The sequence below is a fragment of the Arachis hypogaea genome, chromosome 13 (genome assembly GCF_003086295.3).
Source record: "Arachis hypogaea cultivar Tifrunner chromosome 13, arahy.Tifrunner.gnm2.J5K5, whole genome shotgun sequence".
NCBI classification, from domain to species: domain Eukaryota; kingdom Viridiplantae; phylum Streptophyta; class Magnoliopsida; order Fabales; family Fabaceae; genus Arachis; species Arachis hypogaea.
In genome coordinates this window covers 93,577,552-93,649,640 of record NC_092048.1, presented here as the reverse complement: position 1 = coordinate 93,649,640, position 72,089 = coordinate 93,577,552, and the positions used below count along the sequence as shown (strand labels likewise).

Below are 72,089 nucleotides of genomic sequence, written 5' to 3'. Positions count from 1 at the left end.
ATAAATTTTCAACAATCTCACACCTGGGTTATACATGTATTCTTTTCTTAAATAATCACATCGTATAAACTTTATGCGTATATCTGGATGCTCTTTCTCTTATTACTTTAACAATCTGGTCTGTCTCAATGTCTCATATATTAGTTGTGGAATTACCACAATTTTTATCACATTAGTGTCGTGACGAAACCACGATGATCACCGTACTAATATACTCAACGACATAGATCAAATTTGGATGAGAAAATTTAGAAATTATATGCAAAAATGATCTCATGAGCATGCCTATTTTCAACTGGTCCAACTTTAATAAACTTTATGAGAACATAAATCAGAGTGAAAACAAAACTAAATACTTTATTTCTGCAGAAATATCTATATTTGTAATTTTGTCTAAACTATATGAGCATCTAAATATACATTTCTATTGAAATAATATATTATAAAATGATATGACATCTATATGAATAGTGTCCAAACGAAAGACTTTGAGTGTTTGTTTTTTATAAATAAAATATGCATGTATTCATAGCGTTTGTGTTAATTTGCTCATTAGACACTTAAACATTTTGAACTCTCTTATTTAATAACAATTTAAAATATTAGACTACTAACACATTATCACAAAATAATTCAAGTGGTCTTTTAAATTTATTTTTCATAATTTGTGAGAAGTATTTGTAGTTACTAAAATGGATGTCTTCAAAAGGTGTTTTATATTTAATTATTTTAGTAGAAAGAGTAATAAATGTCTTCTTAACACTTTTTCAAATAACTCTTTCAATGAACATATGAATATACATATAGTGGATTAAAATTATCTAGGCATTCAACAAAATCAGAATTCGAATACCAAATAATTTCTAAATTTAGTTTATGACTTCATATGTTTAAACATGTAATGTTTTGCTATAACAAAATTTGTTTATCAACTATTTAGTGATCCATTTTTAACTGACTCACATATTTGCCAAAAATACTAATAAAATACACGATAACTGTAAGTGTACAAATTTATTATCCATCTGAATAATAAACCTTATGCACTCTTGACCTTTATAACTTTTTTGAGACACCTAATGAGACTATATCTGTCTCCCTTAAAGTTGAGTAGCTTATTTATAATTTTGCATGCCGCTGACATACAAAAATAATAAAATATATTTACTCCCACTGAATTGATATAAGTCATCAACTACATTTATTTTAAAAGATTATATGAGATAATAATTAATTTGATAAAATATAAGTTACTAATAACAAAAAATTTTTAATTTAAAAAAAATCTATTTACAAATAGATTAACATTGACAAATATAACATTAAAGTAAAATAATATATTCACACAAGTTACATATTATATGGATAAAATTTATATAATGATGGGTCCATCACAAATACCCAGCACATTAATATTTAGTTTTTAGATAGAAATATTAATTTGTAAACGGTATTTTAACACAATAATCAAACATTGATAATAAATCTTGTCACACAATAAATTTATCTTTAGATAATCTTATTGTTCACCTGAAACCAAATAAGTATTACATGTTTATTACCACAAATACATATGTAATTTGGGCAAGTACATAATTTTTTTGGGTCGATCTGTATTCACATAAATTACGCACACATAAATTTATTTAGTGTGATTTACTAAATATTCTCAATAAAATTCTGTCAAATAATAAACCTATCTTTGGATTGATTCATTGTTCACATGAAAAATTGAGAATTATACTTATTTATTACCACATATATTTTCTATCAATCGGGAAAACACCGCCCTTCTTTTGGACCAATTAGTGGTTGCATAATTAAATAGAAAATAAACATAAGATTCAATTTTATTATTTGACCAAATAATAAACTTTCTTTGAGCCGATTGTTCAGATAAATAATAAGTATCAATTTATTCTTAACTAGCTACCCAAATATATAAATTTATTGATATGCATATAGAACTCTGCCAAATATAGATCTTTATTCGCATGAATTACATATTAATATATTCTTAATGTTCCAAAATAAATCAATTTTCACAAAAGAGACTACTTTAATAACATAATATTTAATCAATTTATTTTAAAACTAAACCTTATAAAAATATATTAATATAATATAATTCAAAAATTATTACTAATTTTCTTATGCAACAAATAAAAAATGCTTACATAGCACAAAAAGAATAAAAAAATAAGACACTATATATATAATTTCATAATCTTGCGAATCTTTATTTATAATATTATTAATTTTTTGTTAAACACAAAAATTAAATCCACAACAAAAGAATTCAAATAAGAAAGAAGTCATAACAATTCTCAAAATTTAATTATAAATTAATATTCATGAAAATACATCTATATAAATATTAGAATATGTATATTTTTCATAGTTTTTATTTGGTAAGATAATACACAAATAATTATTTTTTCTATTTTTTTATCTTTACTTTCTATTTCTTTATCTTTACATGAATCGTATATTCGCAATAATAAAAATATAATTTTTTTAATTCTAATAGACTGGGTGTATTGTATCAATATATCATGTATTTTTAACTAGAATAAATATTTATGTCATGGACAATAATATAGACAAAAGAGAGAAATCCTTATCATTAATCACGTACAGTATATACTAAGAGTGATTCGTGTTTATCATGAATTCTAAACTCAAAAAGGGACAAAAACACAACAATAATGTATAATTCAATTTACATAAGTATGTGTTCAATGCAAATATAGTGACATTAAGTTATTCAAACTCATGAAGCCAAACTCATAACTTAAGCTTTTTTTTTCAATTTCATGTATTTGTGTTTTGCCTTAATTATTCGAAAAAAATGAATTCTTTGATAGTAATAAAACAATATTAATACCATCGAAAATATCAGAGTATATTGTTTTGTTAACAAAAAATTACATATATTTTAATTTTTTGTTATTCAAATATTACTAATGTGTGACCAAATATAAATTAATGTGTACATATAATTTGTACATATATTTTAAAGTTTCTAGGAATCTTTGCTTGCATGATGTCTTCGATGAAAGGATCTTTTCTTTCTAGTGGGGTATCTTTCCGAGTCGCACATCGATTTCTATTTTGGAAGTCAGATTCCAGTTTTATGAGCTTTTCTTCCAGCTCTCTTCGTCGCTTTATTTCTCTCTTCAGGTTTTTCTCTGCCTCCCTTTGTCGCTCTATCTCCTATTCGAGTTGTTCAAGTCGACCATGATGTCCGTGTAGTAGTCCCATAATTTCGGTAGAATGGGGTTGATCTTCAACGACTGGATGGTAAATTTCAGAGTTAATTCTTTTATGAGGAGGATTGCCCGAGGTGCTTTTGCTATGTAGTTCTTCTGTCCTCTATGGGGATATCACGAGGGCTTGGTCATCATTGCCTTTGTCTTGGTACTTTCGTTCTGATTCGGACGCTGTACGTCTGTCTTCAAAGTGATCGTTCGTCATGGGGTGTTAACTTCCAGGTCCCCAACAACGGCGCTAATGTTCGAGGGTTACCTAAAATTGGGTCGTATTTGGGCCTAAACGTGAGGTCCAAACTCCTTGTGAGACAGCGTCCGACTTGTCTTGTGTCAGGTGGCCGCCGTCTGAGTTTCTCGTGAGGAGGTGGGGGTGGTACTTGATGAGGAAAAATCGATTTCACACAAACTCACCGGCAAGTGTACCAGGTCGTATCAAGTAGTAAAACTCACAAAAGTGAGGTTGATCCCACATGGATTGATGGATTGAGTAATTTTAGTTGGGTGATGAACTTAGTTAAGCAGACAGTTGATAGTTTGAATGAAATTTGATTAACAGAAAGTAAATTGCAAGAAAGCTAGAAGGCAGAATGTAAATTGATAGAAAGATAAATTGCAGAAAGCTTTAAAGGGCTGAAACTTAAAGCGCAAGAAGGTAAAAGAGCTGAAACTTAAATCGCAAGAAAGGTAAATAGCTGAATCTTAAAGTGCAAGAAATGTAAAGTGTAGAATCTAAATTGCCAGGAAACTAAAATTGTGCGAATAATAAAGGGATTTGGGTGCTGGGAATCAAAACAGAATGCAAACTGCAGTAAATCAGAAATATCTAAGCTGGAAAAATTCAAAGAAAGTGATTCATCAGGGTTTGGAGGTACTGTAATCCTTCCTGAATCAAAATTGGGCTCAACTCCTTTCTCAATCATTTGGTAGATCTATGGTGGATTGGAATTGATTCGATCCCAATTCCTTGGCAATCCAATCTCTCTAATCACAATCAATCGTGCCAATTCCTTGATCTAATTGTCATGAGAAGAGGTTAAGTGCATATCTCTCATCCATAAGCCACACTAACTCTCAACATCTCAATTCCTCCCGAATAGTGTTGATCAAGAGAGTAGTGAAGGATAGAGCTCCAATTCTAATGCAAATGATTCCCCTTCCGAGGCTCACACAAGTATTCAATTGAATTCAACCCCCTTCCGGAGTGAAGAATTCTAAATCAAAACAGAAGATATCCAATAGCTACTAAATTGAATTAAGAAGAAGAAGAATTTCATTGATTCATTGGAATTACAATAGAGCTCCTCCCCCTAATGAAATTGGGGTTTAGTTCATCATTGCTCTAGTAACAAAACAGAAAAGAAAATTGCAGAAGCAGAAGAACAGAAGGAAAACAGAAAGCAAATAAACTCAGATCTCAGAATTCCTAAGAAAACAGAACTAAAAGGAAAAATTCAAAAGAAAGTAAAAGAGAAGTTCAAAAAAAGATCTCTATTGAAATCAATTTTCTTTTCTATTTATACACTTTCTATTTTAGTCATCAGGTACTTGGAGTGGGCTTTTTGGCCTTTGATGAAGTGGATCAGAGATGGATACTTGGTTGTAGCTTCCAGGGGAACGTAGCGTTCTGAAAAAGAGCGCAGCGTTCATTCACTGACGCGTACGCGTCCACTGCGCGTGCGCGTCATTGCTCGCTGAATGCTCATCACGCGTACGCGTCATTTCCATCTTCGGCCTCCATCATGCTTCTGCGCACCATTCACGCGTGCGCGTTATTGATAGCGTTTGTTTAATGAGCGCTACGTTCATGCCATAAACGCTCCCCACGCGTGCGCGTCCTTTGTGCGTGCGTGTGGATGGCAAAATGTTGATTCCAAGCTTCCGCGCCACCTACGCATTTGCGTGCTTCATCCCAGATGCTCCATCGATGCGTGCGCGTCATGTGCGTGTGCGCGTCGGTTGCAAAACTTCAATTCCAAATTTGAATTTGCTCAAAAATGCTCACTCAGATAACGTAGTGCTCTCTTTGCAAATGAGCGCCAATTACATCCACGCGTACGCGTGGGTCTTCAAAATTCGTTGCCCGACGCGTAAGCGTCATGTACGCGTGCGCGTCGATAGAGAGCGTGGCGTTCTCTATTTGAGCGCAGCGTTACTCTGCATTGCCTCTTTTTCTCTTCATTTTAACACCTGAAATCAACCAAACATGCAATCAAAGTCTCACCAAAATCATAAGGTTTTGCATCATACATAATAATCATCTAATTCTTGCATAAATCTCATGATTTTGTATAAAATCAATGATGTTCGATTGAGTCAAGATAAGCATGAAATTCCACTCCAATCACTTACTTATTGTGCAAGAAAGTGCATGAAACCTAATGAAACAAATGAAAATTGCTAGTAAAACTAGCATAAGATGACCTGTCATCACAACACCAAACTTAAATCTTGCTTGTCCCCAAGCAAGCACTAAAGCATGAGAAAAAGGAATGAAGACAGATAAGCAGATGTGTCCTTATCAGCAGGTGATTGAATTTGGTTCATGGGATTTTATGCAGACAGAATGCAGCTCAATTATTATCAACCTCCAAATGTGAAATGTCTCTTTGAGTATTAACTAGAGTTGCTGCTAAAAGACCTTATCCTTTATTGATCCTTGTTAGATTTTTCTTTCTTTCTTTTGCTTCAGAAACTTTTTTCTCAATTGTAGCTCAGTGTCAAGTGTTGCAGCAGCTCTTTGGTTTAATTTTTTATCAACACCTCTTCACTACAGACACTTGGCTCACAATCCTTCTTAAGAACATTGATGCCCAGCTCCTCTTTGGGTTACTAAATGCTTTGTAATTAGGTTGCTCTTGATGGTAGATTTTCGGTTGATAATCCTGGATTGGTTAATCCAAGTTACCAAGTTTTAAAATACTCCTCAGAACCTAATAATCCAAGCAGATCCTAATACAATAGCACCACAGGCATGTGTCTTAAGATATGAGCTATTGGTGTCTAGCTTTATTATTTGTTTCTTTCATTTTTGTTGCCAATTCTTGGCTTTTCTTCTTTTCCTTTTTTGCTCTTTTTGTCTAAGGATATTTATTAATTGAAGGTCCATAGCAGCAACTAAGTCTGTACTTGAAAGAAATATTCTACCTTACAGCTTTTATTATTGAGCTTACTAACAAATCAAGCAATTACCACCACCGACCTTTATTATCATCCCTATCACATTGGACAGTTACTTTCTAGTTCAATCTTTTTCTCTTATTGAATCAAAAGCCAAGGGATCAGACACACATTCAAGTAGATAAAAATGAGATAGACACTTATACTAGAACATTTATTTTGAAAATTAAGAAAACAGAAGACAAAATGCAGGCAAGGGTAAACAAATCAGAGAGGGGTACAACTGAACTTCCAACTAAAGCACTTCAAGGCATAAATAGTTAAGCAGCGATACAACCTTTTAGCATCCTCTTGTTTAATCCTTAATAATCCTCCTTGGATCTTGTGCTTTTCTTGCTGATGATGTGCAATCCTTCCAAAAAGTTGAATGATTTCTGCAATGATGGTGGAAGTTGCTTGTTCCCCAACCACTTGAAAAATGGTTAACATGCATGAATGTGTGTAGGCATTTGAACTCACTTTGGTGTGTGAACACCAAACTTAGTTCCTTGCCAATGTCTCTTATGCAGATTAATCACATACATGAAACCTTGTGCTTTTATTAAAGTAGGCAACTATAAACTAGAAAGCAGACAATGGTTAAGTAGTTTCCCTGATTGTTTGGAGCCAAGGACCATTTATGCAAAGGGTTGAAATGTGTTTTTACTGAACTTTTTGGTGGCACACCAAACTTAGTATCCTACATTTACCCTTAACTTATTTTGATGTGTAACACCAAACTTAGCTCCTTGCAATACAGATAAACCTACTTAACCCTTTTATTGAAATAGCTAGGAAACGAAAACTACCTATGGTTGGGTTGCCTCCCAACAAGCGCTCTTTTATTGTCACTAGCTTGACATCCTCCATTCTTGTTCATCCTAGCTCATGAATGTTCTCTTCTTTGTTCCAAGATCCTCCCAGATAATGCTTAGCTCTGTGACCATTTGCTGTGAATGTGTCCTTTGTAGCTTCATTCAGAAGTTCAATGCTGCCATGTGGGAGTACTTTGGTCACCAGATAAGGACCAGTCCATTTGATCTTGAGTTTGCCCAGAAAAATCTTGAGCCCGGAATTATACAAGTGTACTTACTGTCCTGGTTCAAATTTTTTTTTTGAAATTTTCTTGTCATGCCACCTTTTAGCTCTTTCCTTGTATATCTTAGTATTCTCATAAGCTTCTAATTTGAATTCATCCAGTTCATTGAGTTGCAACAGCCTTTTCTCTCCTACTGCTTGAGAATCAAGATTGAAGAGCTTAGTGGCCCAGAAAGCTTTGTGTTCAAGCTCTATAGGAAGGTGACAAGATTTGTCATAGATTAGCTGAAATGGTGACTTTCCAATTGGATTTTTGAATGTTTTTCTATATGCCCATAGAGCATCATCCAATTTTCTTGCCCAGTCTTTCCTTGTGATCTCCACTGTCTTCTCTAGAATTCTCTTCAGCTCTCTGTTTGCCAATTCAGCCTGGCCATTAATCTGAGGATGGTATGGTGTGGCCACTTTGTGAATTACTCCATATTTGTGGAGTAGCTTTTCCATCTGTCTGTTGCAAAAGTGGCTGCCACCATCACTAATAAGGCCTTTAGGCACCCCATATCTAGTGAAGATGTGTCTCTTAAAAAATTGAAGAACAATTGGTGCATCACAGGTAGTTGTTGTTATGGCCTCTACCCACTTGGAGACATATTTCACTGCTACCAGTATGTATTTGAAAGAGTATGATGGGGGAAACGGCCCCATGAAATCTATGCCCCAAAGATCAAACAACTCCACTTCCAGAATGTAGTTTTGAGGCATTTCATTTCTCCTTGTTAGTCCTCCAGCTCTTTGACATTCATTGCATTGATTCACAAATTCTATGGCATCTTTGAATATGGTTAGCCAATAAAACCCACTTTGAAGCACTTTGGCAGCTGTTCTTTCTGGCCCAAAGTGTCCACCATAAGCTGAACCATGATAGTGCCACAGTATGTCTGTCATCTCAGTTTCAGGGATACACCTTCTAATCATCCCATCTGGGTACCTTTTGAATAAGAAAGGCTCATCCCACAAAAATTTCTTTGCTTCATTAAGCAGCTTCCTCACTTGTTGCTTGGTGAATTCTTGGGGAATTTTTCTTCCCACTTTGTAGTTTGCAATATCAGCAAACCAAGGTGCTTGTTGGATTTGGAGAAGATATTCATCTGGGAACTTTTCATTCACTGGTTGATGTTCATCTTGGTTGGTCTCTTGTGGAAGTCTTGACAGATGGTCTGCAACTTAGTTCTCACTTCCCCTTCTATCTCTCACTTCAATGTCAAATTCTTATAGAAATAGCACCTACCTAATAAGCCTTGGCTTTGAATCCTGTTAAAACATGAGATACGTGAGAGCAGCATGATCAGTGTATACTACAACTTTTGAGCCAATCAAGTATTGTCTAAATTTATCAAATGCATATACAATTGCCAAGAGCTCTTTCTCGGTGGTGGTATAATTTTTCTATGCCTCATTCAACACCTTACTTGCATAGTATATAACATGATGCAGCTTGTCTTTCTTTTGTCCCAATACAACACTAATGGCAAAGTCACTTGCATCACACATAAGTTTAAAAGGCAATTCCCAATCTGGGGATGTGATGATTGGTGCTGTAGTGAGTTTATTCTTTAAAGTTTCAAAGGCATGCTTACAGCTATCATCAAAGACAAAAGGATTGTCAACCACTAACAAGTTGCTTAGTGGTTTAGCTATTTTTGAAAAGTCTTTAATGAATCTTCTGTAAAAACCAGCATGTCCAAGAAAACTTCTTACTGCTTTCACATTAACTGGTATAGGAAGTTTTTCTATGATCTCTATCTTAGCTTTATCAACTTCTATACCTTTGCTTGAAACCTTATGCCCAAGAACTATCCCTTCAGGAACCATGAAATGGCATTTCTCCCAATTCAAAACCAGATTAGTTTCTTGACATCTTTTCAAGACAAGAGTTAAATGATGTAAGCAGGTATCAAATGAATTGCCAAAGACAGAAAAATCATCCATGAAGACTTCTACCATGTCAAAAAATATAGAAAGCATACACCTTTGAAAGGTAGCAGGGGCATTGCATAGCCCAAAAGGCATCCTTCTGTAGGCAAAGACCCCGAATGGACATGTGAAGGAGGTCTTCTCTTGATCCTTTGGATCCACCACTATTTGATTGTACCCAGAGTACCCATCCAAGAAGCAATAATATGCATGGCCAGCCAATCTTTCCAGCATCTGATCAATGAAGGGAAGAGGGAAGTGATCCTTCCTTGTGGCATCATTCAGTCTTATATAGTCGATGCACATTCTTCACCCTGTCACTGTCCTTGTGGGAATGAGTTCATTCTTCTCATTAAAGATGACGGTCATGCCACCTTTCTTTGGCACCACTTGAACTGGGCTTACCCAAGAGCTGTCAGAGACTGGGGTATATGATTCCAGCATTCCACAGCTTCATCACTTCTTTTTGAACCACTTTCTTCATGATTGGGTTAAGCCTTCTTTGGGGCTGTACCACAAGCCTTGAGTCCTCTTCTAGCAAGATTTTGTGCATACAAATTGCAGGGCTTATACCCTTGATGTCATCAATTGTCCATCCTAAGGGTGTCTTATGACTCTTCAACACCTCAATCAGTTTGGCTTCATCTTGTGTGCTCAATGATGAATTGATGATTACTGGAAGACTATCTTCTTCACCAAGATATGCATATTTGAGATGAGGAGGGAGGGGCTTCAACTCTTGCTTTGGCACCTCCTCTTTCTTGCCTTCAAAAGAGATTTCAATCACTTGTTCTTCTGATACATCTTGTTCTACTTCCATTTTCTCTGCTTGTTCCTCTTGGCCATTGGCTTCATGCACCTCTTCCTCCAATTCTTCTATCATTTCTATCCTCATATGTTTTTCCTTCTCAGGGGGATATTGCATGGCCTTAAAGACATTGATGACCATTTGCTCATTATGCACCCTGAGGGTCATCTCCCCTTTTTTCACATCAATGATAGCTCTTGCTGTTGCTAAGAAAGGTCTACCCAAGATAATTGAGTTGTGTCATTCTTCTTCCATGTCCAAAATGACAAAATCGGCAGGGAAGATAAATTCTCCAATCTTCACCAATAAGTTCTCCACAACTCCATTGGGTATTTTGAGTGATCTATCTGCCATTTGAAGTGACATTCTGGTGGGTTTGACTTCTTCTATTACAAGCTTTTTCATTAGAGAGAGAGGCATCAAATTGATGCTGGCACCTAAGTCACAGAGAGCTTTTTCCAAGGTCATATTGCCTATGGTGCATGATATGATGAAACTCCCAGGATCTTTGAGTTTTGGTGGGAGACCTCTTTGAATTAATGCACTGCACTCTTGGGTTAAGATCACTGTCTCCTTCTCATTCCAGCTTCTTTTCTTGTTAATGAGCTCTTTGAGGAATTTAGCATACAAGGGCATTTGCTCTAGAGCTTCAGCAAGAGGAATATTGATTTCCAGCTTCTTAAAAATTTCCAGAAACTTGGAAAATTATTGGCCCTTGAGTTCTCTTTGCAACCTTTGAGGGTATGGCAGAGGAAGAATATAAGGTTTTACTTCATTCTTCTGTTCTTGTGGGGGCTCTGTCATGACTTGCTTTTCCTTCCTTGGAGCGTTGATAAACCCCATTTGTAGGGTTTATCTTGTGTTGAATTTAGAGGATTTTATCATCTTTTCTCACATTTATTCAATGAAATAGTATGGTTTTGTAAATTCTCCTTTAATTTTGCTTAAGAGTGAAAACATGCTTTTTAGGCCCTTAATTGTTTAATCTTAATTCACCTTGATTCCATTAGATTCCTTGATATGTTTGTTAAGTGATTTCAGGTTTAGGAGGTAAAGATTGGATCAAGGGAATGAAGGAAAAGCATGTAAAAGTGGAGAACTCATGAAGAAATGAAGGAATCGCAAAAGCTGTCAAGCCGACCTCTTCGTACTCAATCGACCATAACTTGAGCTACAGAGGTTCAAATGATGCGGTTTCAGTTGCGTTAGAAAGCTAACATCCGGGGCTTTGAAATGATATAAGATTTGCCATAGTTTCATCACGTTTAGGGGGGCACGCATGCGCTGATTTGCACGTGATTTATTAAAAGCGAATTAGTGGCCAGCGAATTCTAAAGCCTTGTGGGCCCAATCCAATTCATTTCTGATGCTATTTAACCCAAGGATTGAAGAGGGATGACACATCTAGTCATTAGTTTAGTTTTATTTTAGTTTTCACATGCTTTTAGCTAGTTTCTAGAGAGAGAAGCTCTCTCTTCTCTCTAGAATTAGGAGTAGGTTAGATCTAGATTAGGAATTCTTAGATCTAGGTTAATTTCATGTTTTGATTTACTTTTCCTTTTGCAATTCTTCTTCTTCTACCTTTTCTCTTTCTAGTTTAGCATTTAATTCATGTAATTCTCTACTTTTATGTTGATGCACTTTTGTTCTTCTATTTCTCTTTCAATGCAATTTATGATTCATGTTCCTTTATTGTTGATTTGATTTGTTGTTGTTTAATTCCTTGCAATTGAGTAGTGTAGATTACTCTTCCCTACGTGTTGCTATCTTTCTGCTATTTCTCTATTCACTATGCTTTCCTTTTATACCTTCTAAGTATTTGATAAAATGCTTGGTTAGATTTTAGAGTAGAATTTTATGCTCTTGGCTTGGGAAGGTAACTTAGGAACTCTTGAGTTGCTAATGTCCAAGTGATTGACGATTGGGAGCCATTAACTCTAGATCTCACTAATTGATTTGGTGTAGAACTAGGACTTATGGACTTGGATTGACATAGCTCACTTGACTTTCCTTTACTATTAGTTAGGGGATGACTTAGTGGGGTTGGTCCTTGCCAATTCTCATGTTGTAGTTAGTGATTAGGATGGAGATCCTTGACCACCAACCTTTGCCAAGACCTCTTTAGTTGTTAGTTTATTTTCATTTCCATTTACTTTTCATGCCTCTTATCAAAAACCCCAAAACATACTCCATAACCAATAATAAGACACTTCATTGTAATTCCTAGGGAGAACGACCCGAGGTTTAATACTTCGGTTTATAATTTTAGGGGTTTGTACTAGTGACAAACAAATTTTTGTATAAAAGGATTATTATTGGTTTAGAAACTATATTGCAATGAGAATTCATTTGTGAAATTCTAAACCACACAAAAGTCCAATCATCAAAATGGCGCCGTTGCCGGGGAATTGCAATGGTGTTATGTTATTAGTTATTGTATATATGTGAATATTGTGTATATGTTTGCCTTTTGCTTCTTTGTTAGTTCTTGCTAGTTTTAGGATTTGGTTTCCTTTGTTTATTATTTGATTTTATTTTCATTTTCTCTTGCTATCATGAATTCTCACTTTGGCTATGAGTTTGGTTCTAACTATGTTGTAGGAAATGAGAGCTTCAATGAGTATGTGTATCAAGGATGGGATAACCAAAGGTGGGAGGAGCCATATGCATATGATCAATCTTCATGGCAACAACCTCCACCGATGCACTATGAAGAAGAGCCATTCTATGATGCATACCAATCCAATGGCTATGGTGAATCTCCTTGTGACTTTCAAGAACCACCACCATATGCCTATGAGTTATATCCTCAACATGAATCTCAACCACACTCACAAGCCTATTTTCACCAAACACCTCCATATAACCTTGATCCATATCCACCATACCAACCACCTTTTGAACTATATGAGCCATACATGGAACCACCATTCCAAGATTACTACTTCCAAGAACCATCTCAATACACACCACCACATCCTTACCAAGACAAATCACCTTCCTATTATGAACTCTTTCTCCAAGACAATGAACCCTCCTATCCACTCCAAGCCTCAATAGATGAAGTCCTTAGCCTTATACTTCAAGGACAAGGAGAAATGCAAAGGGAGACGCTAGAATTTGTGGCTACCTTGACTAAGGTGGTAAGCATTTTAGCCTCCCAATACTTGAGCACTCAAAGCACTCCCATAGTCACATGTGGAGAATCAATTGAAGAGCAAAGCATGAAGAAGAGATTGGAAACTCCGGTGGAGGAGGAATGCCACTTTGTGTTAGAACAATTGGAGGAGCCTATGATCATTGAGGAAGAGGAAGAAGTGGTTGAAGACTTAGGAGATGCGGAACCTCCTTGGGAACCTAGAGTTGAAGAGAACCTCTCCAAGAAGAGTGAATTTGATGTTGAGGAGGAATATGCACAACCTCCAAGGCATATTCCATATGAAGAATTGGAGGCAATGAAGCAAGAATTGAGTTCCCTTGGTGATGAAGACCATGCATCCAACCCTCTTAGTGGTGAATCCTTTGAATTTGAAGAACTTTCTCCCAATGAGATGGAAAGCAATGTGGAGGTAAATTTTTCCCTTCCTCCCATTTATGATTTGAGTAATGGAGAAGAGTTAGATGAAAATGATGAACAAAGAATTAAAAGTGAAGAAGTTTGTGAAGAGGTGACGGTTGACAAGGAAGAACATAAGGGAGTAGAGCTTGCAAGCACATTGGAGATACCTCTCCCCAAGCCACCACCATCCATTCTTTCATTCAAGTGGGTAAATTCCTTATACTCAAGCTTTATTATTCCCCTTGAATATGGTTTGCTTGAGATGGATGGTCAACTTAGACATATTTGTGGCTTTAAGAGCAAAAGGGATATGGTTAGTGGTTGGAAATATCATTCTAAGCTCATGATGGTTGCATGTTCAAAGTTGAATAGTAATGGTTGGTGTAGAACCCATTTGCAAGGGTCTAGGAAGTTGTTTGGAAGATTCTTTGAGAATTCCAAGGCCATGCCACCCGGATGGAATAATGATGACTAACTCAAGGACGGGTGTCAAAACAAAGTGTGGGATCCCGGATCGCACAAGGAAAATCAAATTTGGGAGCTCATGGTTTGTGAAGAACTCCGTCAAAGCTTGAAGATATTAAAATTGAAGAATGGAGCTTATTGGAGACTCAAGCTTTGGTGGATGTTCCAAGATGAATTCAAGCACAAGCCATCTTGATGGAGCTCCCCATAAGTCCAACTTAAGGACAATAAACAAAAGTGCTAGGTGGGAGACACCCCACCATGGTAACTACTTTTCATTTTCTCTTTTTGTACATATTGGTAATTAGTTTAAATTCATGTTTTTGGTTGATTTGTTAAGCATAATTGATAGTTTAGTATGTTAAATAAGGTTTTATGGTGTTTTGGTGGCTGTTTGGAGGTTTGGAATGCTTGGATTGGTGCAAAAACATAGAAAAATTTTGAAAAAAAAAAAAAAACAGAGCACCATCCGCGCGTACGCGCACTGCGCGCGTATGCGTGCATCATGCATTTTCGCCTATCCGTGCGCACGCGCCATGTACGCGTACACGTGAATTGAGAAATTCCACCCCTAAGCCAAAAACCCGAGAGTTGTGCGAACGTTGCGCGCGCATTGTGCCTTTGGCACAAAACAACTCGCGCGAACGCGCACATGACGCGTATGCGTCACTCTCGAAATAAGCCATCCGTGCGCACGCGCCATGTACGCGTACGCGTCACGCCCATTGCACCACTATCCACGCGCGTGCGCCATGCGCGCGTACGCGTGGATGTCCTTCCTTCTACACATTTCTTTCTACACCTTTCTTTTCTTCTCCTTTTTCCATTTCTTTCCTTCTCCTTTCTTTTTTCCCTCTTCTACCCCTCATCCAACACTCCCAAACACCATTGATAACCATTTATTTTAGTTAACTAATTAGTTAGTTGGTTAGTTGATTAGTTAGTTTTAGTTAGTTTTTATTTCATTTTCTCTTTTTCATTGTAAGTGTTGGATTGTTAATCTTGTTTACCATTAATTGTTGCTGAGTACTAAACGGGATGTTATCTCAACATCATTATATCTATAATCTTTGTTGGATTCTATTTTTGAGGTTATATTTTGCTACTTGGTTTTAAGTTTTTCATGCTTATCTCTTGTGAATACCAAGTATATGACATTGCCTTCAAGCTTTTAAATCCTTTTGAATTGCACGATTTGGCCACCATGTGATTTGAACCCTATTCTTTGATTAGGCAAATTCTTGATATTGGATGTTGTGCATTTACTTTAATGCATTGTGTTTCATGATTATATGCATCCATATGCTTTTAGCTTGAATGTTTTCATGCTTCTTTAATGCTTGTTTTACCTTACAAGTTTACTTAAAGCATCTCAAGCATACTAGAATGAGTAAAGTGCATGCTTCTTTTGTGACATCGCTTTTTGTACTAGTGTGCGTTCTAAACCACGCAATTTAGAACTCACACACTTATTTGTCATTAATGTCACACTACTTCACTCACTCAATTCTAGTGATTAGAACCTCATTCCAACAATGTATGCTTCCTTGCTTTTGTATTTTCTCATCTTATGGTGTTATATTTTTGTTTTCTATGAATGATACACCGCAAGCAAAAATGGAAGTGGAAGAAAGAACGCGCAGCAACCGGTTGATCTACCAGCTGAAGGTAGCAATCTGGAGAGTCGCCGACCCCCTTGCTCATCTTTGAGTGCACCGAGGACGGTGCAAACTTTAAGTGTGGGGAGGTCGTCCGACCGGTCGGCAATTTTAGGTGACAAATTTCTAATCTCAACACTTTTGCATTTTATTTTTTAGGTTTTTAGGATATTTGTTGCATTTTCTTAATTTTACATATATATACATAATAAGTTTAGTCAAAATAATGAGGTTCTTCAAGATTTCTATCTATAGGGCACCAATTGATTTGAGTGAAAACTTTTCATAGGACTTACTTGAATTATATATATATATATATATATATATATCGTGAAACATGATTTTTGAGCTAAGATTACAAGCAAGTGAGATTTGATCCTAATGATGTGGTTACATCTTATAACCACTTATTTTTCCTTCTTGTGTGCATTATTCTCTTTCTATGATTGTAATCTTTGATTTGTTTGATTCTTTATGTCCATTATTTTGTGTATTCATGTATTTATATGATTGAGGTCATCACTTCATTTAGCTCACTTACCCAAATAGCCTACCTTTTATCTTCCATTGTTAGCAAATTTGAGCCTACGATTAACCCACTTTTTCTAATTTTAGCACATTACAAGCCTTAAAGCGAAAAACAATAAAAGTCCTTATTTGGATCTTTGATTAGCTTAGGTTAGTGTGTGTGTATCATTCAAGTGTGGGAATACTTGGGACATTGGGTGAATAAAAGGGTAGTTTTATATTTTTGTTGTAAATATTAGGAATTGGGTACATGCTCATATGTTAATTAAAATGTATAGACCTTATGCATTGATGTTCTTGTATATAGTTTGAAAGAAAGAAAAAAATGAGAAAAACAAAAGAAAAAGAAAAAATTGAAAAAGAAAAAAACATAGAAAAAGAAAAAAAAAAGAAGAAAAGAAAGAAATAAAAAGGGGACAAAATGCCCCAAAGCAAAGTAAAGTTCAATAAAGATCAATGCATATGAGTTGTGAAATGAAAAGAAAATGCATGAGTATGTTAAAAAGTGAAAAATGGGTAGTGAGGTTAGTTTTGAATTGTATAGGATGTCATAGGTTAGGTGGGAAGTTTAAGCTTATCAAAGATTCAAATTTTAAGCTCACTTGACCATATATGCATCCTACCTTGACCCTAGCCCCATTACAACCTATGAAAAGACCTCATGATACTTGTATGCATGCATGAAATAAATGTTGATTGTTAGAAGAAAAACAAATCTTGGAAAGCATGATTAGAGAAGAATTGAGTGAATCAACCCTAAACACTTGAGCGAATAGAGTGCGAACACATCCGGTGAGGATTTGATGCTCAATTACATGTTTTCACCTATGATCATCATTCTTCATGCAAGTTTATAAAAATACTTAATAACTCAATTCGATTGTGGTTTGGCACGGTTGTTAATACCTTTGGCCCTTGTGCATATATGTATTCTTGGGAATTGATTTATTTTGACTAAGCAATTGCATTCATGTAGATAGATGCATATATTGTAGGTTGCATTTAGATTAGTTTACATTGAATAAATGTTAACACCCTTTGCTTTCTCTTGGTTTAAGCATGAGGACATGCTTGGTTTAAGTGTGGGGAGGTTGATAAACCCCATTTGTAAGGTTTATCTTGTGTTGAATTTAGAGGGTTTTATCATCTTTTCCCACATTTATTCAATGAAATAGCATGGTTTTGTAAATTCTCCTTTAATTGTGCTTAAGAGTGAAAACATACTTTTTAGGCCCTTAATTGTTTAATCTTAATTCACCTTGATTCCACTAGATACCTTGATATGTTTGTTAAGTTATTTCAGGTTTAGGAGGCAAAGATTGGATCAAGGAAATGAAGGAAAAGCATGTAAAAGTGGAGAACTCATGAAGAAATGAAGGAATCACAAAAGCTGTCAAGCCGACCTCTTCGCACTCAATCGACCATAACTTGAGCTACAGAGGTCCAAATGATGCGGTTTCAGTTGCGTTGGAAAGCTAACATCCGGGGCTTCGAAATGATATAATATTTTCCATAGTTGCATCACGTTTAGGGGGGCGCACACGCGCCGATTTGCACGTGATTTATTAAAAGCAAATTAGTGGCCAGCGAATTCTAAAGCCTTGTGGGCCCAATCTAACTCATTTCTGATGCTATTTAACCCAAGAATTGAAGAGGGATGACACATCTAGTCATTAGTTTAGTTTTATTTTAGTTTTCACATGCTTTTAGCTAGTTTCTAGAGAGAGAAGCTCTCTCTTCTCTCTAAAATTAGGAGTAGGTTAGATCTAGATTAGGAATTCTTAGATCTAGGTTAATTTCATGCTTTGATTTACTTTTTCTTTTGCAATTCTTCTTCTTCTACCTTTCCTCTCTCTAGTTTAGCATTTAATTCATGTAATTTTCTACTTTTATGTTGATGCACTTTTGTTCTTCTATTTCCCTTTCAATGCAATTTATGATTCATGTTCCTTTATTGTTGATTTGATTTGTTGTTGTTTAATTCCTTGCAATTGAGTAGTGTAGATTACTCTTCCCTACGTGTTGCTATCTTTCTGCTATTTCTCTATTCACTGTGCTTTTCTTTTATGCCTTCTAAGTGTTTGATAAAATGCTTGGTTGGATTTTAGAGTAGAATTTTATGCTCTTGGCTTGGGAAGGTAACTTAGGAACTCTTGAGTTGCTAATGTCCAAGTGATTGACGATTGAGAGCCATTAACTCTAGATCTCACTAATTGATTTGGTGTAGAACTAGGACTTATGGACTTGGATTGACATAGCTCACTTAACTTTCCTTTACTATTAGTTAGGAGATGACTTAGTGGGGTTGGTCCTTGCCAATTCTCATGTTGTGGTTTGTGATTAGGATGGAGATCCTTGACCACCAACCTTTGCCAAGACCTCTTTAGTTGTTAGTTTATTTTCATTTCTATTTACTTTTCATGCCTCTTATCAAAAACCCCAAAAACATACTCCATAACCAATAACAAGACACTTCATTGTAATTCCTAGGGAGAACGACCCGAGGTTTAATACTTCGGTTTATAATTTTAGGGGTTTGTACTAGTGACAAACAAATTTTTGTATGAAAGGATTATTGTTGGTTTAGAAACTATATTGCAACGAGAATTCATTTGTGAAATTCATTTGTGGTTCTCCCTCCTTCACTTTGAGCTTATCCTGGTCATGCTTGTCCTCCTCTACTTGCTTCTGGCTAGCATCTTTTTCATTCTCCAAAGTTTTCCCACTCCTTAGTTGGATGGCCTTACATTCTTCTTTTGGATTTGGAATGGTATCATTTGGAAAAACATTGGTTGGTCTTTCAGCTTGTCTGGCCAATTGCCCTACTTGTCTTTCAAGATCCCTCATGGTGGCCTCTTGTCTCTCTTGACCTTTAATTAAACTCTCTTGCCCTTTGGCTAGACTCTGTATGGTTTGAGCAAGTGCTTGTAGTGTTGTTTCAAGGGCTGAGATCCTAGTTTCCTGATGGTCAATGGATGGCATGTTGGAATATGATGGTTGTTGCTGGAAGTTATTTAGGTTGTTGAGGTGGTTGTTCTGGGAATTAAAAGGTGGTGTGGAGAAGTTATTCTGGTGAATCTGTGAGTTGTTGTTGGGTTACTGATATGAGTTTTGTGTTTTTCTATATTGGTTAGTATTATTGGATGAATGAGTTTGGTTGTTTGTGTTGCGGGAGTTGTTGGAATTGTGATTCTTTTGCCATGAATTCTGATTATCACCACACCTCAAGTTAGGATGATTCTTCCATGATGGATTGTATGTATCTCCATGAAATTCATTCTGAGAGGAGCTTGAGGTGTTATGCATATATTGGACTTGTTCTGGTTGCTGATCATAGCTGTATTTCTCAGAAGCTTCTTCACTTTGGCTCCATCCATTTAAGGGTTGGCTTGATCTGCTAACTACAGCCACTTGAAGTCTATCAATTCTCTTTGCCATCATCTCTATTTGTTGTTGAATTTTCTGGTTCATCATTTTGTTCTGTGCCAAGATAGTGTCCACTTCTTCTAGCTCCAACACACCTTTCTTTTGAACTGGTTGGCGTTGCCTCTGATGAGCATAAAAGTATTGGTTGTTGGTCACAGTGTCTATGAGATTCTGGGCTTCTTCAGCTGTCTTCATTAGTTGCAATGAAGCTCCTGCAGAGTAGTCCAAAGATTCTTGAGCTTTTAGAGTCAACCCCTCATAGAAATTCTGAAGTCTGTCCCATTTACTAAACATCTCAGGTGGACATTTTCTAATCAGAGCTTTGTATCTCTCCCATGCCTCATACAGTGATTCTCCATCCATTTGAATGAATGTTTGCACTTCTATTTTCAATCTTATGGTACTCTGAGGTGGGTAGAATTTAAATAGGAATTTGTTCACCAAATCATCCCAAGTGTTGATGCTTTCTTTGGAGAATGTCTCCAGCCATTGAGATGCCTTATCCCTCAAAGAGAATGGAAACAGCAGCAACTTGTAGATATCTGGATGCACACCATTTGTCTTGACAGTTTCACAAATCCTCAAGAAAACAGATAGGTATTGGTTCGAATCTTCAAGGGGGCCTCCTCCATAGGAACAATTATTTTGCACCAAAGTGATAAGTTGAGGTTTCAATTCAAAGTTATTTGCATGAACATTAGGAGCGAGTATACTGCTCCCACAGTTTCTTGGATTGGGGAAGGTATATGATGCTAGAACTCTCCTTTGAGGTTCGCCATTGTTGTTGGCTACCTCTTCTGGTGGATTAGGGAGGTTACCCTCCATTTCTTGGTCTTCCTCTTCTGATTCTTCTTCTCCAATAACTCCCTTCCCTCTTGCTTCTCTTCTCAATCTCAAGAATGTTCTCTTTGGCTCAGAATCAAAAGAGGTGGATGCACCTCTTCTTCCTCCTGGCATACAACACAAACAAACCAAAGGAAAACGAAAACAGGACACTCTATTGCTAGAGTAGAGTTAATGTTAATAGAAACAAAATCACAAACAGTTAATAAACTTAGTAAAAACAAAGAAAAATTACTTAATCTAGATTATCACCTACTTAATCATTTTCAATCTATATCAATCCCCGGCAACGGCGCCAAAAACTTGATGAGGGAAAATCGATTCCACACAAACTCACCGACAAATGTACCGGATCGCATCAAGTAGTAAAACTCACAAAAGTGATGTCGATCTCATAGGGATTGATGGATTGAGCAATTTTAGTTAGGTGATGAACTTAGTTAAGTAGACAATTGATAGTTTGAATGAAATTTGATTAACAGAAAGTAAATTGCAAGAAATCTAGAAGACAGAATGTAAATTGACAGAAAGATAAATTGTAGAAAGCTTTAAAGGGATGAAACTTAAAGCGCAAGAAGGTAAAAGAGCTGAAACTTAAATCGAAAGAAAGGTAAATAGCTGAATCTTAAAGTGAAAGAAATATAAAGTGTAGAATCTAAATTGCCAAGAAACTGAAATTGTGTGAATAATAAAGGGAGTTGGGTGCTGAGAATCAAAACAGAATGCAAACTGCAGTAAATTAGAAAGATCTAAGTTGGAAAAATTCAAAGAAAGTGATTCATCAGGGTTAGGAGGTACTGTAATCCTTCCTGAATCAAAATTGGGCTTAACTCCTTTCTCAATCATTTGGTAGATCTACGACGGATTGGAATTGATTGGATCCCAATTCCTTGACAATCCGATCTCTCTAATCACAATTAATTGTGCTAATTTCTTGATCTAATTCTCATGAGAAGAGGTTAAGTGCATATCTCTCATCCATAAGCCACACTATCTCTCAAGATCTCAATTCCTCCTGAATAGTGTTGATCAAGAGAGTAGTGAAGGATAGAGCTCCAATTCTAATGTAAATGATTCCCCTTCCAAGGCTCACACAAGCATTCAATTGAATTCAACCCCCTTCTGGAGTGAAGAATTCTAAATCAAAACAAAAGATATCCAATAGCTACTAAATTGAATTAAGAAGAAGAAAAATTTCATTGATTCATTGGAATTACAATATAGCTCCTCCCCCTAATGAAATTGGGGTTTAGTTCATCATTGCTCTAGTAACAAAACAGAAAAGAAAATTGCAGAAGCAGAAGAACAGAAGGAAAACAGAAAGTAAATAAACTCAGATCTCAGAATTCCTAAGAAAACAAAACTAAAAGGAAAAATTCAAAAGAAAGTAAAAGAGAAGTTCAAAAAAAGATCTCTATTGAAATCAATTTTTTTCCTATTTATACACTTTCTATTTTAGTCATCAGGTACTTGGAGTGGGCTTTTTGGCCTTTGATGAAGTGGATCAGAGATGGATGCTTGGTTGTAGCTTCCAGGGGAATGTAGCATTCTGAAAGAGAGCGCAGCGTTCATTAACCGACGCGTACGCGTTCGCTGCACGTGCGCGTCATTGCTCGCTGAATGCTCATCACACGTACGCGTGCTTCGCGCCCATGCGTCCCTTCGCATATTTGCACATCGATGCGTACGCGTCACATATGCGTACGCGTCACATACGCGTACGCGTCACATACGCGTACGCGTCACATACGCGTACGCGTCATTGCCATCTTCGGCCTCCATCATGCTTGTGCGCACCATTCACGCGTGCGCGTCATTGATAGCGTTCGTTTAATGAGCGCTACGTTCACGCCATGAACGCTCCCGACGCGTGCGCGTCCTTTGGGCGTGCGCGTGGATGGCAAAATGTTGATTCCAAGCTTCCGTGCCACCCACGCGTTTGCGTGCTTCATCCCAGATGCTCCATCGATGCGTGCGCGTCATGTGCGCGTGCGCGTCGGTTGCAAAACTTCAATTCCAAATTCGAATTTGCTCGAAAATGCTCACTCAGATAACGTAGCGCTCTCTTTGCAAATGAGCGCCAATTACATCCTCGCGTACGCGTCATGCACGCGTACGCGTGGGTCTTCAAAATTCGTTGCCCAACGCGTAAGCATCCTGTACGCGTGCGCGTCGATAGAGAGCATGGCGTTCTCTATTTGAGCGCAGCGTTACTATGCACTGCCTCTTTTTCTCTTCATTTTTCCACCTGAAATCAACCAAACATGCAATCAAAGTCTCACCAAAATCATAAGGTTTTGCATCATACATAATAATAATCTAATTCTTGCATAAATATCATGATTTTGTATAAAATTAATGATGTTCGATTGAGTCAAGATAAGCATGAAATTTCACTCCAATCACTTACTTATTGTGCAAGAAAGTGCATGAAACCTAATGAAACAAATGAAAATTGCTAGTAAAACTAGCATAAGATGACCTGTCATCACAACACCAAACTTAAATCTTGCTTGTCCCAAAGCAAGCACTAAAGCATGAGAAAAAGGAATGAAGACAGATAAGCATATGTGTCCTTATCAGCAGGTGATTGAATTCAGTTCATGGGGTTTTATGTAGACAGAATGCAGCTCAATTATTATCAACCTCCAAATGTGAAATGTCTCTTTGAGTATTAACTAGAGTTGCTGCTAAAAGACCTTATCCTTTATTGATCCTTGTTAGATTTTTCTTTCTTTCTTTTGCTTCAGAAACTTATTTCTCAATTGTAGCTCAGTGTCAAGTGTTGCAGCAGCTCTTTGGCTTAATTTTTTATCAACACCTCTTTGGGTTACTAAATACTTTGTAATTAGGTTGCTCTTGATGGTGGATTTTCGGTTGATAATCTTAGATTGGTTAATCCAAGTTACCAAGTTTTAAAATACTCCTCAGAACCTAATAATCCAAGCAGATCCTAATACAATAGCACCACAGGCATGTGTCTTAAGATCTGAGCTATTGGTGTCTAGGTTTATTATTTATTTCTTTCATTTTTGTTGCCAATTCTTGGCTTTTCTTCTTTTTCTTTTTGTTCTTTTTGTCTAAGGATATTTATTAATTGAAGGTCCATAGCAGCAACTAAGCCTGTACTTGAAAGAAACATTCTACCTTGCAGCTTTTATTATTGAGCTTACTAACAAATCAAGCAATTACCACCACCGACCTTTATTATCATCCCTATCACATTGGACAGTTACTTTCTAGTTCAATCTTTTTCTCTTATTGGATCGAAAGCTAAGGGATCAGACACACATTCAAGTAGATGAAAATGAGACAGACACTTATACTAGAACATTTATTTTAAAAATTAAGAAAACAGAAGACAAAATGCAGGCAAGGGTAAACAAATCAGAGAGGGGGTACAATTGAACTTCCAAATAAAGCACTTTAAGGGATAAACAGTTAAGCAGCGATACAACCTTTTGGCATCCTTTTGTTTAATCCTTAATAATCCTCCTTGGCTGGTGCACAAAATTGTGATCATCAACAATGGCGCCAAAGGACTTGGAGCTCTTAAACGTGAATCACACTTTGTCACAATTCCGCACAACTAACCAGCAAGTGCACTGGGTCGTCCAAGGATGATGGATTCATGCACACACTTCCTAGTCTCTAGGATTATGAAATCAGCAGGGATGTAGTGGTCTTCAACCTTTACTAAGACATCCTCTACAAGTCCATAAGCCTGTTTCTTTGAATTGTCTGCCATCTCCAGTGAGATTCTTGCAGCTTGTACCTCAATGATTCCTAGCTTCTCCATTACAGAGAGAGGCATAAGGTTTATACTTGATCTCAGGTCACACAGAGCCTTCTCAAAGGTCATGGTGCCTATGGTACAAGGTATTGAGAACTTTTCAGGATCTTGTCTCTTTAGAGGTAATTTCTGCCTAGTCAAGTCATCCAGTTCTTTGATGAGCAATGGAGGTTCATCCTCCCAAGTCTCATTACCAAACAACCTGGCATTTAGCTTCATGATTGCTCCAAGGTACTTAGCAACTTGCTCTTCAGTAACATCTTCATCTTCTTCAGAGGAAGAATACTCATCAGAGCCCAAGAATGGCAAAAAGAAATTCAATGGAATCTCTATGGTCTCAGTGTGAGCCTCAGATTCCCATGGTTCCACATTAGGAAACTCCTTGGAGGTCAGTGGACGTCCATTGAGGTCTTCCTCAGTGGAGATTACTGCCTCTTCCTCCTCTCCAGGTTCGGCCATGTGAGACGTGTTTATGGCCTTGCACTCTCTCTTTGGATTCTCTTCTTTATTACTTGGGAGAGTACTAGGAGGGAGTTCAGTAATTTTCTTACTCAACTGACCCACTTGTGCCTCCAAATTTCTAATGGAGGATCTTGTTTCAGTCATGAAACTTTGAGTGGTTTTGATTAGATCAGAGATAATGGTTGCTAAATCAGAGTGGCTCTGCTTAGAATTCTCTATTTGTTGCTGAGAAGATGATGGAAAAGGCTTGCTATTGCTAAACCTGTTTCTTCCACCATTATTGTTGTTGAAACCTTGTTGAGGTCTCTGTTGATCCTTCCATGAGAGATTTGGATGATTTCTCCATGAAGGATTATAGGTGTTTCCATAGGGTTCTCCCATGTAATTCACCTCTTCCATTGCTGGGTTTTCAGGATCATAAGCTTCTTTTTCAGAGGAAGCTTCCTTAGTACTGTCTGTTGCTGCTTGTATTTTAGACAGACTCTGAAAAATCATATTGACTTATTGGGTTAATATTTTATTCTGAGCCAATATGGCATTCAGAGTATCAATCTCAAGAACTCCTTTCTTTTGAGCTATCCCATTATTCACAGGATTCCTTTTAGAAGTGTACATGAATTGGTTATTTGCAACCATTTCAATGATTTCTTGAGCTTCTGCAGGCGTCTTCTTCAGATGAAGAGATCCTCCAGCAGAGCTATCCAATGACATCTTGGATAGTTCAGACAGACCATCATAGAAAATACCTATGATGCTCCATTCTGAAAGCATGTCAGAAGGGCACCTTCTGATCAATTGCTTGTATCTTTCCCAAGCTTCATAGAGGGATTCACCTTCCTTCTGTCTGAAGGTTTGGACTTCCACTCTAAGCTTGCTCAATTTTTGAGGTGGAAAGAACTTTGCCAAGAAGGCATTGACTAGCTTTTCCCAAGAGTTCAGGCTTTCTTTAGGTTGTGAATCCAACCATGTCCTAGCTCTGTCTCTTACAGCAAAAGGAAAAAGCATAAGTCTGTAGACTTCAGGGTCAACCCCATTGGTCTTGACAGTGTCACAGATTTGCAAGAATTCAGCTAAGAACTGATGAGGATCTTCCAATGGAAGTCCATGAAACTTGCAATTCTATTGCATTAGAGAAACTAATTGAGGCTTAAGCTCAAAGTTGTTTGCTCCAATGGCAGGGATTGAGATGCTTCTCCCATAGAAGTCGGGAGAATTTTCAAAAATTAAAGTAAAAGATTTTGAAATAATTAAAAAAAAATTTTGAAAATTTGATTGATGATTTTTGAAAATTAGGATTGGGAAAGAAATTAAGTGATTTTTAAAAAAGATTTTGAAATTAGAAATCAAAAAGATATGATTGAGAGTTAATTTTGAAAAAGATGTGATTGAGAAGATATGATTGAGAAGATATGATTGAAAATCAATTTAGAAAAATAAAGTTTTTAAAATTAAAGTTGATTACTTGACTAACAAGAAATTAGAAGATATGATTCTTAAAATTTAAAATTTGATCCTTTCTTAATAGGTAAGTAACAACTTGAAAATTTTGAAGTAAATCATTAATTTTAGCAAGGATTTTCAAAAATAGTAAAAAAATAAAAAATGGAAAGAAATTGATTTTGAAGAGATATGATTGAAAATATATGATTTGAAAAATATTTGATTTTGAAAAATTATAAAAATTTGAAAAAAATCTAAATTAAAAACAAAATCTTCCCTCTAGTGTCATCGTGGCGTTAAACGCCCAGAATGGCATCCATTCTGGCGTTTAACGCCCAAAATGCTACCTTTTTGGGTGTTAAATGCCCAGCCAGGTACCCTGGCTGGCGTTTAAACACCAGTTTTCCTTCTTCACTGGGCGTTTTGAATGCCCAGCTTTTTCTGTTTGATTCATCTGCTGAATGTTCTGAATCTTCAATTCTCTGTATTATTGACTTGAGAAAAAAAACACAATTTTGAAAATATTTTTGAATTTTTAATGATGAGAAACAATCAAAATACAACTAATCTTAGGAAACTCAAATCAAACAATGCATGCAGGACACCAAACTTAAAAAAAATTTCATATAAGAGACACTAACAAATTGAGAATGTATATGAGAAACAACAAAACACACAAAACAAGAGAATTTAAAGATCAGAGCAATGAAATCATCAAGAACAACTTGAAGATCAATGAAGAACATATTGCATAAATTCGAAAAATGCAAGAAGAAAGTCATGCAATTGACACCAAACTTAAAAATTGATACTAGACTCAAACAAGAAACATAAAATATTTTTGATTTTTATGGTTTTATAAATTTTTTTTTTGTGATTTTCGAAACTTATATGGAAAAGAAAATAAAGAGATTCAAAACTTTTAATGAGAATTCCAGGAATCATGCAATGTTAGTCTAAAGCTTCAGTCTAAAAAGATTAGACATGTTTGGCCAAGCTTCAGCAGGACATTACATTCAGCAGCTAAATTGATGAGAATCAATAAGCTTTTGTGATGCTAAGAACATCACCTTGAAACTCTAGAATTCATTCTTAAAAATTCCGAAAAGTACCCAATCTAAGCAACAAGATGAACCGTCAGTTGTCCAAACTCGAACAATCCCTGACAACGGCGCCAAAAACTTGGTGCACGAAATTGTGATCATCAACAATGGCGCCAAAGGACTTGGAGCTCTTAAACGTGAATCACACTTTGTCACAATTCCCCACAACTAACCAGCAAGTGCACTAGGTCGTCCAAGTAATACCTTACGTGAGTAAGGGTCAATCCCACGGAGATTGTCGGCTTGAAGCAAGCTATGGTCACCTTGTAAATCTCAATCAGGCGGATTCAAATGGTTATGGAGAATTGATAATTAAAAGATAAATAAAGCATAAAATAAAGATAGAGATACTTATGTAATTCTTTGGTTGGAATTTCAGATAAGCGTATGAAGATGCTTTGTTCCTCCTGAACCTCTGCTTTCCTATTGCCTTCTTCCAATCATTCATACTCCTTTCCATGGCAAGCTTTATGTTGGGCATCACCGTTGTCAATGGCTACTTCCCGTCCTCTCAGTGAAAACGTTCCAAATGCGCTGTCATCGCACGGCTAATCATCTGTCGGTTCTCGATCATGTCGGAATAGGATCCATTGATCCTTTTGCGTCTGTCACACGCCCCACAATCACGAGTTTGAAGCTCATCACAGTCATCCCTTCCCAGATCCTACTCGGAATACCACAGACAAGGTTTAGACGTTCCGGATATCAGGAATGGCCGCCAATAATTCTAGCCTATACCACGAAGGTTCCAATCTTAGATTAGAAACCCAAGAGATACGCATTCAAGCCATTGCTAGTAGAACAGAGGTGGTTGTCAGGCACATGTTCATAGGTGAGAATGATGATGAGTGTCACGGATCATCACATTCATCAAGTTGAAGAACGAATGAATATCTTGGAGAAGAAATAGACTTGAGTTGAATAGAAAAACAATAGTACTTTGTATTAATTCATGAAGAACAGCAGAGCTCCACACCTTAATCTATGGTGTGTAGAAACTCCACCGTGGAAAATACAAAAGTTATAATGGTGTAAGCATGGCCGAATGGCTAGCCTCCAAGGTCTAGGGACTAAACGTCTAAAGATGAAAATACAATAGTAAAAGGTCCTATTTATAGAGAACTAGTAGCCTAGGGTTTACAGAAATCAGTAATTAATGCAGAAATCTTCTTCCGGGCCCACTTGGTGTGTGCTTGGGCTGAGCATTGAAGCTTCCATGTGTAGAGACTTTTTTTGGACTTAAACGCCAGCTTTTGTGCCAGTTTGGGCGTTTAACTCCAGCTTTTGTGCCAGTTTTGGAGTTAAACGCCAGAATTCTTGAGCTGGCTTGGAACGCCGATTTGGGCCATCAAATCTCAGAAAAAGTATGAACTATTATATATTTCTGGAAAGCCCAAGATGTCTATTTTTGAACGCAATTGAGAGCGCGCCAATTGGGCTTTTGTAGCTCCAGAAAATCCACTTTGAGTGTAGGGAGGTCAGAATCCAACAGCATCTGCAGTCTTTTTTCAGCCTCTGAATCAGATTTTTGCTCAAGTCACTCAATTTCAGCCAGAAAATACCTGAAATCACAGAAAAACACACAAACTCATAGTAAAGTCCAGAAAAGTAAATTTTATTTAAAAACTAATAAAAACATAATAAAAACTAACTAAAATATATTAAAAACATACTAAAAATAATGCCAAAAAGCGTATAAATTATCCGCTCATCACAACACCAAACTTAAATTGTTGCTTGTCCCCAAGCAACTGAAAATCAAATAGAATAAAAAAAAGAAGAGAATATACAATGAATTCCAAAAACATCTATGAAGATCAGTATTAATTAGATGAGCGGGGCTTTTAGCTTTTTGCTTCTGAACAGTTTTGGCATCTCACTTTATTCCTTGAAGTTCAGAATGATTGGCATCTATAGGAACTCAGAATCCAGATAGTGTTATTGATTCTCCTAGTTAAGTATGTTGATTCTTGAACACAGCTACTTTATGAGTCTTGGCCGTGGCCCTAAGCACTTTGTTTTCCAGTATTACCACCGGATACATAAATGCCACAGACATAAAATTGGGTGAACCTTTTCAGATTGTGACTCAGCTTTGCTAGAGTCCCCAATTAGAGGTGTCCTGGGTTTTTAAGCACACTCTTCTTTTTGCTTTGGACCTCGACTTTAACCGCTCAGTCTCAAGTTTTCACTTGACACCTTCACGCCATAAGCACATGGTTAGGGATAACTTGGTTTAGCCGCTTAGGCCAGGATTTTATTCATGTGGGCCCTCCTATCCACTGATGCTCAAAGCCTTGGATCCTTTTTATCACCCTTGCTTTTTGGTTTAAAGGGGTATTGGCTTTTTCTACTTGCTTTTTTTTTCTGCAAGCTTTTCACTGCTTTTTCTTGCTTTAAGAATCAATTTTATGATTTTTCAGATCATCAGATAACATTTCTCCTTTTCCCATCATTCTTTTAAGAGCCAACAATTTTAACATTCATAAACAATCAAATTCAAAAATATGCACTGTTCAAGCATTCATTTAGAAAAACAATAGTATTGCCACCACATCAAGATAATTAAACTGTTTTAAAATTTGAAATTCATGCACTTCTTTTTCTTTTTCAATTAAAAACATTTTTCATTTAAGAAAGGTGATGGATTCATTTTCATAGCTTTAAGGCATAGACACTTTGACACTAATGATCATGTAATAAAGACACAAACATAAATAACATAAGCATAAAAATTCGAAAAACAGGAAAATAAAGAACAAGAAAATTAAAGAACGGGTCCACCTTAGTGATGGCGGCTTGTTCTTCCTCTTGAAGATCTTATGGAGTGCTTGAGCTCCTCAATATCGCTTCCTTGCTTTTGTTGTTCCTCTCTCATGGTTCTTTAGTCTTCTCTAATTTCATGAAGGAGGATGGAGTGCTCTTGGTGCTCCACCCTTAGTTGTCCCATGTTGGAACTTAATTCTCCTAGGGAGGTGTTGATTTGCTCCGAATAGTTTTGTGGAGGAAAATGCATCTCTTGAGGTATCTCAGGGATTTCATGATGAGGAGTTTCCTCATGCTCTTGGTGAGGTTCTCTCACTTGTTCCATCCTTTTCTTAGTGATGGGCTTGTCCTCATCAATGAGGATGTCTTCCTTTATGTCAATTCCAGCTGAATTGCAGAGGTGACAAATGAGATGAGGGAAGGCTAACCTTGCCATAGTGGAGGACTTGTCCGCCACCTTGTAGAGTTCTTGGGATATAACCTCATGAACTTCTACTTCTTCTCTAATCATGATGCTATGAATCATGATAGCCCGGTCTATAGTAACTTCAGACCGGTTGCTAGTAGGAATGACTGAGCGTTGGATGAACTCCAACCATCCCCTAGCCACGGGATTGAGGTCATGCCTTCTTAGTTGAACCAGCTTTCCTCTTGAATCACTCTTCCATTGAGCGCCGTCTTCACAGATGTCCATGAGGACTTGGTCCAACCTTTGATCAAAGTTGACCCTTCTAGTGTATGGGTGTGCATCTCCTTGCATCATAGGCAAATTGAATGCCAACCTTACATTTTCCGGACTAAAGTATAAGTATTTCCCTCGGACCATTGTAAGCCAATTCTTAGGATCTGGGTTCACACTTTGATCATGGTTATTGGTGATCCATGCACTGGCATAGAACTCTTGAACCATTAAGATTCTGACTTGTTGAATGGGGTTGGTGAGAACTTCCCAACCTCTTCTTCGGATCTTATGTCGGATCTCCAGATATTCGCCCTTTTTGAGCTTAAAAGGGACCTCGGGAATCACCTTCTTCTTGGCCACAACTTCATAGAAGTGGTCTTGATGCACCCTTGAGAGGAATCTCTCCATCTCCCATGACTCGGAGGTGGAAGCTTTTGCCTTCCCTTTCCTCTTTCTAGAGGTTTCTCCGGCCTTTGGTGCCATTAATGGTTATGAAAAAACAAAAAAGCTTTAGCTTTTACCACACCAAACTTATAAGGTTGCTCGTCCTCGAGCAAAAGAAGAAAGAAGAGAGTAGAAGAAGAAGAAATAGAGGAGATGGAGGGGGCTTTGTGTTTCGGCCAAGGGGGAGAAGTGGTGTTTAAGTTGTGTGAAAATGAAGGAGTGAAGATGGGTTTATATAGGAGTGGGGAGGGGGGTATGGTTCGGCCATTATGGGTGGGTTTGGGTGGGAAAGAGGTTTGAATTTGAATGGTGAGGTAGGTGGGGTTTTATGAAGGATGGATGTGAGTGGTGAAGAGAATGGTGGGATTTGATAGGTGAGGGGTTTTTGGGGAAGAGGTATTGAGGTGATTGGTGAATGGGTGAAGAAGAGAGAGAGAGGTGGGGTAGGTGGGGATCCTGTGGGGTCCACAGATCCTGAGGTATCAAGGATTTCTCATCCCTGCACCATGTGGCGTGAAAAACGCCCCTTGTTGCCAATCCTGGCATTAAACGCCAGGCTGCTGCCCATTTCTGACGTTTAACGCCAGCTTCTTGCCCATTCCTGGCGTTAAACGCCAGTCTGGTGCCCATTTCTGGCGTTAAACGCCCAGAATGGTGCTAGACTGGGCGTTTAACGCCCATTCTGCTACCCTTACTGGCGTTTAAACGCCAGTAAGTGTCTCCTCCAGGGTGTTCTATTTTTCATTCTGTTTTTCCTTCTGTTTTTGATTTTTCAATTATTTTTTTGTGACTTCACATGATCATCAACCTATAGAAAACATAAAATAACAAAAGAAAATAGAAATTTAATATAGATAAGTAAAAATTGGGTTGCCTCCCAACAAGCGCTTCTTTAATGTCAATAGCTTGACAGTGTCTCTCATGGAGCTTTACAGATATTCAGAGCAATGTTGGAACCTCCCAACACCAAACTTAGAGTTTGAATGTGGGGGTTCAACACCAAACTTAAAGTTTGGTTGTGGCCTCCCAACACCAAACTTAGAGTTTGACTGTGGGGGCTCTGTTTGACTCTGTATTGAGAGAAGCTCTTCATGCTTCCTCTCCATGGTTACAGAGGGATATCCTTGAGCTTTAAACACAAGGGAGTCTTCATTCACTTGAATGATCAATTCTCCTCTGTCAACATCAATCACAGCTTTTGCTGTGGCTAGGAAGGGTCTGCCAAGGATGATGGATTCATGTACACACTTCCTAGTCTCTAGGATTATGAAATCAGCAGGGATGTAGTGGTCTTCAACCTTTACCAAGACATCCTCTACAAGTTCATAAGCCTGTTTCTTTGAATTGTCTGCCATCTCCAGTGAGATTCTTGCAGCTTGTACCTCAATGATCCCTAGCTTCTCCATTACAGAGAGAGGCATAAGGTTTATACTTGATCCCAGGTCACACAGAGCCTTCTCAAAGGCCATGGTGCCTATGGTACAAGGTATTGAGAACTTTCCAGGATCTTGTCTCTTTAGAGGTAATTTCTGCCTAGTCAAGTCATCCAGTTCTTTGATGAGCAATAGAGGTTCATCTTCCCAAGTCTCATTGCCAAATAACCTGGCATTTAGCTTCATGATTGCTCCAAGGTACTTAGCAACTTGCTCTTCAGTAACATCTTCATCCTCTTCAGAGGAAGAATACTCATCAGAGCCCATGAATGGCAAAAGTAAATTCAATGGAATCTCTATGGTCTCAGTGTGAGCCTCAGATTCCCATGGTTCCTCATTAGGGAACTCCTTGGAGGTCAGTTGACGTCCATTGAGATCTTCCTCAGTGGAGATTACTGCCTCTTCCTCCTCTCCAGGTTCGGCCATGTGAGACATGTTTATGGCCTTGCACTCTCTCTTTGGATTCTCTTCTGTATTGCTTGGGAGAGTACTAGGAGGGAGTTCAGTAATTTTCTTACTCAGCTGACCCACTTGTGCCTCCAAATTTCTAATGGAGGATCTTGTTTCAGTCATGAAACTTTGAGTGGTTTTGATTAGATCAGAGACAATGGTTGCTAAATCAGAGTGGCTCTGCTTAGAATTCTCTATTTGTTGCTGAGAAGATGACGGAAAAGGCTTGCTATTGCTAAACCTGTTTCTTCCACCATTATTGTTGTTGAAACCTTGTTGAGGTCTCTGTTGATCCTTCCATGAGAGATTTGGATGATTTCTCCATGAAGAATTATAGGTGTTTCCATAGGGTTCTCCCATGTAATTCACCTCTTCCATTGCTGGGTTCTCAGGATCATAAGCTTCTTTTTCAGAGGAAGCTTCCTTAGTACTGTCTGTTGCTGCTTGCATTTCAGACAGACTCTGAAAAATCATATTGACTTATTGGATTAATATTTTATTCTGAGCCAATATGGCATTCAGAGTATCAATCTCAAGAACTCCTTTCTTCTGAGCTATTCCATTATTCATAGGATTCCTTTCAGAAGTGTACATGAATTGGTTATTTGCAACCATTTCAATGATTTCTTGAGCTTTTGCAGGCGTCTTCTTCAGATGAAGAGATCCTCCAGCAGAGCTATCCAATGACATCTTGGATAGTTCAGACAGACCATCATAGAAAATACCTATGATGTTCCATTCTGAAAGCATGTCAGAAGGGCACCTTCTGATCAATTGCTTGTATCTTTCCCAAGCTTCATAGAGGGATTCACCTTCCTTCTGTCTAAAGGTTTGGACTTCCACTCTAAGCTTGCTCAATTTTTGAGGTGGAAAGAACTTTGCCAAGAAGGCATTGACTAGCTTTTCCCAAGAGTTCAGACTTTCTTTAGGTTGTGAATCCAACCATGTCCTAGCTCTGTCTCTTATAGCAAAAGGAAAAAGCATAAGTCTGTAGACTTCAGGGTCAACCCCATTGGTCTTGACAGTATCACAGATTTGCAAGAATTCAGCTAAGAACTGATGAGGATCTTCCAATAGAAGTCCATGAAACTTGCAATTCTATTGCATTAGAGAAACTAATTGAGGCTTAAGCTCAAAGTTGTTTGCTCCAATGGCAGGGATTGAGATGCTTCTCCCATAGAAGTCGGGAGTAGGTGCAGTAAAGTCACCAAGCACCTTCCTTGCATTGTTGGCATTGTTGTTTTCGGCTGCCATGGTTTCTTCTTCCTTGAAAAGCTCTGTTAGGCCCTCTAAAGAGAGATGTTCTTTAGCTTCTCTTAGCTTTCTCTTCAAGGTCCTTTCAGGTTCAGGATCAGCTTGAACAAGTATGCCTTTATCTTTGTTCCTGCTCATATGAAAGAGAAGAGAACAAGAAAGTAGGAAATCCTCTATGTCACAGTATAGAGATTCCTTGAGGTGTCAGAGGAAAAGAAGAATAGAAGAAGGAGGTAGATGGAAGAGAATTCAAACATATAAAGAAGGGGGGAGTTTGAATTGTACCTTGAGGAGGAGTGTTAGTCCTTTAAATAGAAGGATGTGAGAAGAGGGGAAGAATTTTCGAAAATTAAAGTAAAAGATTTTGAAATAATTAAAAAGAAATTTTGAAAATTTGATTGATGATTTTTGAAAATTAAGATTGGGAAAGAAATTAAGTGATTTTTGAAAAAGATTTTGAAATTAGAAATCAAAAAGATATGATTGAGAGTTAATTTTGAAAAAGATGTGATTGAGAAGATATGATTGAGAAGATATGATTGAAAATCAATTTAGAAAAATAAAGTTTTTAAAATTAAAGTTGATTACTTGACTAACAAGAAATTAGAAGATATGATTCTTAAAATTTAAAATTTGATCCTTTCTTAATAGGCAAGTAACAACTTGAAAATTTTGAAGTAAATCATTAATTTTAGCAAGGATTTTCAAAAATAGTAAAATAAAAAATGGAAAGAAATTGATTTTGAAGAGATATGATTGAAAATATATGATTTGAAAAAGATTTGATTTTGAAAAATTATGAAAATTTGAAAAAAATCTAAATTAAAAACAAAATCTTCCCTCTAGTGTCATCCTGGCGTTCAACACCCAGAATGGCATCCATTCTGGCGTTTAACGCCCAAAATGCTACCTTTTTGGGCGTTAAACGCCCAGCCAGCCACATTTAAATGCCAGTTTTCCTTCTTCACTGGGCGTTTTAAACGCCCAGCTTTTTCTGTTTGATTCCTCTGCTGAATGTTCTGAATCTTCAATTCTCTGTATTATTGACTTGAGAAAAAAAAACACAATTTTGAAAATATTTTTGAATTTTTAATGATGAGAAATAATCAAAATACAACTAATCTTAGGAAACTCAAATCAAACAATGCATACAGGACACCAAACTTAAATAAAATTTCATATAAGAGACACTAACAAATTGAGAATGCATATGAGAAACAACAAAACACACAAAACAAGAGATTTTAAAGATCAGAGCAATGAAATCATCAAGAACAACTTGAAGATCAATGAAGAACATATTGCATAAATTCGAAAAATGCAAGAAGAAAGTCATGCAATTGACACCAAACTTAAAAATTGATACTAGACTCAAACAAGAAACATAAAATATTTTTGATTTTAATGGTTTTATAAATTTTTTTTTGTGATTTTCGAAACTTATATGGAAAAGAAAATAAAGAGATTCAAAACTTTTAATGAGAATTCCAAGAATCATGCAATGTTAGTCTAAAGCTTCAGTCTAAAAAGATTAGACATGTTTGGCCAAGTTTCAGCAGGACATTACATTCAGCAGCTAAATTGATGAGAATCAATAAGCTTTTGTGATGCTAAGAACATCACCTTGAAACTCTAGAATTCATTCTTAAAAATTCTGAAAAGTACCTAATCTAAGCAACAAGATGAACCGTCAGTTGTCCAAACTCGAACAATCCCTGGCAACGGCACCAAAAACTTGGTGCACGAAATTGTGATCATCAACAATGGCGCCAAAGGACTTGGAGCTCTTAAACGTGAATCACACTTTGTCACAATTCCGCACAACTAACCAGCAAGTGCACTGGGTCGTCCAAGTAATACCTTACGTGAGTAAGGGTCGATCCCACGGAGATTGTCGGCTTGAAGCAAGCTATGGTCATCTTGTAAATCTCAGTCAGGTGGATTCAAATGGTTATGGAGAATTGATAATTAAAAGATAAATAAAACATAAAATAAAGATAGAGATACTTATGTAATTCTTTGGTTGGAATTTCAGATAAGCGTATGAAGATGCTTTGTTCCTCCTGAACCTCTGCTTTCCTATTGCCTTCTTCCAATCATTCATACTCCTTTCCATGGCAAGCTTTATGTTGGGTATCACCGTTGTCAATGGCTACTTCCCGTCCTCTCAGTAAAAATGTTCCAAATGCGCTGTCGCACGCTTCGAAATAGGATCCATTGATCCTTTTGCGTCTGTCACACGCCCCGCAATCACGAGTTTGAAGCTCGTCACAGTCATCCCTTCCCAACTCCTACTCGAAATACCACAGACAAGGTTTAGACGTTCCGGATCTCAGGAATGGCCGCCAATAATTCTAGCCTATACCACGAAGGTTCCAATCTTAGATTAGAAACCCAAGAGATACGCATTCAAGCCATTGCTAGTAGAACAGAGGTGGTTGTCAGGAACATGTTCATAGGTGAGAATGATGATGAGTGTCACGGATCATCACATTCATCAAGTTGAAGAACGAATGAATATCTTGGAGAAGAAATAAACTTGAGTTGAATAGAAAAACAATAGTACTTTGTATTAATTCATGAAGAACAGCAGAGCTCCACACCTTAATCTATGGTGTGTAGAAACTCCACCGTGGAAAATACAAAAGTGATAATGGTTTAAGCATGGCCGAATGGCCAGCCTCCAAGGCCTAGGGACTAAACGTCCAAAGATGAAAATACAATAGTAAAAGGTCCTATTTATAGAGAACTAGTAGCCTAGGGTTTACAGAAATCAGTAATTAATGCAGAAATCTTCTTTCGGGCCCACTTGGTGTGTGCTTGGGCTGAGCATTGAAGCTTCCATGTGTAGAGACTTTTCTTGGAGTTAAACGCCAGCTTTTGTGCCAGTTTGGGCGTTTAACTCCAGCTTTTGTGCCAGTTTTGGAGTTAAACGCCAGAATTCTTGAGCTGACTTGGAACGCCGGTTTGGGCCATCAAATCTCAGGCAAAGTATGAAGTATTATATATTGCTGGAAAGCCCAGGATGTCTACTCTCCAACGCAATTAAGAGCGCGCCAATTGGACTTCTGTAGCTCCAGAAAATCCACTGAGTGCAAGGAGGTCAGAATCCAACAGCATCTGCAGTCCTTTTTCAGCCTCTGAATCAGATTTTTGCTCAGGTCCCTCAATTTCAGCCAGAAAAATACCTGAAATCACAGAAAAACACACAAACTCATAGTAAAGTCCAGAAAAGTGAATTTTATTTAAAAACTAATAAAAACATAATAAAAACTAACTAAAATATATTAAAAACATACTAAAAACAATGCCAAAAAGTGTATAAATTATCCGCTCATCATTGGCTCTTGTGCTTTTCTTGTTGATGATGTGCAAGTGCAATCCTTCCAAAAATTTGAATGATTTCTGCAATGATGGTGGAAGTTACTTGTTCCCCAAGCACTTGAAAAATGGTTAACATGCATGAATGTGTGTAGGCTTTTGAACTCACTTTGGTGTGTGAACACCAAACTTAGTTCCTTGCCAATGTCTCTTATGCAGATTAATCACACACATGAAACCTTGTGCTTATATTAAAGAAGGCAACTATAAACTAGAAAGCAGACAATGGTTAAGTAGTTTCCCTGATTGTTTGGAGCCAGTGACTATTTATGCAGAGGATTGAAATGTGTTTTTACTGAACTTTTTGGTGGCACACCAAACTTAGCATCCTACATTCACCCTTAACTTGTTTTGGTGTGTAACACCAAACTTAGCTCCTTGAAATACAGATAAACCTACTTAACCTTTTTATTGAAATAGCTAGGAAACGAAAACTACCTTTGGTTGGGTTGCCTCTCAACAAGCGCTCTTTTATTGTCACTAGCTTGACATCTCCCATTCTTGTTCATCCTAGCTCATGAATGCTCTCTTCTTTGTTCCAAGATCCTCCCAGATAATACTTAGCTCTGTGACCATTTGTTGTGAATGTGTCCTTTGTAGCTTCGTTCAGAAGTTCAACGCTGCCATATGGAAGTACTTTTGTCACCAGATAAGTACTTGCTGTCCTGGTTCAAACTTTCTTTTTTAAATTTTCTTGTCATGCCACCTTTTAGCTCTTTCCTTGTATATCTTAGCATTCTCATAAGCTTCCAATCTGAATTCATCCAGTTCATTGAGTTGCAATAGCCTTTTCTCTCCTACTGCTTGAGAATCAAGATTGAGGAGCTTAGTGGCCTAGAAAGCTTTGTGTTCAAGCTCTACAGGAAGGTGATAAGATTTGCCATAGATTAGCTGAAATGGTGACTTTCCAATTGGAGTTTTAAATGTTGTTCTATATGCCCATAGAGCATCATCCAATTTTCTTGCCCAGTCTTTCTTTGTGATCCCCACTGTCTTCTCTAGAATTCTCTTCAGCTCTCTGTTTGCCAATTCATCCTGGCCATTAGTCTGAGGATGGTATGGTGTGGCCACTTTGTGAATTACTCCATATTTGTGGAGCAGCTTTTCCATCTGTCTGTTGCAAAAGTGGCTGCCACCATCAATAATAAGGCCTTTAGGCACCGCATATCTAGTGAAGATGTGTCTCTCAAGAAATTGAAGAACAATTTATGCATCACAGGTAGTTGTTGTTATGGCCTCTACCCATTTGGAGACATATTCCATTGCTACCAGTATGTATTTGAAAGAGTATAATGGGGGAAACGGACCCATGAAATCTATGCCCCAAAAATCAAACAACTCTACTTCCAGAATGTAGTTTTGAGGCATTTCATTTCTCCTTGTTTGTCCTCCAGCTCTTTGACGTTCATTGCATTGATTCATAAATTCTCTGGTATTTTTGAATATGGTTGGCCAATAAAACCCACTTTGAAGCACTTTGGCAGCTGTTCTTTCTGGCCCAAAGTGTCCACTATAAGCTGAACCATGACAGTGCCACAGTATGTATGTCATCTCAGTTTCAGGGATACACCTTCTAATCATCCCATTTGGGCACATTTTGAATAAGAAAGGCTCATCCCACAAAAATTTCTTTGCTTCATTAAGCAGCTTCCTCACTTGTTGCCTGGTGAATTCTTGGGAAATTTTTCTTCCCACCTTGTGGTTTACAATATCATCAAACCAAGGTGCTTGTTGGATTTGGAGAAGATATTCATCAGGGAACTTTTCATTCACTGGTTGATGTTCATCTTGGTTGGTCTCTTGTGGAAGTCTTGACAGATGGTCTGTAACTTGGTTCTCACTTCCCCTTCTATCTCTCACTTCAATGTCAAATTTTTGTAGCAATAGCACCCACCTAATAAGCCTTGGGTTTGAATCCTGTTTAGACATGAGATACTTAAGAGCAGCATGATTGGTGTATACTACAACTTTTGAGCCAATCAAGTATTGTCTAAATTTATCAAATACATATACAATTGCCAAGAGCTCTTTCTTGGTGTTGGTATAATTTTTCTGTGCCTCATTCAACACCTTACTTGCATAGTATATAACATGATGTAGCTTGTCTTTCTTGCTCCAATACAGCACCAATGGCAAAGTCACTTGAATCACACATAAGTTCAAAAGGCAATCTTCAGAAAAAGGAGAAGCAATCTACAGCTTCTTGTGCACTGGCCGAGGGTTTGCAGAAGAAAGCTGAAGAAAGTTATACCCGAATTTTTGGAAAAAACTTGGATTTCAAGGAGGAGGTGAAGCGGCTTAAGGACGAATATACCGAGTTGAAAGAGTCGGTTGCTGAGGGTATAGATGAAATGTTTGAAACTTGAAGGCTTGACGTTAGGATTTTTGCTAGTAAAGAATTTATAAAAATAGTCACGTTGTAGATATAGTTTCTAAACCAACAGAAATCCCTTCGTACAAACGTTTTGGTTATCACAAGTAACAAAACTCTAAAAAATTGATAACTGAAGTATTCAAACCTCGGGTCGTCTTCTCAAGGAACTGCAGGAAAGTATGTTCTTATTATTGGTTATGAAGATTGTAAATTGGGGTTTTGAAGATGAGGAACAAGTAATTTAAATTACAATTAAAGTAAGTAAAAGACTGTAATTTAAATAAATAACTGTAAAACACACTTTTGGCAAGGTATGAGGAATTAGAAGTCCTATCCTAGTTATCCTTATCAATGATGATGAAAATTGAATCTTAATTCCACTTAGTTAACCTTTGCCAGAGCAAGGGAAAGTCAAGTGACTAATTAGTTAGATCCTCAAATCCTAGTTCATCCCTAAGGAAAGATTGGGATTATTGAAGTTCAATTCAATTAGCAAAGATAACGATTATCAATCATGTTGAGTTTGATAACTCCTAAGTTACTGATTTCTTAACCAAGACCAAAAGGGGAAAAGTAAATCTACTGGAATAAAAATATCTTCAGATTGGGGATAAAAGTAACATAAATAAAAGAAAGCAATTGTAAACTGAAATACCTCAATTAATTCAAAGAGTAATCTGTAACATGGAAGAATTCATAAATAAAATTGAGAAAATAATAAAAAAGAGTATTGAACCTGGTAAAGAGATAATCCTGAAAGCGAATAAAATCCTAATTCTAAATCCTAATCCTAAAGAGAGAGGAGAGAACCTCTCTCAAAACTAAATCTAAATCATGGAAAACTAACTAATTCGAGACTCTCCTTCTGAATGGATGCATTCTCCCACTTCATAACCTCTGGTCTATGCCTTCTGGACTTGGATTTGGGCCAAAAAGGGCTTCAGAATTCGCTATGAGCGTTTTCTGCAATTTTTGGTGTGTGGCCTCTGTCACGCGTCTGCGTGGGTCACGCGGTCGCGTCATTGGGAGTTTTTCCTTGTCACACGGTCGCGTCAGTCATGCAGCCACGTCGGTCATACGGCCGCGTCAATGTCTCTTCGCGCTGGCATGCGGCCGCGTCGCCCATGCGATCGCATGGCTGCCAGTTTCTTCAAAAACTCTGTTTTATGCTTTCCCTCCAATTTTGTATGTTTTCTTTCCATCCTTTAAGTCATTCCTGCCTTAGAAGATCTGAAACTACTCAACACACGAATCACGGCATCGAATGGAAATAAAGGGTAATCAAAATAATTATTTTTAAGCATAGGAAACATATTTTTCACATACATCACATAATAAGGAAGGGAAAGTAAAATCATGAAATTAATATGAATAAGTGGGTGAAGGATTGAATAAATCACTCAGATTAAGCACAAAATATATCATAAAATATGGGTTTATCAACCTCCCCACACTTAAACAATAGCATGTCCTCATGCTAAGTCCAAGATAAAGAGTAAGTTAAGGTTAAAGTGGTGGAATCTCATGCAATGCAATCTACTCTAAATGCAACTACCTACATGCATCATGCAATTCTTAATTGTTATTCACTTGTATATAAAGCTTACATGTAGTTGAATTAATTCACATTCTCAAGGAATCATATATATAGCCAAGCCTTAGATAGTGATAAAGTGCCTTTACAATTGAGATGGGAGAGAAAAATATTTTATAAACTTGCAAGACAATTTATAATTTAAGCAGAGATATATGTTAATGAGCTATTGAACCCTCACTGGATTTTGTGTTTACTCTCTGATGCACGGAAACTTGTCTCTCAACAAATCTCCCTCGGCAAGTATACCGAATTTTCATCAAGTAAAAACTCACAATAGAGTGAGGTCGAATCCCACAGGGATTGATTGGTCAAGCAACTTTAATTGGAAGAATGTTCTAGTTGAGCTAAGCAGAAATTGGGTTGAGAATTGCAAGAAATTAAATGGCAGGAAAGTAAATTGTAGAAAATAAATGACGGAAGGTAAATTGCAGAATCTTAAATGGGAATGGGGAGTTTAGCATGAAAGTAAATAGCAGAAAGTAAAGAGAATGGATAAGATCAGAAATGGGGAGTTCATTGGGCTTAGGAGATGTTGCATTCTCCGGATCAAGTTCATTTTCATCTCTTCCTCAATCAATGCATTCATTGATCTCCTTGGCAATCTTAAGTGATTGAATTCCAATTCCTTGGTAATTCAATCTCTCAAATCAGATCAATAGCCAATTCCTTGGTCTAATTGCTCATGAGAAGAGATGAAGTGTGGTCACTGATTATACCACATGTATTTCCAAATCAAAGTATTGGGAGAATTATATGTCACCATATCCGCCCAAACCCCAATTTGGTCCAACATGAGAAAGCAATTCTAGCATGATCTCTTCATTCCTCTTCCAAGGTTCAGAAGAGATCCAAGTATGAATAGCTTCTTTTCCAAGATAACTACTCACTTGGATGAAGATTGAAAGCTTTCTAGTAAAATCAAGAGAAAAGAGAGAAGAAGGATAATAAAATCTATTATTGATCCATCAAATTATAACAGAGCTCCCTAACCCAATGAAAGGGGTTTAGTTGTTCATAGCTCTGGGAAATGAAAGCATAGATGGAAAATACATTATGAAAAGTAAAACTAGAAGTGCAGAGAGAGTAAAATATTACAGAGGCTAACTAAAATTCCCAAAACTCTCTTTTCTAATTCAAAACTACCCCTATATATACTACTCTTCTGATCTTCTAGTTGGTTCTTCAAGTCTTGGATATGGGCCTTTGGATCTTGAGTTTGAAGCAGTTATCCTCTTCAGTGGGCTTAGCTTTACTTGCAGAGAGAAACTGTGAAGCAGGCAGGGACTTTAGCTTAGGACGTTAGTGGCGTTAACGTTAAGTGAAAGTATGGGTTCGAGAATGTTAGTGACAATCACCTTTTTCACTAACGTTCCTAACCCAGGGATGATCTACGTTAACTTCAACGTTAGTGGCACCAACGTGACCACTAACGTTGCCTCTTGGTCCTTCGCACACGTTATTGGGACTTACCTTTTCCAACAACGTTGAGAGTCCTCCCTTCCCTCTACGTTAGAGTTCACGTTAGTGTGGCTAACGTGACCTTCAACGTAGGCTTGCCAAATCTTCGAGAACGTTAGTGACACTTACCTTTGTTATTGTATGGAATCATTATTATAGCTCTTTACTATGTGTGGACACAACTCCGTTCAACTAATCAGCAAGTGTACTGGGTCGTCCAAGTAATAAACCTTACGTGAGTAAGGGTCGATCCCACAGAGATTGTTGGCTTGAAGCAAGCTATGGTCACCTTGCAAATCTCAGTCAGGCGGATTTAAACATGATACTTTATTAGATTAAAATAAACAATAAAAGGGATAGAGATACTCATGTAGATTCATTGGCATGAATTTCAGATAAGCGAATGGAGATGCTTTTCGTTCCTCTGAACCTCTGCTTTCCTGCTACCTTCATCCAATCAGTCTTACTCCTTTCCATGGCTGGCTTTATGTGATACATCACCACTGTCAATGGCTACTTTCGGTCATCTCTCGGGAAAATGATCCAATGCCCTGTCACGGCACGGCTAATCGTCTGGAGGCATCACCTTTGTCAATGGCTTCATCTTATCCTCTCAGTGAATAATTTGCTCACGCACCCTGTCACGGCACGACTATTCATCTGTCGATTCTCGATCATGCTGGAATAGGATTTACTATCCTTTTGCGTCTGTCACTAACGCCCTGCAATCGCGAGTTCGGAGCTCGTCACAGTCATTCAATCATTGAATCCTACTCGGAATACCACAGACAAGGTTTAGACCTTCCAGATTCTCTTGAATGCCGCCATCATTCTAGCTTACGCCACGAAGATTCTGGTTAGGAGATCTAAGAGATACTCATTCTAGCTTAATTCATGTAGAACAGAAGTGTTTGTCAGGCACGCGTTCATAAGGGAGAAGGATGATGAGCGTCACACATAATCATCACCTTCATCACGTTCTTGGGTGCGAATGGATATCTTAGAAGAGAAATAAGAAGAATTGAATAGAAAACAGTAGTACTTGCATTAATCTTTGAGGAACAGCAGAGCTCCACACCTTAATCTATGGAGTGTAGAAACTCTACCGTTGAAAATACATAAGTGAAAGGTCCAGGCATGGCCGAGAGGCCAGCCCCTCTGATCTAAGAACCAGGCGTCCAAAGATGTCTAATACAATAGTAAGAGGTCCTATTTATAATAAACTAGCTACTAGGGTTTACATGAGTAAGTATTTGATGCATAAATCCACTTCCGGGGCCCACTTGGTGTGTGCTTGGGCTTGGGCTTGAGTGTTACACGTGCAGAGGCCATTTATGGAGTTGAACGCCAGTTTCTGTGCCAGTTTGGGCGTTCAACTCTGGTTTTGGATCCTTTTCTGGTGCTGGACGCCAGATTTGGGCAAAAGGCTGGCGTTGAACGCCAGTTTACGTCGTCAATTATTGGCCAAAGTATGGACTATTATATATTGCTGGAAAGCCCTGGATGTCTACTTTCCAACGCAATTGGAAGCGCGCCATTTAGAGTTCTGTAGCTCCAGAAAATCCACTTTGAGTTCAGGGAGGTCAGAATCCAACAGCATCAGCAGTCCTTTTTCAACCTCTGAATCTGATTTTTGCTCAAGTCCCTCAATTTCAGCCAGAAAATACCTGAAATTACAGAAAAACACACAAACTCATAGTAAAGTCCAGAAATGTGAATTTAACATAAAAACTAAGGAAAACATCCCTAAAAGTAACTAGATCCTACTAAAAACATACTAAAAACAATGCCAAAAAGCGTATAAATTATCCGCTCATCACAACACCAAACTTAAATTGTTGCTTGTCCTCAAGCAACTGAAAATCAAATAGGATAAAAAGAAGAGAATATACTATAAATTCCAAACTATCAATGAAACATAGCTCCAATCATATGAGCGGGACTTATAGCTTTTTGCCTCTTGAATAGTTTTGGCATCTCACTTTATCCATTGAGGTTCAGAATGATTGGCATCTATAGGAACTCCAGATTTCGAATAGTGCTATTGACTCTCCTAGTTCAGTATGATGATTCTTGAATACAGCTTCTTTATGAGTCTTGGCCGTGGCCCTAAGCACTTTGTTTTCCAGTATTACCACCGGATACATAAATGCCACAGACACATAATTGGGTGAACCTTTTCAGATTGTGACTCAGCTTTGCTAAAGTCCCCAATTAGAGGTGTCCAGGGTTCTTAAGCACACTCTTTTTTTGCTTTGGACCTTGACTTTAACCGCTCAGTCTCAAGTTTTCACTTGACACCTACACGCCACAAGCACATGGTTAGGGACAGCTTGGTTTAGCCGCTTAGGCCAGGATTTTATTCCTTTAGGCCCTCCTATCCACTGATGCTCAAAGCCTTGGGATCCTTTTTATTTGCCCTTGCCTTTTGGTTTTAAGGGTTATTGGCTTTTTCTGCTTGCTTTTTCTTTCTATTTTTTTTTCTACATTTTTTTTTCGCCTATTTTTTTTTCTTTTTTTTTTTTCTGCAAGCTTTGTTCTTTGCTGCTTTTTCTTGCTTCAAGAATCATTTTTATGATTTTTCAGATTATCAAATAACATGTCTCCTAGTCATCATTCTTTCAAGAGCCAACATATTTAACCTTCTTAAACAACAACTTCAAAAGACATATGCACTGTTCAAGCATACATTCAGAAAACAAGAAGCATTGTCACCACATCAATATAATTAAACTAAGTTCAAGGATAAATTCGAAACTCATGTACTTCTTGTTCTTTTGAATTAAAACAGTTTTTATTTAAGAGAGGTGATAGATTCATAGGACATTCATAACTTCAAGACAAAGTTACTAACTACTAATGATCATGTAATGAAGACACAAACATGGATAAGCACATAACATATAAAACGAAAAAACAGAGAAAGTAAGAACAAGGAATGAGTCCACCTTAGTGATGTCCTTGAGCTCTTCTATGTCTCTTCCTTGTCTTTGCTGCTCCTCCTTCATTGCTTTTAGATCTTCTCTGATTTCATAAAGGATGATGGAGTGCTCTTGATGTTCCACCCTTAGTTGCTTCCAATAATTGTGTGGAAGAAAATGTATCCCCTGAGGTATCTCAGGGATCTCTTGATTTGCAGTCAAATGTTCTACCACTGAGCTATAGACCCTTGATGGAAGCTTTTGTCTTCCCTTTCCTTCTTTCTAGAGGCTTCTCTGGCCTTAGGTGCCATCAATGGTTATGGAAAAAAACAAAAAAGCTATGCTTTTTACCACACCAAACTTAGAATGTTGCTCGCCCTCGAGCAAAAGAAGAAAGACTGAAGAATAAGAAGAAGATATGGAGGAGATGGATGGGAGTGTGTGTTCGGCCATATGGGTGGGATTGGGTGGGAGAGAGATGTTGAATTTTGAAGGTAGTGGGTGTGTGGATGTGAGTGGTAAATGGAAAAAAAAGAAGGGATGATCATGAATGGAAAGAGAGATGATGAGGTAGGTGGGGATCCTGTGGGGTCCACAGATCTTGAGGTGTCAAGGCATTTACATCCCTGCACCAATTTAGGCATGTAAAATGCCCTTGCACACAACTCTGGGCGTTCAGCGCCAGGTTGGTGCCCTTTTTGGGCGTTCAACGCCCCTTTGCTGCCATTTCTGGCGTTGAACGCCAGAACCATGCTTGTTCTGGGCGTTCAGCGCCAGGATGCTCCCATTCTGGGCGTTCAGCGCCAGAACTATGCTCTGTTCTGGCGTTTGAACGCCAGACAGATGCTCCTCCAGGGTGTGATTTTTCTTCTGCTGTTTTTGATTCCGTTTTTGATTTTTTTGTTTATTTTGTGACTCCACATGATCATGAACCTAAGAAAACATGAAAAACAATAAAAATAAGAATTAGATAAACATTGGGTTGCCTCCCAACAAGCGCTTCTTTAATGTCAATAGCTTGACAGTGGGCTCTCATGGAGCCTCACAGATGTGCAGAGCTTTGTTGAAACTCTCCAACACCAAACTTAGAGTTTGGATATGGGAGTTCAACACCAAACTTAGAGTTTGGTTGTGGCCTCCCAACACCAAACTTAGAGTTTGACTGTGGGGGCTCTGGTTGACTCTGCTTGGAGAGAAGCTTTTCCTGCTTCCTCTCCATGGTTGCAGAGGGAGATCCTTGAGTTTTGAATACAAGGGAGTTCTCATTCCATTGAAGGACTATTTTACCTTTGTCAACATCAATCACAGCTCTTGCTGTGGCCAGGAAAGGTCTTCTTAGGATGATGGATTCATCCTCTTCCTTTCCAGTATCCAGGACTATGAAATCAGTAGGTATGTAAAGGCCCTCAACCTTTACTAATACATCTTCTACTTGTCCATAAGCCTGTCTTCTTGAGCTGTCTGCCATCTCTAGTGAGATTTTAGCAGCTTGCACCCCATAGATTCCCAGTTTCTCTATTACAGAGAGGGGCATGAGGTTTATTCCTGAACCAAGATCACACAGAGCCTTAAAGATCATGGTGCCTATGGTACAGGGTATTATGAACTTTCCAGGATCCTGTCTCTTCTGAGGCAATGTCAGTTGATCCAGATCACTTAGTTCATTGATGAACAAGGGAGGTTCAACTTCCCAAGCATCAATGCCAAACAATTTGGCATTCAGCTTCATGATTGCACCAAGAAACTTGGCAGTTTGCTCTTCAGTGACATCCTCATTCTCTTCAGAAGAGGAATACTCATCAGAGCTCATGAAGGGTATAAGGAGGTTCAATGGAATCTCTATGGTCTCTAGATGAGCCTCAGAGTCCTTTGGTTCCCTAGAGGGAAGCTCCTTATTGATCACTGGACGTCCCAGGAGGTCTTCCTCCTTGGGATTCACGTCCTCTCCTCTCCTCATAGGTTCGGCCATGGCACTTATGTCAATGGCCTTGCACTCTCCTTTTGGATTCTCTTCTGTATTGCTTGGGAGAGTACTAGGAGGGATTTCAGTGATCCTTTTACTCAGCTGGCCCACTTGTGCTTCCAGATTTCTAATGGAAGACCTTGTTTCATTCATGAAACTTACAGTGGCCTTAGATAGATCAGAGACTAGATTTGCTAAATTAGAAGCATTTTGTTCAGAGTTCTCTGTCTGTTTCTGAGTTGATGATGGAAAAGGCTTGCTATTGCTAAACCTGTTTCTTCCACCATTATTAAAGCCTTGTTGAGGCTTTTGATCCTTCCATGAGAAATTTGGATGATTTCTCCATGTTGAGTTATAGGTGTTTCCATAAGGTTCACCTAAGTAATTTACCTCTGCTATTGCAGGGTTCTCAGGATCATAGGCTTCTTCTTTAGAAGGTGCCTCTTGAGTACTGTTGGATGCAGCTTGCATTCCATGCAGACTCTGAGAAATCATATTGACTTGCTGAGTCAATATTTTGTTCTGAGCCAATATGGCATTCAGAGTATCAACCTCAAGAACTCCCTTCTTCATAGGCGTCCCATTACTCACAGGATTCCTTTCAGAAGTATACATGAACTGGTTATTAGCAACCATGTCAATGAGTTCTTGAGCTTCTGCAGGCGTTTTCTTTAGGTGAATGGATCCACCTGCAGAAGTGTCCAATGACATCTTAGATAACTCAGACAGACCATCATAGAATATATCTAGGATGGTCCATTCTGAAAGCATGTCAGAAGGACACTTTTTGGTCAACTGTTTGTATCTTTCCCAAGCTTCATAGAGAGATTCACCTTCTTTCTGTCTGAAGGTTTGAACATCAGCTCTAAACTTGCTCAGCTTTTGAGGAGGAAAGTACTTGGCTAAGAAAGCCGTGACCAGCTTATCCCAAGAGTTCAGGCTGTCTTTGGGTTGAGAATCCAACCATAATCTAGCTCTGTCTCTTACAGCAAAAGGGAAAAGCATGAGCCTGTAGACTTCAGGATCTACTCCATTAGTCTTAACAGTATCACATATCTGCAAGAATTCAGTTAAGAACTGAAAAGGATCTTCAGATGGAAGTCCATGAAACTTGCAGTTCTGCTGCATCAGAGAAACTAATTGAGGTTTCAGCTCAAAGTTGTTTGCTCCAATGGCAGGAATGGAGATGCTTCTTCCATGTAAATTGGAATTAGGTGCAGTGAAGTCACCAAGCATTCTCCTTTCATTATTATTATTTTCGGCTGCCATCTCCTCTGCCTGTTCGAAAATTTCTGAAAGGTTATCTCTGGATTGTTGTATTTTAGCTTCTCTTAATTTTCTCTTCAGAGTCCTTTCAGGTTCTGGATCTGCTTCCACAAGAATGTTCTTATCCTTGCTCCTGCTCATATGACAAGGAAGAATGGCCAGAAAAATGATAATAATAATGGAGATCCTTTATACCACAGTATAAGGATCCCTGTGTGAGTGGAAGAAAAGATGTGGAGATAAAGAATGTGATGTAAAGGAAGAAACACAACTGTAAGGATGGAAGGAGGTGAAATGAGATGTTAGGATATGAATGAATAAATAGAGTAAGATGGGGGAGAGGAAATTTTCGAAAATATTTTTGAAAAAGAGTTAGTGATTTTTGAAAATGGTTTTTGAAAATTTGTTAGTATTATTCGAATATTTTTTTTTTGAAATAAAAATAAAAATAAAAATAATTAGTTAATTAAAAAGAAATTTTTGAAAAAGGGGGAGATATTTTCGAAAAATGAGAGAGAGAGTTAGTTAGGTGGTTTTGAAAAAGTTAAGAAACAAACAAAAAGTTAGTTAGTTAGTTGAAACAAATTTTTGAAAAGATAAGAAGTTAGGAAGATATTTTGAAAAGATATTTTTTTTTTTTTGAAAAAGATAAGATAAGAAGATATTTTTTTTGAAAAGATATGATTGAAATTAGTTTTGAAAAAGATTTGATTTTTAAAATCACAATTAATGACTTGATTCATAAGAAATCACAAGATATGATTCTAGAACTTAAAGTTTGAATCTTTCTTAACAAGCAAGTAACAAACTTCAAATTTTTGAATCAAAACATTAATTGTTTAAGTTATTTTCGAAAATTTTGATTTAAAATGAGAAAAAGATTTTTGAAAAATATTTTTGGAATTTTCGAAAATAACTAAGAATTTTGAAAAAGATTTGATTTTTGAAAAAGATTTTGAAAAAGATAAGATTTTCAAATTGAAAATTTGATTTGACTCATTGGCAACAACTTGATTTTAAAAATTTTTGAAAAGGTCAACTCAAATTTTCGAATTTGATGAGAGAAAAAGGGAAATATATTTTTTTTATTTTTGAAATTTTTATGAAAAACATGAAAATTATGCAATGCATGAAATTTTTAGATCAAAACAATGAATGCATGCAAGAATGCTATGAATGTCAAGATGAACACCAAGAACACTATGAAGATCATGATGAACATCAAGAACATATTTTTGAAAAATTTTTAATGCAAAGAAAACATGCAAGACACCAAACTTAGAATTCTTTAATGCTTAGACACTAAGAATTCAAGAATGCATATGATAAACATGAAAAGACACAAAACAAAAAATCATCAAGATCAAACAAGAAGACTTACCAAGAACAACTTGAAGATCATGAAGAACACTATGAATGCATGATATTTTCGAAAAAATGCAAGATGCATATGCAAGTGACACCAAACTTATAACATGACTCAAGACTCAAACAAGAAACAGAAAATATTTTTGATTTTTATGATTTTCTAATTTTTTTTTGGATTTTTATTTATATTTTTCGAAAATTTAAAAGAAAAAATAAGGATTCCAAAATTTTTAATATGAATTCCAGGAATCTTGCCATGTTAGTCTTAAAGCTCCAATCAAAGGGTCAGGCATGGCTTAATAGCCAGCCAAGCTTTAATCAAAATATGAGTGTAATTCAGACATGACAAGCCTAACATGCTCTATCCAAAAGAATTAGACATGGCTTTACAGCCAGCCAGGCTGCAACATATAATTACATGGGCTGGAGTGATTAGTTGAATACCAATCCCAAAGTAGTTTGGGTATGGCTTTACAGCCAGATATGACTCAACATATTTCATGAAACACTAGAATTCATTCTTAAAAATTTTGAAGCCATAGAATAATTTATTTTTGAAAACATTTTTTTTTCGAAAACAAAGAAGAATTTTTGAAAGATTTTTGAAAAATTTTTGAAAAGAAAACAAAAAGAAAATTACCTAATCTGTGCAACAAGATGAACCGTCAGTTGTCCAAACTCGAACAATCCCCGGCAACGGCGCCAAAAACTTGGTGCACGAAATTGTGATCACATTAACGTAGTACTCTTTGTTATTGTATGGAATCATTTTTATGGCTCTTTACTATGTGTGGACACAACTCCGTTCAACTAACCAGCAAGTGTACTGGGTCGTCCAAGTAATAAACCTTACGTGAGTAAGGGTCGATCCCACAGAGATTGTTGGCTTGAAGCAAGCTATGGTCACCTTGCAAATCTCAGTCAGGCGGATTTAAACATGATTCTTTATTAGATTAAAATAAACAATAAAAGGGATAGAGATACTTATGTAGATTCATTGGCAGGAATTTCAGATAAGTGAATGGAGATGCTTTTCGTTCCTCTGAACCTCTGCTTTCCTGCTACCTTCATCCAATCAGTCTTACTCCTTTCCATGGCTGGCTTTATGTGATACATCACCACTGTCAATGGCTACTTTCGGTCATCTCTCGGGAAAATGATCCAATGCCCTGTCACGGCACGGCTAATCGTCTGGAGGCATCACCTTTGTCAATGGCTTCATCTTATCCTCTCAGTGAATAATTTGCTCACGCACCCTGTCACGGCACGGCTATTCATCTGTCGGTTCTCGATCATGCTGGAATAGGATTTACTATCCTTTTGCGTCTGTCACTAACGCCCTGCAATCGCGAGTTCGGAGCTCGTCACAGTCATTCAATCATTGAATCCTACTCGGAATACCACAGACAAGGTTTAGACCTTCCGGATTCTCTTGAATGCCGCCATCATTCTAGCTTACGCCACGAAGATTCTGGTTAGGAGATCTAAGAGATACTCATTCTAGCTTAATTCATGTAGAACAGAAGTGTTTGTCAGGCACGCGTTCATAAGGGAGAAGGATGATGAGCGTCACACATAATCATCACCTTCATCACGTTCTTGGGTGCGAATGGATATCTTAGAAGAGAAATAAGAAGAATTGAATAGAAAACAGTAGTACTTGCATTAATCTTTGAGGAACAGCAGAGCTCCACACCTTAATCTATGGAGTGTAGAAACTCTACCGTTGAAAATACATAAGTGAAAGGTCCAGGCATGGTCGAGAGGCCAGCCCCTCTGATCTAAGAACCAGGCGTCCAAAGATGTCTAATACAATAGTAAGAGGTCCTATTTATAATAAACTAGCTACTAGGGTTTACATGAGTAAGTATTTGATGCATAAATCCACTTCCGGGGCCCACTTGGTGTGTGCTTGGGCTTGGGCTTGAGTGTTACACGTGCAGAGGTCATTTATGGAGTTGAACGCCAGTTTCTGTGCCAGTTTGGGCGTTCAACTCTGGTTTTGGATCCTTTTCTGGCGCTGGACGCCAGATTTGGGCAGAAGGCTGGCGTTGAACGCCAGTTTACATCGTCATTTCTTGGCCAAAGTATGGACTATTATATATTGCTGGAAAGCCCTGGATGTCTACTTTCCAACGCAATTGGAAGCGCGCCATTTATAGTTCTGTAGCTCCAGAAAACCCACTTTGAGTGCAGGGAGGTCAGAATCAGACAGCATCAGCAGTCCTTTTTCAACCTCTGAATCTGATTTTTGCTCAAGTCCCTCAATTTCAGCCAGAAAATACCTGAAATTACAGAAAAATACACAAACTCATAGTAAAGTCCAGAAATGTGAATTTAACATAAAAACTAAGGAAAACATCCCTAAAAGTAACTAGATCCTACTAAAAACATACTAAAAACAACGCCAAAAAGCGTATAAATTATCCGCTCATCACTAACGTTCCAAAACACCCCTACTTCCCACGTTAGAGTTCACGTTAACTAGGTTAACGTGGCTTCTAACGTGGTAGTGATAGCCATCTCCAACGTTAGTGACAAAGGTGAGTGTCACTAACGTTGGCTCATCATTCTTTCCTCCACGTTAGCTTCCACGTAACTAAGTTAACGTGGGAGTTAACGTTGCTCATAGTGGCTCATTCCAACGTTAGTGACAAAGGTGGGTGTCACTAACGTTGGCGATTCTTTGCTCCCTTCACGTTAGAGTCCACGTTAACTAAGTTAACGTGGCTCAAAGTGGCTTAGTCCAATGTTAGTGACAAAGGTGAGTGTTACTAACGTTGGCCATTCTTTTGCTTCCCCACGTTAGAGTCCACGTTAATTGAGTTAACGTGGCTCCTAACGTGGCCAATATGAGCTTGGTCCAACGTTTGTGACAAAGGTGAGTGTCACTAACATTGGCTTCATTTTCTTCTTCCACGTTAGAGTTTACGTTAACTTAGTTAACGTGACTCTTAACGTGGGCTATGATGGCTTCGAGGACATTATTGGTGATTACTTTTCTCATTAACGTTGCAAGCTAGCTCCCTTTCCACGTTAGTGGTCACGTTAGTTAGACTAACGTGGCTGTTAACGTGGTTCTTCCTTGCTTCCTTTGTCCTGAAATCAAGCAGTAGAGTGTATCAAAGTTCTAATCCAAGTCATGGGACATGCATCATCCAATTTGTCATTTAATTCATGCATAATTCTCATGAAATCATGTGAAGTGTACAATGTTTGCTTGAATCAAGATGTAAGTGAAATTCTACCCAAAACTTGCTTATTTCCTAAGAAAATGCATGAAACTACCCTAAAACAGTAAAGAAAAGGTCAGTAAAACTGGCCAAAATGCCCTGGCATCATAACACCAAACTTAAAGCTTGCTTGTCCCTAAGCAAGTACTGGAACAAGAGAATGATGAATGAAATGACAAGATGAATGAATCATTATTGTGGAAGTTATGTTCTTGGTTTTATGGGGTTTCATGCATAGCAACTTAGGTTCATTCCTTTACTGGCTTTCAGACCTTTATCATGCCTTGGAATACTCACTTGATTGCACCCTTTGAGACTATTATTCATTGATCCCTTTGTCTTTCCAAGGTCTATTTCATCCTTAGGCTAAGTGCTCTGTGAGGGGGCGACTCTTTAAAATAAGCTTTCAGTCAACACTCCCGAACCAGTTGGTTCAAGGTGCTAGGTGTTGAAGCACCCCTAAGGACTTACTCCCTCAAGTCTCTCTCCCCCATACATGCACACTACAGGCACATGGTTTGTTATTTTCTTCCCTTGAGGTCTTGGTGTCTAGCACCTCTTTGGATTACTAAATATTCTGTAGCAAGGTTGCTCTTGATAGTGGATTTTCAGTTGATAATCCCGGGTTAGTTAACCCAAGTTACCAAGTGATGAAGCACTCCTAAGAACTTATTCATCCAAGCAGATCCTTGGTACAAGAGCACCACAGACACATCCCTCAAGATTCAAGCCCTTGGTGCCTAGTCTTATTCCTTATTTTCTTTCCTTTTCATCTCTTATTGTTCTTTTTCTTTTTCTTATTAGGATCTTATTATTTAGCTAGTCTCATGGAGTGTGTTTCAAGCATAAGATTTAGGACAGATAGTTGCCTTCCCACCTTGTTGGTGAACCAACTTAGCTAAGTGATTACTACACCACAAATCTAAGAACTTACTCCACAATATGAACTCCACTCTGGTTTTTCAGAACATCTCTTTTTATTTAGCTTAAAAAGGAAAAGCATACAATAAGCAAGATGGAATTGAAAACAGGCAATTTGACTAGCAATCATAGACCTAAGCAAGGAGAATACTAAAAACAGAATTGAAAATTCTAAACTACCATGGAAGCATGTTCTATTTCATACATGATTTTCCTTATTTAAAACTTGAAAAAGATGGGACAATGAGGGAACTCCACCACCTTTTAATCATGGGGTTGCCCATGCTCTCCCTCTTGCTTGTCCTCTTTGCATCCACTTGTGCTTCCTTGTATCCGTGCTAGTCTGGCTCTTTTCCAGTCTTCAAGTGCCTTCCTTACTGATTCATGACTCTTCTCCACCCTTTCTCTTTCTTCTCATGCTAACTCATCCTTCACTTCGTCATATTTTGTGATTCCCGAATGTACTATAGGTAGCTGTCCGACTAAGTATCCGAGCCTGGCTAGCATGTTTACATGATTTCCACTTTCACTCATGTAAACCCTTCAGAGAATGCCCTGTGCTCGCCAAAGAGTTCTGCTTGTTCTATTTGTTTTCGATGCATCTCATGTATGTGTGCACCTTGATGTGCTTGGATGTTGATTAGCTTCTGGATAGATTCTTGTTGCTCATTTTGCCTTTGTTCTATTCTGTAGAAGGATTCACCCCATTGTTTTCCTTGTTCCAATTGCTGCTCCATCATTTGCTTCTGCCACTCCCCTTGTTGATTCATCCATCTCGAGAGCGATTCCTCTTGACGGCCCATCATCTATAATTGAAGCTCCTTCTGTGCCTCTTGATTCTCCCAATATTGCCTAGATAAGCCATCAATGGCTTCTTGTAATTGGTGCATGTTCAAGGTGGCTACGGCTTACTCCTCTAGGTTTTCCCCTTCTACAGTTTGCTGGGCTACCCTCTTTCTTATCCTTCGTTGAGGTAGGGGAGATGTAACAGCATGCACACGCCGGACAGTAATTGGAATACCAACTTTTATCCATTCGGGGTTTTCATCTTCGAACACTACCCCGGCCTTGTCACACAGGCGGAAAATGGTACTGGGATAGCCTAACCTTCCTCCAGAATCACTTTTCTCAGCCATCTTCCTAATGCCTTGGGCTTTGAGCTCGTGCACTTTGATCTCTCCCCCTTTAAGTATGCATTGCACCATTATTGCTCTCTTAAGATTCACCTCTGAATTGTTTCTGGCAGGAAGGATGGATCTCCTTACAATTTTGAACCATCCATTTGCTTCAGGGGTGAGATCACCTCTTTTAATAAATTTGGGTTTTCCATTGGGATCTCTCATCCAGTCTTCCCCTTGTATGCAGATATCTTTCACAATCTGGTCATAATTAGGATTACCATCTATTCGAGATTGATAATTCTCTTCCTCAAATGGTATAGTTCGTAGCTTCAGCACTCTCATGATGCTCGTGGGACTAAAATCCACCGTCACTCCTCTCACAAAGCTTATATCAGACTCCTCTTTCTTATCATACCTCACCGCATTTGCGTAGAACTCTCTCACGAGCGTTGCATTTATTCTTGCGGTGACCGGATCGGTGAGGAGCTCCCATCTTCTCTTTTCTACCTTCTCTATGATTTCTGGGCACTCAGTTTTTTTGACTTGAAAGCCTAGCTCATATTTGATCTCCTTATCAGTCATCCATCCAAATTGGAGTGCATGATAAAAAGTTCTAAACTTCTTTTAATCGAAAGGGCGTTGCTCCAAAGGCTCATTCCCCTTTCTTCTTTTAGAGCTTGATGATGCCATGAGTGACTTTTGGACAGTAAAGGTGTTGAGGTTAGTGATGAGTGGTGGAATTCGGTTGGGTTTGGATAGAGTGTAGTGAAGGGATTTGAGTTCCGGAGGTGTAGAGTATAAGGAATGGGAATTGGAATGTGGAAGGGTTATGAACTAAGAACCACTTATATAGAGAAGTGGTCGGTGATTAGAAGGTGTGGATTGATGGGGTGGTTGCGTGATGGACGGATGGGGTTTAGCATGGGATGAGCACAAGGATCATCAACTTTATGATGGGGTTAGTTCAGTTTCCAAGCTTGTTCTCCTTCCAATGTTGCATGGCAACAATTTCCAATGCAATCCCCCTGGAGACACGTGTACAATCCTCTCCTTTTGTGGCAGCCGAACCCTTTAATTGTCCCATTAATCCTCCTACAAAATAAAAGAAAAATTAAAATTGTGGGAAGTGGCGATAAACTTTAAAAGACAAGAAAGAGTAACTACTTTTTAAAATTTTTGTTGTCAACTACTAAGTGCTATTCACAAATGCGAACCAACTGACTAATTAAATCTCCATGTATGCAACCTTGGTGACACCAAACTTAGTTTGTGGCAATGTGGTGTAAGATGATTTGTTCAAGGTGCTAAGAGTGACATGCTATGAGCTGCATTCATGTCCTCTTAGTGTGCCTTGAACACCAAACTTGTTCTTCACTATATGTTGCATACAAGGATTTATTCAAGGATATGTCAAAGTTGAATTGCGATCCATGAACCTTGCTTTATTAACTACTTTAAAAGCATGTAAAACATGGGTTGCCTCCCATGAAGCGCTTCTTTAGCGTCACTAGCTTGACGTTCTGCCTTTGTCATGGTGGTTGGTAATGCTTCAGATCTTCCCCTCTTGCAGTAAACCTATATCCATTGGCTTCATCAATGATCTCCACATGTTCTAGGGAGAGAACTTTGTTGATGGTGAAAACCTTAGGTAATTGAGATGGGATGGTGGGGAGATGAGGTGGGATATCTAGGAAGTAAGCTGAGATCACTTTATCCCCTGGAGAGAAATCTTCTATAGGGATCTTTTTATTCCTCCATCTCCTTGGTACTTTCTTCTTTGTTTCTTTTGTTGTTATCCTGCTCTTTGTAGTCCCTTTCCTTAGGGAGATTTTGTTGCTGGTCTCATATGATTCTGGTGGTTTTGGCTCCACTTGAGTTTCCTTTAGCTGTGACAGCTGCTGATTCTCTTGTTCATCACCCAAAGGAATTCCAGGGTGTACAGGTTGTGCTTCAATGCTTTTTTCTCCCATCATTGCTTTGTCATGCTCTGCCCTTAGTTCCTTGCCTTCCTGACTTGCTTCTTGTGAGGGTTTAAAGACGTTGAAGGTGAGTTGTTCGTCATATATCCTTAGTATTAGCTCTCCTCGCTCCACATCTATGAGCGCTCTGGCTGTAGCTAAGAATGGTCTTCCCAATATGATTGGGTGAAGGTGACTTTCTTCCATTTCCAGTATGACAAAGTCTGTGGGAAGGAAGTAGTTCCCAACCTTCACCAGCACGTTTTCAACCACTCCAATTGCTTGTTTTTGAGTTTTCTCTGCCAGCCTGATAACTACGTCTGTGGGCATCAGCTCATTGATTTGCAGCCTCTTCATAAGGGATGAAGGCATTAAGTTGATGCTTGCTCCCAGATACAGAGTCTTTTGTCAAACATTATTTCTCCTATGGCACAAGGGATGTGAAAACTCCTTGGGTCCTTCCTTTTTGTAGGCAGCTATGGTTGAATGAGAGCACTGCACTCCTTGTTCATCACTATGGTTTATCCTCCCTTGAGTGAGCTTTTCCTGGTCAGCAGCTCCTTCATATACTTGATGTATGAGGGCATTTGTTGGAGAGCCTTGATGAATGGTATGTTTACATGGAGGGATGCAAATATGTCAAGAAACCTTGAGTATATTCTCTTCTCTACACCACCATTTAGTAATTGGGAAAAGGGTGTATAGAGCCTCAGTAACTCTTTCTGCGTAATTGTGGTTTCCTGAGGATTCTCTTCCTGCTTTCCTGCTGATGTATCTTCAGATTGTTCTGATGGTTTGTTCAGCTCTTCCTCAGTCTCCTTATCACTTATAGTAACCATCTTGTAATCTTCCCATCTGACTTTCTTTGCTTCACCTCTTAGATTTTTCTCTGTGTCACTTGGGAAGCTATCAGTAGGTTTGGGAATCTTCTCAGATAGGTATCCCACTTGAAATTCCAGCCTCTTGATGGTGTCTCCCTGATTCTTGATATTGGCTCGCACCTCCTCTTTGAACATCTTGTTATCTTGAATCTCCTTGCATATGCCTTCAAGTAGGGTTTCAATCCTGGATAGTCTTTCTTCGATTGGAAGGATGAGAAGGGCCTTTTTGACTTTGGTATGAATGTTGAGAAGTGTTGTTGGGTGGGTGTTGGTATGACCTCTGTGTAGAATGTTGGTGAGTTGCATTGTTGTTGGGGTTATGGCGTCTCTTATCTTGGCCTTGGTCTTGTTGATTTCCCCACCCAAAGTTTAGGTGGTTTATCCAACTAGGATTGTATGTTTTGGAGTATGGGTCATAGTGCTGCCTAGGTGAATTCCCAATGTAGTTGGCTTGTTCCTGATCACCCTCTGCTTTTTCATTCACTCCTTCTTGGGTTGCTGCTGAAGTGGTGATTGCTGCTACTTGATTCCTCTCCATCTTCTTGGTGAGGTCAGCTAATTGCTTGGTAATCATCTTGTTTTGAGCTAGCAGTGCATCCATATTGTTTAGCTCCATCACTCCTCTAGTGTTGCCCCTTTCAGAAGCATAGAAGTAGTCATTCTCTGCTATAGTCTCAATGATATCTATGGCTTCTTCAATGGTCTTCTTCTTGTTCAGAGATCCCCCAGATGAGTGGTCTACTGCCTTCTTTGATTCATATGAAAGACCTTCATAGAAAATGTGCAACTGCACCCATTCATTGAACATATCTGGCGGGCATCTTCTTGTTAGGTCCTTAAACCTCTCCCATGCTTCATATAGAGTCTCACCATCTTGCTGCCTAAAGGTTTGTACCTCAGCTCTCAACCTGTTGATCCGTTGAGGAGGATAGAATCTTGCCAAGAATTTGTTCACCACATCTTCCTAGGTTGCTAAACTCTCCTTTGGAAAGGATTCCAGCCATTTAGATGCTTTGTCCTTGAGTGAGAAAGGGAATAGAAGTAGTCTATAAGTGTCAGGATGAACACCATTAGACTTCACAGTATCGCATATCCTCAGGAAGGTGGTTAGATGTTGATTGGGGTCTTCTTAGACACTTCCTCTGAATGAACAATTGTTCTGAACAAGGGTGATGAACTGTGGCTTTAGTTCAAAGTTGTTGGCATGTATGGTTGGCCTTTCGATGATACTCCCACAGTTTCCTGGGTTTAGGTTGATGTAAGAACCCAGAACTCTTCTCTCTTGCCCACCCTGATGTGCTGGACCTTCTCGGCCATGGTTGTGAGCCTCTTCTTCATGATGGTTTTCCATATTCTCATCCATGTCTGGTTCAAAGTACTCTTCCTCTTCCTCAGCACCAACTACTCTCTTTCCTCTTGCTTCCCTCCTTAATCTAAGGAAGGTCCTCTTGGGTTCAGAATCAAAGGAAGTTGAAGCCCCGCTTCTTCTACCTGTCATACAACCAACAAGGCACAAGCAAGAGAGATAGATGCAGATAGTAATTTCTATAGAAATGCTGTTAGTATGAGTGATGCAATATATCAAACAGTTAGTAGGTTAGTGACTGAATTGTAAACAACTAAGAAAATGGGTAGGGGAAAAGGAAGAAAATAGCCAAACAGAAAGTAAATTACTCAAATAAACTTAAATCAAACAAAATAAAAACAAATGCTCAATCTAGTTATCCACCAATTTAATCATTGTTGATACAAAATCAATCCCCGGCAACGGCGCCATAAACTTGATGCACGGAAACTTGTCTCTCAACAAATCTCTCTCGGCAAGTATACCGAATTGTCGTCAAGTAAAAACTCACAATAGAGTGAGGTCGAATCCCACAGGGATTGATTGGTCAAGCAACTTTAATTGGAAGAATGTTCTAGTTGAGCTAAGCAGAAATTGGGTTGAGAATTGCAAGAAATTAAATGGCGGGAAAGTAAATTGCAGAAAATAAATGACAGAAGGTAAATTGTAGAATCTTAAATGGGAATGGAAAGTTTAGCATGAAAGTAAATAGCAGAAAGTAAAGAGAATGGGTAAGATCAGAAATGGGGAGTTCATTGGGCTTAGGAGATATTGCATTCTCCGGATCAAGTTCATTTTCATCTCTTCCTCAATCAATGCATTCATTGATCTCCTTGGCAATCTTAAGTGATTGAATTCCAATTCCTTGGTAATTCAATCTCTCAAATCAGATCAATAGCCAATTCCTTGGTCTAATTGCTCATGAGAAGAGATGAAGTGTGGTCACTGATTATACCACATGTATTTCCAAATCAAAGTATTGAAAGAATTATATGTCACCATATCCGCCCAAACCCCAATTTGGTCCAACATGAGAAAGCAATTCTAGCATGATCTCTTCATTCCTCTTCCAAGGTTCAGAAGAGATCCAAGTATGAATAGCTTCTTTTCCAAGATAACTACTCAATTGGATGAAGATTGAAAGCTTTCTAGTAAAATCAAGAGAAAAGAGAGAAGAAGGATAATGAAATCTATTATTGATCCATCAAATTACAACAGAGCTCCCTAACCCAATGAAAGGGGTTTAGTTGTTCATAGCTCTGGGAAATGAAAGCATAGATGGAAAATACATTATGAAAAGTAAAACTAGAAGTGCAGAGAGAGTAAAATATTACAGAGGCTAACTAAAATTCCCAAAACTCTCTTTTCTAATTCAAAACTACCCCTATATATACTACTCTTCTGATCTTCTAGTTAGTTCTTCAAGTCTTGGATATGGGCCTTTGGATCTTGAGTTTGAAGCAGTTATCCTCTTCAGTGGGCTTAGCTTTACTTGCAGAGAGAAACTGTGAAGCAGGCAGGGACTTTAGCTTAGGACGTTAGTGGCATTAACGTTAAGTGAAAGTGTGGGTTCGAGAACGTTAGTGACAATCACCTTTTTCACTAACGTTCCTAACCCAGGGATGATCTACGTTAACTTCAATGTTAGTGGCACCAACGTGACCACTAACGTTGCCTCTTGGTCCTTCGCATACGTTATTGGGACTTACCTTTTCCAATAACGTTGAAAGTCCTCCCTTCCCCCTACGTTAGAGTTCACGTTAGTGTGGCTAACGTGACCTTCAACGTTGGCTTGCCAAATCTTCGAGAACGTTAGTGACACTTACCTTTGTCACTAAGGTTCCAAAACGCCCCTACTTCCCACGTTAGAGTTCACGTTAACTAGGTTAACGTGGCTTCTAACGTGGTAGTGATATCCATCTCCAACGTTAGTGACAAAGGTGAGTGTCACTAACGTTGGCTCATCATTCTTTCCTCCACGTTAGCTTCCATGTTAACTAAGTTAACGTAGGAGTTAACGTTGCTCATAGTGGCTCATTCCAACGTTAGTGACAAAGGTGGGTGTTACTAACGTTGGCCATTCTTTTGCTTCCCCACGTTAGAGTCCACGTTAATTGAGTTAACGTGGCTCTTAACGTGGCCAATATGAGCTTGGTCCAACGTTAGTGACAAAGGTGAGTGTCACTAACGTTGGCTTCATTTTCTTCTTCCACGTTAGAGTTCACGTTAACTTAGTTAACGTGACTCTTAACGTGGGCTATGATGGCTTTGAGGACGTTATTGGTGATTACTTTTCTTATTAACGTTGCAAGCTAGCTCCCTTTCCACGTTAGTGGTCACGTTAGTTAGACTAACGTGGCTGTTAACGTGGTTCTTCCTTGCTTCCTTTGTCCTGAAATCAAGCAGTAGAGTGCATCAAAGTTCTAATCCAAGTCATGGGACATGCATCATCCAATTTGTCATTTAATTCATGCATAATTCTCATGAAATCATGTAAAGTGCACAATGTTTGCTTGAATCAAGATGTAAGTGAAATTCTACCCAAAACTTGCTTATTTCCTAAGAAAATACATGAAACTACCCTAAAATAGTAAAGAAAAGGTCAGTGAAACTAGCCAAAATGCCCTGGCATCACACTCTAGTCACTCAGTGTTTGTTGGGTTAAACACTCTATTCTTCTTTTTATTCTTACTTTCTATAACTTTGTTCTTCATCTAACCAATCAACAATTATAGAATATAGACATACCAAAGTCATGAGGTCTTTAATTGAGGTTGTATTGGGGCCAAGGTAAAGGTAAGGGTATATGTATAAGGCTAAGTGAGCTAATTAAGCGAATTCTTGATTAGTCTAAGATCTCACCTAACATACATACTTTGTAAAGCAGAGCTTCTTTACCTATTTTCCCATATTTTTCCCACTTTTGATACATGCTCATATTTTAATTTTTTATCTTGTCCCATGTGCATTGCTTTATTTTGCATGTGGAGAATTCTTTTGTATCCCCTTTATTTAGATACTGAAAAATAAATATTTTTCTCTCTTTTTTTTAATGCACATGGTAATTCAATTATTTTGATTTCACATGAGCATGCTTCCCAAAAATTTTTATTTTGAATTATTTTATTCTTTTCAACTTTCTACCCTTTGTTTTTATCATCCATGTTCCCAATAGGCTTCCCACACTTAAACAATTACACACTTTTTATCTTAAGCTAACCAAGGATTCAACTTGAGATTTTTATTTCGTTTTTCTGCTTAAGGCTAGTAATGTGGCTTATAGAATAAGAGGGGATTTAAAGGCTCAAGGGGGTTAACAAGGGTGATGTAAAAGGTAGGCTAATTTGGGATAAGTGAGCTAAAATTAAACAATGGCCTCAATCACTCTCTTGGTATGTATTTCTATTCTATAATCGGACATATAGATTAAAACAAAGTAAAAAACACCAGAATAAATAAGAAGGGTGGAACACACAGGAATAAAATATTATGGTTTGAATGTAACCATACAATTAAGCTCAAAACGCACAGGCTGTGTATTCTCTAGCTCAAAAATTATTTATCAATTATGTATGTCATGCAAGTAAAATTAAAAGTTCCCATTATTCTCAATGTAAAACTTAAGGTGGCTTTAAAGTTCTAGTGTTTCTCCTTGATGAAATGTTGTTAACTAACTAACATGTAATACTATATACACAAGGTGTGTGGATTATTTCTATTATGTTCAAGTTCCTAGTTTACTTCCTTTTTATATTTTCAATATAGACTAAGCTATCTTATGCTAAAAAGGGTAAACTATACTAATTAATCTACAATTTCTATAACTAATAAGTTAGAATTGCAACTAAACTAAATGGCTAAAATATGAACTAAAGTGCGAAATGCAGAAAATAGAGTATAAATACATGAAAATAGCAATGTATAAGTATTGGGAAAATAAAAATAAAAATAAAGAGAAAAATACAGAAAAATAGCAAAATAAATGAAAGAGTCTGTAGTGGTTCACCAAAAAAATACGCCAGAGATGGCGACCTCCCCACACTTAAAATGAAGCATCGTCCCTGATGCTCACTCAAGCAGGGTGTGAAGGGGTGTCATCACTGGAAAGGTGGGTAGCTGGAGTCTCTGTGGTGGTGGTCTGAGGATCTGCCTGTTGCAGAGGAGGTGCTGACTGGATAGGGATCTCGGGGTCTATAGCCTGAATCTGAGGCGGGGCCTCCTGATGTGATGCGGCCTGCTCTATGCCTGCCGGCGCAGCCTCGCTCTGTGGATGGGTCTCTGCCTCGTGATCATCCGCCTCCTCCTCAGATGGTGTGTCAGGCTCTGAGGGAATGTCGCCGCCAGATCAGATCATCAGCTTCAGGTGCTCATAGCGTCGCTTGTTACGACGCTCCATCTGGTCGAGCCGCCGAAACAGGCGGTGCACTAGGTGATAAACTGGCTCTGAGGCAGGTGGAGGTGCAGTGGTAGTGGCAGGGGTAGCTGTGGAAGAAGAGGGGCTGGCAGATGGTGTGGCTGTCCCATCAGTAGCAGTGAGGAATGGAGGTCTGTAGCTCAAAGCCAGAAAGTTCCTGCTGTGAGGGATAATCTTCTTGCATTCTGCAGCAGGTGGCTTTTCATCAGCATCCTCCCAAGGCACGTCAGCTCGACGGCCTAGCTGTGTAATCAGATAAGGAAAGGGAAGAGTGCCTCGGACGTGGACCCTGGCCATGTGGTACCGGATAAAGCGTGACAGGTACAGGTCCTTACCCTCCATCACACACCATAGGAGGGTGATCATAGCGGCAGGTATCTCTGTCTCATGGGTACTCGGCATGACAAAATTGCTCAGGATCTGGTGCCATAGCCGAGCCTCATCATTTAAGTAAATCTGCTTGATTCCCTTTGGCATGGTGGTGTTCTGATCCATGATCCATGGAACGGTCGGGTCAAGGGCTATCCTGCCCTTGACTGCATCCCAATCAAACTTCATGAAGCGCATATCCTCCTCAACTTTTTGATAACCATCCAATTGATCAGATTTAGGCAGAAGCTTCAGAACATCCTCTATGGCTTCTTCAGTAACCAGAATCTACTTCCCTCTTAGGTTCACTGCATCTAGGGAATTCTTGAAGTAATTGCAGTAGAATTCCCTTACCCAAGATGCATTGACCTCAATTAGGTTTCTTTCCAGGAAGAACCAGCCTCTTTGTTTGATTTGCTCAGAGGTGTATTGCTTGAGTTCTTCTGGGATTTTCAAAGTCCTCTCCAGGTACAGGTTCCTGGAGGTTGCAAACACCAGATACTTCAGCTTACAGTATCAGTTTGCAAACTTTGCTGGATCAGTAGCAGGGAGTAGCTGGTCGGCCTTCTCCTGCGGGATAAAGTTTTTCTCCCGCCAGGAGTCATCATGCATGATATCCATGATGGACATAGAGGATTCTCCTCTTTTACGTTTGCCAGTAGTAGCCTTTGCTTTTCCTTTTCTTTGGCTGGCAGACATCCTGAAAAACAGAAAGTCAGGATATAATAAAAACAGGGAAAGTAAATAGGCAAATAATCAAAAGAAACACAATGTGGCAAAGGAGCAATAAGATAATGAAAATGAGTTAAGTAAATGTGCATTAAGGATTGTATAGGAGTTAAAAGTCCAAAAAGAAGAATTCACAATCCAAAATGTAATGGAAGTCATGTTAATTAGGAAAATTAACATTATGCCTTGGTTAGAAGGTTAAAATAAAGTGGAAAAAAAAAAGAAGAGATGTTGTGAAAGGTTAGGTTGGTTAGAATTGAAAAAGAGTTTAGGAAGTTAAAATTAGGGAGTTAGTAAAAAGTGGTTTAAGGAAAGTGGCATAATGATCATATTCCAAGTAACAGGCATTCACAATGAGAAGATATAGGTAACTCATATCCAAACAAGGAAATTAGGTTGATGATGATTCAGATAGATATAGAAATAGCAAAAATTGGAATCTAATCATCAAAAATGTAGATTATGAACCAGGAAATCAAAGAGAATAGGAAAGCTTGCCCTGGCATTCATTAATTATTCTGGTAAAAGCAGAGTAAAGCAGAGTTTAAATAGCTAAAACCAAAACATGAATGAAAGTCAAAAACAGTTTATAAAAATTTGGGCAGCATTCCGGCTAAAATTGGATTGTCCCGGAAAATAAACAGCAGTCAGAATAGTTCATATGAATTAAAAATACAGCTGTAAGTACATATAGGGAATATGAAGATCAAAAAGCAACATGAAACAGTAAATTTCAGCATATGAACAATACGAACATCACAGCAACAGCAGAATTGCGAATTGATAAAACAAGAAATACGAACAGCGCAATTAAACAGGCCTAAATCCACTAACCACATCCTAGGCTACCTAACAACCTAAAATCCACTACAACATGTATATCTAACTAGCCTAAATATGAACATAAACAGAAAAATATGAATTAACTACGAATGGATAGAAGGGTGGCGTTCGTCAGAACCTGGTAGGCGAATTAAGGAGAGTGGGGCAGAGAGGTGGCTGGGGGATGGTGGCAGTGGCGTCTAGCGCGGCGGAAGAGGGTGGCGGAGGCGGTGGCTGCTGTTCGGGGGCAGGGGCTTCGGGAAGGGTAATGGGGGTAGGGGGAAGAGTGGGTGGCAGATGGGGACGCGGCGGTGACGGCGGCGCGGTGGGGTGGTGATCGCGGAGGGGGGCAGTGGCGGTGGAGGGAGGAAGGAGAAGGAAGAAGAAGAAAGAAGGGGAAGGAGGAAGGGGGTGGCGTGGCAACGGGGTCTGGGTGGTCGGCGGGGTGGCGGCGGTCGGTGATGGTGGCTGGGTGGTGGTTGGGTGGTTGGAGAAGAAGAGAGGAAGGAGAAGGGTTTGGGGGCGCGAATGGTAGGGTTCGCGTGACTAGGGGGTTATGAAATTTGAATCCACGCGATCGCGTGGGGCACGCGTTCGTGTGGTTGGGCTGAAATGGTGGTTGACGCGATCGCGTAGGACACGCGATTGCATGGAATGGATTAGGGAGCGAATGACGCAATCGCCTGGGGCATGCGATCGCGTCGCTGGAAATTATGCTAAACGCATGATTCCAGCATCATTTCAGCGCAACTCTCTGTCTCCTTTTGGGTTGTTGTGTAATCCATGCGATGCGATCGCGTCGCTCACGCTGTCGCGTGGGATTGACGTTGTGCAAGTGACGCGATCACGTCAAAGACGCGACCGCGTGGACGTTTTGTGCAAAACACACAATGGTCGCACGATTCCAGCCTAACTTTCTGGTCGTTGGATGTTTACGCCGTTCTCCAGATCACGCGGCCGCGTGAATGACGCGGATGTGTGGAGAGTGTTTTCGCAACTTGACGCGATCGCATGAATGATGCGGTCGCGTCGCACACCCTTTTTTTTGTGCAAAATGCATAATGCAGTGCTAATATGAATGTTATGCATGATTCCAGGTTCAATGAAATAAAATAAAATAAAACTCAAAAATAAACAAAACGAAATAAAATTAAAATTGAAAAAGGAACGATCATACCATGGTGGGTTGTCTCCCACCTAGCACTTTTAGTTAAAGTCCTTAAGTTGGACATTGGATGAGCTTCTTGTTATGGTGGCTTGTGCTTGAACTCATCCAGGAATCTCCACCAATGCTTGGAATGCCAATAGCCTCCGGGGTCCCAAACTAGGCATGTAAAGCTTCTGAGCAGCTTCAAATAGATTCTCAGGCTCCCGGGGTGACGAATGTCAGAATAGATTCCAGGATCCCAAACTTGGCTTTTAAATCCGCCTTCGTCTTGATCTATATTTTTCCATCTGGGCGGTTTAGAAATTAGATTCTCACCAAGATAACCAAACGTTTTCCGAGATCCATTTGATAGATCATGATGCCAATCCGCACACTTCGAGTTGAAGCGTGGAACCTTATGGAACTTTGTGCACCAACTCTGAGCACGAGTCATTTCCCTTTTACTCTTAAAGCCGCAGAGAGCTCTAAGCTGGCCATCTGTTTCAAGCAAACCATATTCAAGTGGAAAAATAAAGCTAAAGGTTAAGGATTGTACCCACTTGAAGCTTGTATTGGGTAGTAATGGCCTTGGGATAGGTGTTTCCAGTGGTTCTGTGAGCTCTACTCCCTTGTGCTCTTCTGTGAATTTCTCCACTTCCATGCAGACTTCTTCAAATGCATCCATGTTCTGATCAAAGCCTTCTATGTCTTCCTCGTCACTTAAGTCATAAACGGGAGGTTGAGAGAAATCTACCTCCGCGTCATCTTTGTATTCACTTGGGGAAGATTCTTCGATCTCAGAGAATTCACTTGCGGATGCAAGTTCATTACTAGGAGAACTTGACTTGTGACTATCATCATCAAGAAAATTTGCTTCTTGGATTATTCCATCTAGTTCTTCATAAGAGACTTGCTTTGGGGGTTGTACACTATCCTCTTTAGCATCAATTGTAATGGCCTTAACAGAATTCTCCACAACTCTGGGTTCCCATGGAAGTTCAGCGTCTCCTAAGTCTTCAACCAACTCTTCTTCTTGTATAATGACAGCTTCCTCTACTTGTTCTAATACGAAGTCATGCTCTGTCATGTCCACTGGAGTTTCTAATATCTCCTTCATGCTACGCCCTTCATTAGATTGTCCACATGGGGCTCTGGGAGTCCCTTGAATGTTCGAACGTCTAGAAAATAATTGACTTATTGCTTGCTCCAGTTGATGAAGGGTTGTTTGAAGTTGATCTACTGTTCCCTTGAGGCGAACTTCTGATTCTCGGGGTGATGGATTTGGACGTGGTATATTGGGAAGTGGTGGTGTTTTGGAGTAATTGGATTGGAATCGGGGTAAATAAGGATCATATGGTAGTGAATGGTGAAAAGGGGCTTGTGAGTGTGGTGGTTCAAAGTTGTGTTCAGAGGATGACCTATAAGCATAGGATGGGGCTTGTTGGTAACTACGAGGTTGTCCACCATGTCCATTGCCTTGGTATGCATTGTAGAATGGTCTTTGTCCATGATATCTTGGAGGGTGTTGCTGCCTAAAGGGTTGATCAGATCCTCTTGGCTCCATCCATCTTTGATTGCTTTGACCTTGATGCATGTTCCTGTTATAACTTTCATTCCTTTCAACAATATTAGAACCAAACTCAAAGCGAGAGGGGTAAGAATTAATAGAGACTAATGAAAATAAAAGGAAAAAAATAAAAACAAATAGACGAGTAAAAGAAAAATATTTACAATAACCAATAATAAGGCACACAGTTGCAGTTCCCCAGCAACGGCGCCATTTTGATGTTAGGATTTTTGCTAGTAAAGAATTTATAAAAATAGTCGCGTTGTAGATATAGTTTCTAAACCAACAGAAATCTCTTCGTACAAACGTTTTGGTTGTCACAAGTAACAAACCCCTAAAAAATTGATAACCGAAGTATTCAAACCTCGGGTCGTCTTCTCAAGGAACTGCAGAGAAGTATGTTCTTATTATTGGTTATGAAGATTGTAAATTGGAGTTTTGAAGATGAGGAACATGTAATTTAAATTGCAATTAAAGTAAGTAAAAGACTGTAATTTAAATAAATAACTGTAAAACACACTTTTGGCAAGGTATGAGGAATTAGAAGTCCTATCCTAGTTATCCTTATCAATGATGATGAAAATTGAATCTTAATTCCACTTAGTTAACATTTGCCAGAGCAAGGGAAAGTCAAGTGACTAATTAGTTAGATCCTCAAATCCTAGTTCATCCCTAAGGAAAGATTGAGATTATTGAAGTTCAATTCAATTAGCAAAGATAACGATTATCAATCATGTTGAGTTTGATAACTCCTGAGTTACTAATTTCTTAACCAAGACCAAAAGGGGAAAAGTAAATCTACTAGAATAAAAATGTCTTCAGATTGGGGATAAAAGTAACATAAATAAAAGAAATCAATTGTAAACTGAAATACCTCAATTAATTCAAAGAGTAATCTGTAACATGGAAGAACTCATAAATAAAATTGAGAAAATAATAAAAAGGAGTATTGAACCTGGTAAAGAGATAATCCTGAAAGCGAATAAAATCCCAATTCTAAATCCTAATCCTAAAGAGAGAGGAAAGAACCTCTCTCAAAACTAAATCTAAATCATGGAAAACTAACTAATTCGAGACTCTCCTTCTGAATGGATGCATTCTCCCACTTCATAACCTCTGGTCTATGCCTTCTGGACTTGGATTTGGGCCAAAAAGGGCTTCAGAATTCGCTATGAGCGTTTTCTACAATTTCTGGTGTGTGGCATCTGTCACGCGTCCGCGTGGGTCACGTGGTCGCGTCATTGGGAGTTTTTACTTGTCACGCGGTCGCGTCAGTCATGCGGCCGCGTCAATGTCTCTTCGCGCTGGCATGGGCCGCGTCGCCCATGCGATCGCGTGGCTGCCAGTTTCTTCAAAAACTCCGTTTTATGCTTTCCTTCCAATTTTGTATGTTTCCTTTCCATCCTTTAAGTCATTCCTGCCTTAGAAGATCTGAAACTACTCAACACGCGAATCACGGCATCGAATGAAAATAAAGGGTAATCAAAATAATTATTTTTAAGCATAGTAAACATGTTTTTCACATACATCACATAATAAGGAAGGGAAAGTAAAACCATGCAATTAATATGAATAAGTGGGTGAAGGATTGAATAAATCACTCAGATTAAGCACAAAATATATCATAAAATATGGGTTTATCAAGGCTCAACTGCGGGTTATTGCTCCTGAGCTGGACCTTTCTCCTCTTAACCTTGACATGGTCGTAATTGACGGGAAGATCATCCCTCCTCCTTAGGAGGGGGACATTCTCATGTCCTATCTGATGGCTTCGAGGGGGCCCGTTGGGGAGTTTTCTCAGTCTGAAGTTGTTCCGACCAAGGAGGCTATGCTGACTTCTGCCCCTCAGCCTAAGGTCGTCTCGACTGAGGAGACTATGCCGACTTCTTCTCCTCAGCCTGAAATCTCCACTACCGTGACTCCTGATGATCAGAATCCTCTTATTGGTCCTTGTTAGTTGCTTTTTCATGTTCTGACTCGTGGGTTTTTTATGAACACTTTTATGTTTTTGCTTTTTTTGCATACTTTTGTGGATGCTAATCCTTTTTTAAGGATTTAACAACTTTTTGAATAGATATTTTTTGTTTAAGTTGTTATCTTAACTATTGCAGAGCTTTACAGAAAGCTTCTTTGTATGCTGAAAATGATTACCTTTTGAGGGTTTTTAACTTATAATTTATTTTTTAAGTAAATGGTCTTTCCATTGTCATACTCGGATGACTAATTTCTTTGTTTATGATTTGGTATCTGTTGCTGATATTTTAATTTTTGTTGCTAATTCTTTTTTATTTTTCGTTTTGTTTGATATTTTTAACTTTGATTATGATGTATTGATTTCAGTTATGGATGGAAGTATTAATCAAGATGCAGTTGCTAATAATACATCTGTGAGTAAATGAAGGTGAAGATTGTAGTAATGGTCTTTATGCTGCATCTCTTAATTCATCTGCTCAAGAGGGTGGAAATGAAGCTGAAGATGGTCTCACTGAAGCAAATCTGCAACAAGTTCTTGCAAATTTTGATGTTTGATAAATGTTCATGATATTTAGATATTTCTTTTCACTATGACTTTTGGGACTATATTTTGATAAGATCATATGGATTTGGTTGATGATATTTCATGTAATGTTTTAGATTTGGAAGATATTTTAAAATTTATATTAGATTATAATTATATTTTATGATATTTATTTATAATTT

General features: G+C 38.4%; 4 non-coding genes across 4 annotated transcripts; all 4 read left to right on the top strand.

Moving 5' to 3' along the window:
* Positions 1-25,747: 25,747 nt before the first annotated feature.
* On the top strand, positions 25,748-25,855 carry LOC112738963 (small nucleolar RNA R71). The gene has a single exon (XR_003169909.1). It is a non-coding gene; the product is annotated as a small nucleolar RNA R71 (small nucleolar RNA).
* Positions 25,856-34,044: 8,189 nt separating this feature from the next.
* On the top strand, positions 34,045-34,152 carry LOC112738605 (small nucleolar RNA R71). Its single transcript, XR_003169556.1, has one exon. It is a non-coding gene; the product is annotated as a small nucleolar RNA R71 (small nucleolar RNA).
* Positions 34,153-49,017: 14,865 nt separating this feature from the next.
* LOC112739562 (small nucleolar RNA R71) lies at positions 49,018-49,121 on the top strand. The gene has a single exon (XR_003170494.1). It is a non-coding gene; the product is annotated as a small nucleolar RNA R71 (small nucleolar RNA).
* A 10,678-nt stretch (positions 49,122-59,799) lies between these two features.
* LOC112738447 (small nucleolar RNA R71) lies at positions 59,800-59,906 on the top strand. The gene has a single exon (XR_003169407.1). It is a non-coding gene; the product is annotated as a small nucleolar RNA R71 (small nucleolar RNA).
* The last annotated feature ends 12,183 nt before the right edge of the window (positions 59,907-72,089 follow it).